The sequence below is a fragment of the Clarias gariepinus genome, chromosome 16, assembly GCF_024256425.1.
Source record: "Clarias gariepinus isolate MV-2021 ecotype Netherlands chromosome 16, CGAR_prim_01v2, whole genome shotgun sequence".
Classification (NCBI taxonomy): domain Eukaryota; kingdom Metazoa; phylum Chordata; class Actinopteri; order Siluriformes; family Clariidae; genus Clarias; species Clarias gariepinus.
Genome location: NC_071115.1, coordinates 20,373,110 through 20,445,198, shown reverse-complemented (window position 1 = coordinate 20,445,198; position 72,089 = coordinate 20,373,110). Strand labels below are relative to the sequence as shown.

At 37.4% G+C, this 72,089-nt stretch overlaps 2 protein-coding genes across 3 annotated transcripts; one reads left to right on the top strand and one right to left on the bottom strand.

Moving 5' to 3' along the window:
* Positions 1-19,945: 19,945 nt before the first annotated feature.
* On the top strand, positions 19,946-54,529 carry LOC128544574 (ubiquitin carboxyl-terminal hydrolase 22-like). Its single transcript, XM_053514784.1, has 13 exons — positions 19,946-20,366; positions 32,667-32,799; positions 38,035-38,148; positions 38,321-38,422; positions 39,880-40,046; positions 43,238-43,385; positions 43,760-43,865; positions 44,707-44,865; positions 46,251-46,377; positions 46,950-47,041; positions 49,204-49,266; positions 51,421-51,570; positions 54,128-54,529. Exons 1-13 carry the CDS (start codon positions 20,247-20,249, stop codon positions 54,168-54,170), a joined length of 1,524 nt encoding a protein of 507 aa, XP_053370759.1. The 5' UTR covers positions 19,946-20,246; the 3' UTR covers positions 54,171-54,529.
* Positions 54,530-59,765: 5,236 nt separating this feature from the next.
* On the bottom strand, positions 59,766-62,583 carry LOC128544667 (somatostatin receptor type 2-like). Of its 2 annotated transcripts, none has more exons than XM_053514936.1 (2): positions 62,508-62,583; positions 59,766-60,951 (listed from the first exon to the last, which is right to left on the bottom strand). In XM_053514936.1, the coding sequence occupies exon 2, from the start codon at positions 60,929-60,931 to the stop codon at positions 59,795-59,797; it is 1,137 nt and encodes a 378-aa protein (XP_053370911.1). In that variant the 5' UTR covers positions 60,932-60,951; positions 62,508-62,583; the 3' UTR covers positions 59,766-59,794. The 2 variants fall into 2 exon arrangements, with proteins under 2 accessions (XP_053370911.1, XP_053370910.1); XM_053514935.1 differs by having other exon boundaries at positions 62,504-62,571.
* Between the last annotated feature and the right edge of the window lie 9,506 nt (positions 62,584-72,089).

Below are 72,089 nucleotides of genomic sequence, written 5' to 3'. Positions count from 1 at the left end.
CTTCTCTTTAAACACCCAGAAAGACCTTGTCCAGTCAAGGTTAATTGTAACATACCCCATGTCTAACTGCCTTGACATTTTGTGCCACCTTTGAGTCGCGTTCCACAAATATACTGATAAAAAGCTGCTTGCTTGCAATGCTTCATACAGACAAGTGGACACTCAGCTCCCTTGGATCTATGTCTCATCAGAGCACATACATACTTGTCATGACAACAGAATCAACATTGACTGCTGTGAGACAGATGTGTTTACAGATAGCCTTGACATTTTTATTTGATAGGGTGGGGGATAAGAGAAACATGCATGGAATACATCAACAAACTTAATGGACTACTCTACTGTGTACAGGGTACTTACTAAATCACTCAATATTAACCACAATTTTACAATAATATGCTGCCCAAAAATATTTTTAATGTATGTTAATAAACCTAAGTTACCGTGCCATTAATAAGTATTACATATAATTACATATATTTTTTTCATTCTTTTGCATATTTATAATGATTGAGATAATTAAACACGTTTTAATATTATAAAAAGATAACCTGAGTAAATACAGTGCATCCGGGAAGTATTCACAGCACTTCACTTTTTTCACATTTTGTTATGTTACAGCCTTATTCCAAAATGTATTAAATTAATTATTTTCCTCAAAATTCTACAAACAATACCCCACAATGACAACATAAAACAGGTTTGTTTAAAAAAATAAATAAAATAAAAATAAAAAATCACATGTACATAAGTATTCACAGCCTTTGCCATGACACTCAAAATTGAGCTCAGGTTCTGGTTAATAGCAGTTCTTCTTCAGGGTTTTGTAACGATTTTAAATAAACTTCTTGGAGGTCATTGTGGGGTATTGCTAAGGCATTATTAAAGAAAAGGTTGTTTTAAGAGCAGCTTTCAACTTGTCTGTATTGTTGGGTCAGGCGTTTCTCATCTTGTTACTACTCTATGGGGTTCAGGTTAGAAAAGTTGGTTGGCCAATCAACCAAGCACAGTAATATCATCAAGCAGTACAGTAAAACTCTGATTATTGAGAAGAACAAGGACAACAAGAAGACACACAGGAACAATAACAATTGTTCTGCAGGTTTAAATCATGAAGCAAATCATTATGGATTTCTTGTACCAAATAATCTAAGTAAATTTTTTTCTTTCTTTCTTTCTTTCTTTCTTCTGACAGCTTAAAACAATTCATGAAACCATTACCATCGATCTGGAACTAAAGTATTACTAGGATATCATTAAAATGTGTAGACAAACCTTGAGTGCGCTGATGAACTTTCCATCATTATTTTAATTTCATATTCCATAGTACTTTATTATTAGAAGACTGGGATAGGGGAAGGTTAATTTTTGTTGGCCATGTAACTAAAATTAAACATGACACTAAATTTCCGTGCAAACACGGTACTGCTATTTATAGTAACAGTGGGTGGATTGCTAACTCATAAAACACTGTGTGTCTCTGTGTCTGTGTTTTATCTATTATCTATTATTTTTGAGGATTAATTTGCTCCATTTCCTTTAGATCTTTCAGTAACTTACATTGCTCAACAGTAACCTAGGCAAGAGTTTTACAATCACTGGCAAACAGAGTTTCCTTATGCCCACTTTTCTACACTGACATTTAACCATTTGTTTATCGTAAGACTGAGCAGTTTTTTAAGCTATTGTTTATATGTTTACAAATGGCCGAACTAATGCTGCTTCTTCCTCAAACCCTCGCAGGTGTCTGAATGAGCAGGTTGTCCTCTTAACCAGTATGCTACTGTGGGATTTGTTTATAACACACTTCCTTTCCTGATGATCAGTGATGACAGTCCCAACTTCTGAAATGTTCTTTAAATTTTCATCAAGTTGCTTAAGCCATGTTTTTTGTGTGCTGCACAATAAACTCTCCACTGCGTAGGTCGCTTTCTCCTGAGGAGATCATGTTCATTCTGCAAACAAGACAAACCATGGCAAATGCTAGATATGTCAAAAAATGAATGTAAAAAAAACATTGTAGCTACAGTAATTAAGATTAGAATATCATTGTGATTTCAAGCCATTAATGATCAAACTTCTAATGTGGGATGAGCAAAATGCTAAATTGACATCTGCTGTGTTACAGAGAAAAAACAAAAAAACAAAATTGACCTTATGCTGGTGAAAATAAATAATAACAATATAAACTAATGCACGGAATTATGAAGCATACCAGCCATTAAGACAAAATCAATAATGGAGGACAATAGAGTCAATCAGAAACAGGCAGTAAAAATGTGCCCTCTGCCAGTTTCTGATTGACTGGTAGTGTAGCAGGGTTACAATGCTGCCACAATTTGAGCAAACATACACTGAAAAAAATGAATCTGAGATGTTGTAAATGTAGCATAATTAAATCTGTGTATTCAACAATAAATAATCAAGTTTGTACGTTTACATAAATATATCTAAGTTAGAACTTAATCTGCATTTGTTAAGAATACAAGACAATGTGCATTTTTTCCTTAACATATATTTTTTACGTAATCCCTGACAATCTTTTTAAGTGGACACAAGCAATAATCTTGTTCATTTTACTCTGTTTAAATAAAACTGCCTTCCCATGGAAAAAGCATGGGAAACCCCGTATCAATTTAAAAGTGTACCAAAGCCTCATTGCGGTCGGAAACAAATCTTTGGAGCATTCTGTTCACCTCGTGTGCAAAAAGTTTTAACAAGCAGAAGACGACCTGTGGATTCAGAACCAAGTGCACTTTGAAGGAACTGTGGATGTTCAGGAGTGTATGCACGGGTTGTTTTTTCTACTCAAACGCTGGGTTGCCGTTGTTGGGTCATTTTTCTGGGTTATTTACAGAGAGTTGGGTAGTTTTTGTGTAACCCAGCTGCTGGGTTCAAGTTTGATTGGCCCCTCCCCCAAAGTTCACCGGTGGATTCAGCGGCTGTCAGTCAGAGCTTCGTGTCTCTCTTGAGCTCCCACACCGCTGATGACAGTTCATTTAAGGGGAAATGACGTTAAATACAAGGTCTGTATACACATGTTCACTCACCTAAGTCACATATGACTGAAAAATTATTACTATACGTAAGATTTATTACTGTTACCGTGTTAAGGTTACACTTTCAGGCTGGTCTGAGGTAAGATAATTTAGCTGACAGTAGCTGCTATAGTTAGCCAAAGAACTCCACCTGTGTGTGAAAAAAACGGCTAAGATGTCTGAGCTTTTTATCTTTCTCTGTAGAATGTTTGCAGGGTGACGAAGATGGTGAATTGACGAATGTAGTATTAGCATGACGCAGGCATTTAGTTAGGTTGCTAGCGTTAGCAAACACATTAACATTAGAACTTTATTAATCTCACTGCTTGAGAGAATAAAATGCTGGGGTGTTACAAAACACTGACCCTCTCACAAATATACACACCTGCTAACCTCCCGTTAATTTCGGTAATTAGCTTAAAATCAACGCAGACCACAAGATCAACTAGTCTGACATAAAAAAAAACCTTTATCCTAAAAGCCATGCTTATTTTGCTGTTTTATTGTTGATGGGTGCTGTCTCCATGTTTTTTTTTTTAGGTTACCTATACCCTGTCTTATTGGACAGCTTTGTCATTTTTTTATTTAGTATTAATCCTATTACATACTAAATTAATAGTTTTATTCAGTTTAATCTTTGCTATTCAACAAAATGTTTACTTTCTTTCATTTTTTTCTTTCTAAGGTTGGCACCAACATGGTGGAATACCTCCAGCAGGCTGAAGTGTCAAGGCCGTACCCCTACATCCTGATGTTGGGAGATGATGACCAGCGCTGCTCTCAGGCATTCGTCATTCTGGTGGGACAGGCTCTGGAGCAATGCACACTACTTGGGGCGGTTGATGTGTGCTTAAAGGCATTTTATATTTTTGACATTAACTATCAAAAGCAGTGTGCTCCTGTATAGGACTTTTTGTAATGTTGCTATGAAATAGCGAGGCCTCCTTGAAAAGTCATAGACAGTGTTTGTATGTTAAAATGAGACCAGGGCTGGATAGTTTTGTTCTGCAGAAAAGATATTTGGAGTCACAGAGATCCTGCTCTGTAGAAGCTGCCTCAGCCTATTTGTGCAATTACTCAATTCTGCCCTTGTGAGTAATAGTATGGTAATGATGTTGCTGTTGATTATCTGTTTTTGTGCTTTTGAAAAATATTTTTTCTAAGAACATTTAATAGTATGATGTTTATTGCATATATGTATGGTTTGCAAAACTTGGAAGTTTTTTTGTAATAGACCAGTATATCAAAGTAATTTAACTGTTTAATAGACATTTTTTTTTATTCATATATATATTTTTTTACAGATTCACTATAAACAAAACCCATTTTGCTGGGTGAAATTAACCCAGCATTATAGTTAAATGTGACCTAGCATTTGGGCTAAATATTTAACCCATCTTGCTGGGTTAAACAAATAACCAATTTTGCTGGGTTAAATTAACCCAGCAATGTTTACCCAGTATTTTTTAGGGTGGTTCTTACTTCAAGTTTTGTGCTGAATGAAGTTGCATTTCAAAGTACAAAATTACACAACTGGTATTTTAACTATAATATATAAGAAATGCCTAACTAGATAATGTGAGTATATATAACTTTAAAATGACACTAGGACATTTAAAAATAAAACAAAGTAGGCCCCACTCCAAATAATGTGGAAACTTAGTTACATAATTTACACACTCTAAAAAACGCTGGGTTGCCTCTGTTGGGTCATTTTTCTGGGTTATTTACAGAGAGTTGGGTAGTTTTTGTGTAACCCAGCTGCTGGGTTGAAGTTTGCTTGGCTCCTCCCCCAAAGTTCACCGATGGATTCAGCGGCTGTCAGTCAGAGCTTCGTGTCTCTCTTGAGCTCCCACACCGCTGATGACGGTTCATTTAAGGGAAAATGACGTTAAATACAAGGTCTGTATACACATGTTCACTCACCTAAGTCACATATGACTGAAAAATTATTACTTTATATAACATTTATTACTGTTACCGTGTTAAGGTTACACTCAAACTTTCAGGCTGGTCTAAGGTAAGATAATTTTGCTGACAATAGCTGCTATAGTTAGCCAAAGAACCCCAGCTGTGTATGAAGGAAACAGATAAGATGTCTGAGCTTTTTATCTTTCTCTGTAAAATGTTTGCAGGGTGACGAAACTGTAACTGTAGTATTAGCATGACGCTAGCATTTAGTTAGGTTGCTAGCGTTAGCAACCACATTAACATTAGAACTTTATTAATCTCACTGTTTAAGACAATAAAATGCTGGGGTGTTACAAAACACTGACCCTCTCACAAATATACACACCTGCTAACCCTCCCGTTTTTCACTAGCTAGTAATTTACTCTGCGGTCAAAAGTCGCCGCGTTTCTCCCGAGTTATAACAATATTTTACACCTTTCCCCCTTTGGCAAGTATGCAAATATGACTGCTGCATGTAAGCTAACCAGGTAGCCCTCTTTAACCAAAGTTGCTTGTGACTCAGACTAAATTAACTATCAGTCAGCTGTACAGATAACTACTAGATGGAAGTATTAATATTTGGGTGATTGTAATGTGCCAGTATGACACCAGCTATGACAATGCATCTGCTAGGTAATATATATATATATGAGCTTTATCCCAAAAGCCATGCTTATTTTGCTTATTTTATTTTTGGTAGTAGCTGTCTCCATGTTTTTGTTTCAGGTTACCTATACCCTAGCTTTGTCATTTTTTTTTTATTTAGTATAAATCCTATTACACATTAAATTAATAGTCTTATTCAGTTTAATCTTTGTTATTCAACAAATTTTTAACTTTTTTTTCATTTCTTTCCAAGGTTGGCACCAACATGGTGGAATACCTCCAGCAGGCTGAAGTGTCAAGGCCGTACCCCTACTGTACATCCTGACGTTGGGAGATGATGACCAGCGCTGCTCTCAGGCATTCATCATTCTGATGGGACAGGCTCTGGAGCAATGCACACTACTTGGGGCGGTTGATGTGTGCTTCAAGGCATTTTATATTTTTGACATTAACTATTTAAAGTAGTGTGCTCCTGTATAGGACTTTTTGTAATGTCGCTATGAAATAGCAAGGCCTACTTGAAGAGTCATAGACAGTGTTTGTATGTTAAAACGGAACCAGGGCTGGATAGTTTTGTTCTGCAAAAAAGTTATCTAATGTCACAAAGAGATCCTGCTCTGTAGAAGCTGCCTCAGCCTATTTGTGTTATTACTCCATTCTGCCCTTGTGAGTAATAGTATAGTAATTATGTCGCTGTTGATTATCTGTTCTTGTGCTTTTGAAAAATAAACGTTTTTTTCTATGAACATTTAATAGGATGTTGTTTATTGCATATATGTATGGTTTGCAAAACTTGGAAGTTTTTTTGTAATAGACCAGTATATCAAAGTAATTTAACTGTTTAATAGACGTGGGTAGTTTTTTTTTTTTTTTTTTTTTTTTTTACAGATTCACTGTAAAACATGAAAATAATAATAACCTATTTGTGAGGTAGAATTAACTCAACATTCCAGTTAAAACGAACCAACATCTGGGTAGAACATTTAACCAATTTATGTGGTAGAATTAACCCAGCATTATAGTTAAATACGACCCAGCATTTGGGTTGAATATTTAACCCATTTTGCTGGGTTTAAAGAAATAACCCATTTTGCTGGGTTAAATTAACCCAGCATTTAGTTAGTCCAATAGTTACCCAGCATTTTTTAGGGTGCAGTAACTATTTACAGTAAATAGTTACATTTCAATTAAAAATACATATTTGAAACTCTTAAAGTTAAGTAGAGCATGGACCAAAAGAATGACTAGGGAAATTAATAAATTAAGTAGGGTTTACTTGCGAAATTAAATAGACTTAACTAGAAAAAATTAAGTAGACTTTACTTCTTCTTCTTTGTCTTTCGGCTGTTCCCTTTCAGGGGTCGCCACAGCGAATCATCTGCCTCCATCTAACCCTATGCTCTGCATCCTCTTCTCTCACACCAACTAACTTCATGTCCTCTCTCACTGCATCCATAAATCTCCTCTTTGGTCTTCCTCTAGACCTCCTGCCTGGCAGTTCCAACCTCAGCATCCTTCTACCGATATATTCGCAATCTCTCCTCTGAACATGCCCAAACCACCTCAATCTGGCCTCTCTGACTTTATCTCCAAAACATCTAACGTGGGTTGTCCCTCTGATAAACTCATTCTTAATCCTATCCATCCTTGTCACTCCCAAAGAGAACCTCAACATGTTCAGCTCTGCTACCTCCAACTCTGCCTCCTGTCTTTTCTTCAGTCTCTAAACCGTAGAGCATCGCTGGTCTCACCACTGTCCTGTACACCTTTCCTTTAATTCTCGCTGATACTCTTTTATCGCACAACACACCTGACACTTTTCTCCACCCATTCCAACCTGCCTGTACCCGCCTCTTCACCTCCTTTTCACACTCTCCGTTGCTCTGGACCGTTGACCCTAAGTACTTAAAATCCTGCACCTTCTTTACCTCTGCTCCCTGTAGCCTCACCGATCCTCCTGGGTCCCTCTCATTTACACACATGTATTCCGTCTTGCTGCGGCTAACCTTCATTCCTCTGCTTTCCAGAGCATACCTCCACCTCTCCAAATTTTCCTCCACCTGTTCCCTGCTCTCGCTACAGAGCACAATGTCATCTGCAAACATCATAGTCCATGGGGACTCCTGTCTTACCTCATCTGTCATCCTGTCCATCACCAGAGCAAACAAAAAGGGGCTTAGAGCCGATCCTTGATGCAGACCCACCTCTACCTTAAACTCTTCTGTCACACCTACAGCACATCTTACCACTGTCTTACAGCTCTCATACATGTCCTGCACCACTCTAACATACTTCTCTGCCACTCCAGACTTCCTCATACAATACCACAGCTCCTCTCTTGGCACCCTGTCATACGCTTTCTCTAAATCTAAAAAGACACAATGCAACTCCCTGTTACCTTCTCTGTACTTCTCCGCCAGCATCCTCAAAGCAAATACTGCATCTGATGTACTCTTTCTAGGCATAAAACCATATTGCTGCTCACAAATGCTCACGTCTGCCCTTAACCTAGCTTCCACTACTCTTTCCCACAGCTTCATTGTCTGGCTCATTAGCTTTATACCTCTATAATTGCCACAGCTTTGCACATCTCCCTTGTTCTTAAAAATTGGCACCAATACACTTCTCCTCCATTCCTCTGGAATCCTCTCACTCTCCAAGATCTTGTTAAACAAACTTGTTAAAAACCCTACTGCCACCTCTCCTAAGCACTTCCATACCTCCACCGGTATGTCATCAGGACCAACAGCCTTTCCACTCTTCATCCTCTTCAATGCCCTTCTCACCTCACTTCTACCAATATTTGCTACTTCCTGTTCCACAACAGTCACCTCTTCTACTCTTTTTTCTCTTTTGTTTTCCTCATTCATCAACTCCTTAAAGTACTCCTTCCATCTTCCCATCACCCTCCTGGCATCTGTCAGTACATTTCCATCTCTATCTTTAATCACTCTAACCTGCTGCACATCCTTCCCATCTCTATCTCTCTGCCTTGCCAACCTGTACAGATCCACCTCTCCCTCCTTACTGTCAAGCCTAGCATACAAGTCCTCGTATGCTCTTTGTTTGGCCTTTGCCACCTCTACCTTCACCTTACTCTGCATCTCCCTGTACTTCTGTCTACTCTCTTCAGTCCTCTCAGTGTCCCACTTCTTCTTAGCTAGCCTCTTTCCCTGTATACACTCCTGGACTTCCTCATTCCACCACCAAGTCTCCTTGTCCACTTTCCCCTTACCTGATGATACACCAAGTACCCTCCTACCGGTCTCCCTGATCACATTGGCTGTAGTTGTCCAGTCAACTGAAAGCACCTCCTGACCACCCATAGCCTGTCTCAACTCCTCCCTAAAGACTTCACAATATTCTTCCTTTCTCAGCTTCCACCACTTTGTCCTCTGCTCTGCCTTTGTCCTCTTCGCCTTCCTCACCACCAGGGTTATTTTACACACCACCATTCTGTGTTGTCTGGCTACACTCTCCCCTACCAACACTTTGCAGTCACTGATCTCTTTCAGGTTACAACGTCGACACAAGATGTAGTCGACCTGAGTGCTTCTGCCTCCACTCTTATATGTCACCCTATGTCCCTGCCTCTTCTGGAAGAAAGTATTTACTACTGCCATTTCCATCCTCTTTGCAAAGTCCACCACCATCTGTCCTTCTACATTCCTGTCCTGAAGACCAAACCTGCCCATCACATTTTCATCACCTCTGTTCCCTTCCCCAACATGTCCATTGAAGTCTGCACCAATCACCACTCTCCCACCTCTGGGGATGCTCTGCATTACTTCATCTAACTCAATCCAGAATTTCTCCTTCTCTTTTAACTCACATCCTACCTGTGGGGCATAACCACTAACAACATTGAACATTATCCCTTCAATTTCCAGCTTCAGACTCATCACCCTATCTGATACTCTCTTCACCTCTAGAACATTCCTTACAAACTCCTCTTTTAGGATAACTCCTACTCCATTTCTTTTCCTATCCACACCATGGTAAAACAATTTGAACCCTGATCCTAAGCTTCTAGCCTTGCTACCTTTCCACCTGGTCTCCTGGACACACAGTATATCCACCTTCCTTCTCTGCATCATATCAACTAACTCTCTTCCCTTCCCTGTCATGGTCCCAACATTCAAAGTCCCTACTATCACTCCTAAACTCCTGCCTTTCCTCTTCTCTCTCTGCTTACGAACACGCCTTCCTCCTCTCCTTCTTCGACCAACAGTAGCCCAATTTCCACCAGCACCCTGTAGGTCAACAGCACCAGTGGCGGTCGTTGTTAACCCGGGCCACGACCGATCCGGTATGGGAATTATATTCTTGATTTGCATCGTTGATTTGGCAAATGTTTTACGTCGGATGCCCTTCCTGACACAACCCTCTGCATTTATCCAGACTTGGGACTGGCACAAGAAGACACTGGATTGCGCCCCCCCGTGGTTGCATTAAGTAGACTTTACTAGCAAAAAATATTTTTTACATAAAGAAATGTAAGTAGTAAATACAAAGAATAGTCTTGTTTGAACTACATAATTATCTGATGCAATGTTATGCAATAAGTTACCCTAATTTTTTTTAAGTAGTTCAGGCTGGATATTTTTTCGGTGTAGTTTTGTAATGTTGAGTGCATGCAAGAGAGTTTTGTAAACGCACAAAAGAAGAGTTTCAGTGCGCAAAAACAAGTTTGAGCACAAATGTTAGAGAGATTTATTGTGCAAAAACAAGAGTGCACTGAAATACAAGCATGAATAAGTACATTTAAATTTAACTGATAATATACTGAGATTACAGTATATTCACATTTGTATTCTAATGTACACTTTCTGTACATTGTTACGTGATTTATTTTGAATATATTTGTTCTTTTAAATATTCTAAAAATAAATTGAAAGCAAAGATTAATTAAGTATGCCTTGTTAATTACCTTACTACTTAAAGTATAATTTCCAATAACATAGTTCTAAAATGTGTACTATAATACAACTCCTTTGAAATGTCTTAAAAATTTAATTCCACAAATTGGCAAAAACATGATATTAGTATACTTTTTAAATATTAACTAATGATAAAACAATTTTGTTAATATACTAAGAATGCACTATAGAAAATTAGAATATATTTGTTAGAATCATGGCCTCTTAAATCCTGGAGGAAGAGAGCAATCACACATTGGTCAGCACAATGTCAGACCAACTGTCTCCATACTCCTGTTCTAACAGTAGCTTCCATCAGCATTGAGAGACCTTAATCCATGACAACAACAAAAAACCCCTAAACATTCAACATCTCAGCTTAATATACTGTAACATACTTTAAGTAGCGTTCAGCTATTACAGTTTATTTGGCTATTTTATTTAGGGGTGCAACTACCTATTTTTGGGGGTTATGCAACATCAACTTTTGTGCCCCCTACCCCATTAAAATTCCATTGCTTCTGTAAATTAGATGTGGAGAAATTATGTTTTGGGATGTCTATCCGTCCATTTTATATTCCTAGCCTGATTATTTTAAAACAGTTTACATTACATGGAATAAGAGTGGTGGTGTAAACCTTTGATAAGCCATTCACTGTAAGCATTAGCAATGTAAACACTTCACCTAATTATACTGTTGTCAGAATAAATATATTCTTTCTGCACATTTGCCCCTTGGGTATAATATTAGGTGACTTGATGATGATTTCAGGAAGGGCAATTTGATGATAATTACAGTAACATCAAAGCTCAAAAAGTGGGATTTATCATAAAAGATGAGATGCCTAACTTGAAAAAAATACTTATTTTTCTTTTATATTTCCAACCAGCTAAATGCTTCACAGTAGTCAGAACCACTTGGTGCATAGCAAACAAGAATAATAATTATAAATTATTTGGGCATGTAAACACACATCATATTAGATCAACTTTCATATAAACATTTTCTGTATCGTTTACAATGATATTCATGTTTTCAATAGAAAAAAGATAAAACTGAATAAATACTCAGTTAAAGTTGTGAAAAACCACCTCATTTACTTTTTTCTTTTTCTTTTAATTTTTAACATTGTATATTAATCCTAAAATCATGACAGAACAAATATGTAACTATATAGTCAACAAAAATGTGTTAAATAACCCAAAATATGTTTTATATTTTAATTTCTTTTAAGAAGCCACCTTTTGCTTTGATGACATTTTTGCACACTCTTGGCATTCTCTCAGTCAGCCCTATGAGGTAGTCACCACTGTTTTTCCAACAGTCTTGAAGAAGTTTCCAGGGGTGTTGAGTACTTATTACAGTAGCTGCTTCTGCTTCACTCATTCATACCATTTTAATTGAATTTAGATTGAGGAATTGTGAAGGGCAGGTCATCTAATGCAGCACTCCATCACTCTTCCTTTTGGAAAATAACTCTTTCATAACTTAGATGTGTGTTTGAGGTCATTGTCCTGTTGGAAAACTAATGCTGGTCCCACTAACTGCTAAGTCCTTTTGGAAAATAACTCTTAGATAACCAAGAGGTGTGTTAGGGGTCATTGTTCTGTTGAAAAGGAAATGATGGTCCCATTAAGTGCAAACCAGATTGGATGGCATGTAGTCCTAACTATGTTTTGCATATTGATGACTTTAAAACAAACAATGCCCCAAATTTTTACCAATGGCTGTTTTATGCTGATGCTGTGATCAAAGGTAGAACAGTAGATGTCCTGACAGACATGGATGTGATTTGGCAAAAGGAAATAGTCACACAGTTTAGATATTGCATTTTTCAGGGAAACAAGGAACAGACAATGTAACAGTCGGTCCAAGTACGGAAACCAGCAAATTATACAGTAGTGGCTGATCTTGAATTGACCTCTTTGACAAACTGAGGGAGGATGGTTACTTCTTACACAACTCAAACAAATCTTTTGTCCAGGTCCAAATCCCATGACTGCCAAGTTGAGTAAGGCCCTTAACCCTCAACTGCTCACATGTGTAAAGAAATACAAATTTAAGTCATTCTGGATAAGGATGTCTGCTAAGTATAAATATACAACTGGATATGTTTTATTCTTTATCACACATAATCTAGGTTGCAACTCGATGAAGACTATCTAATGGATTTATGTTTTTGCTAGTACTGTCAACTTGTTAGCCAAATTACATTGAACAAAATTTATGTACAGCAAGGAAAACTGCACCTGCTACTGTATGTGAAAAGTAAAGATATATTTTACCGTAATCTAGTAATCCCTAACCTATTATTTATAATAGGCCCGGTTTCACAGACAGGGCTTAAGCCTAGTCCCAGACTAAATTGCCCACTTGAGCCGTCTTAACTCAAAATGACTTGCACAGATATAGATTAAAATAGTCACAGATTTAGCCTATTCTGGATTAAACAAAGCTGATTGCAAGAGTAAGGATTATAGCTAGTCTATGACTAAATTGAAGCTTAAATTAATCCTTCAAGGAGGCAGGTTTAACTCCTGCTTAGCACTGTTTGTGAGGGGAGCATGGAATATTTGAAATATCTAAATGAAAACCAACATGCACAACAGAGGCCTGCAAAAGTACTTTTGGATAGGAGTGATCCATTACATTACTTACTTACTGCTTTCACATGTACAAAGAACATGCATAGGAGATAATATCTTTGGTAGAACCTACACTTACCTGTCTGTCTCCGAGAGGAAGACCTTTACCCAGTTCTCTCCAAGTTCTGCTCACATTGAGGTTTTTGGCATGTTGGACCTTTCACCATGAAAGTGGTGATTTGTGTGGTGCCAGTGAAGGAACTGTGTGTAGAATAGTTCACAAAGTCTGCAGAGCCATTTGTGAACTGAGGAGTGTTTACATAAAGTATCCTGATGCTGCTGACCAAGCCAACTACAAAGTGCAATTTTATGAATATGGGCACTTCCCAGGTGTCATTGGCTGTATAGATGGATGTCATGTTCCCATTGAGTGTCTATCAAGTTCTGATGCTGAGGAGTACAGGAACCGTAAAAACTGGTTTTCAATCAATGTTCAGGGTGTATGCACACCAAATTTAGAGTTTGCAAACATTGTAGCGCATTGGAAAGGTTCAACTCATGATTCAACTCCCATTGTGTGCTCAGTTTCGGGAAGGACAGCATAGTGGACTTCTACTTGGTGACAGTGGATATGGTTAGAGTAACTTTTTATTCACTCCATACATAAATCCCACAACAGTAAGGCAAGAGGCATGGTTGAACGCATGTTTGGAATATGGAAAAGTTGATTCACATTACAGCACTTAAGCTAGCACACTTAAGATGAATTTCAATATGGAAGGTATTTACTATGGCTTATTTTTCCTTGATAATGTTCTGTACAAAATTAAAACAGTGTGCAGCAAAATTTACCAAGTCACTTAAACAATACTGGTTGAAAAAGTAAAATAAAATACTTTTACATGAATATGTAAATGACAAATTGTTTATTTTTTTTTTTAAAGGGGGGGTGACAGAAAGATTGACAGAGTGGAATATGTGCCGAAGGAAGTAACAAATTTACCATTTGTGCTCAGTTCTTCATCTGAACTGTTGAAGTTATCATCCTCTGGTATACCTTCCAGAGGTTGCTGGTTCTGTATTATTCCAGACAAGTCACCCACTTCATCAGTTTTGTCTTTATTTGGTGCTCCACCACCAGTAATAAAAGTCTTCTAATCTTATAAAGTCTTCTCATCTTTGCATTCTGTCTTTTTAAAGCCAGTTTTAGGTTCTTCCACAGAGTCTATACAGGCAAATATTATTTATTATAAATTGTGACAAAAATATAAATATGAAAAATGTGCAATGATAATAACAAAGAAATCTCACCCAAAGTTGTTGTATGGTTCATGTGGTTGCATTTTCATTTGCATTGAATTCATTGCAAATTGCATTCCAAGCACTCCTTTTCTTTTGTTCACTAGCAGTAGTGTGATTTTTACTTTCAATAACTGGATAGTTTGTCAAAATTTGTTTTAGTAGTGTTTTTTCATACTCACTGAAGTTTTTTAAATAATTTATTTTTGCCTCTGCCATTGCTTTGTGTCAAGGTTTAAACAAACAGTAGTGTTTTGTAGTCCATTCAAACAACCATCAACACCATCAGACCAACACCATGTGCTTATACTCAACCTACTGTAATCAGGCCTATCTCAGGTGTTCCCATTTAAGCTTACTTAAATTACTCCAGGACTGTAGTCTCTGACTAACGAATGGTTATGACTATAACCTCTGTTCCCTGAAGGAGAGGAACGAGGTACAACACATATTGTATGGGATATCACGCCCTCTCGTGTCCTGGCTGAAGCCACCTTTATTCACGCCGTAAAGGCAGGCAAACCTGTGGTGACATAGGTGTAGCCCCGCACCTACAAACCATCGTCCCCACGGTTGACTTTCAGTTTGACAGCCGCTCTTCGCCGAGCGTAACTGGGGACCAACTGGCTGCCGTGCAAATATCACTCACGGACATCCCTTTCAACAGCGCCCATGATGTTGCCATAGCTCTTGTTGAAGGCAACTGTATGTCTGGCACTTAAACACTTCTTACACACATGTGTACAGTTCCCTGGCCGTAGACCTCTGTGTGTTATTAGAGGAATTCCACAGAGTGGCAGGTTTGTCCTTTGTAGTAAAATCTATGATGCATATTTAATATGTAGTCATACTATTTATATACATGTATTCATCCTGCATACACACACTTGATCCTTTCATATATGACTTTCTATTTCAGGGTTTCCAAATGTAATTGGGTGCATTGATGGCACCCACATTCCTATTGAAGCTCCTTCAATAAATAAGGGAGACTATGTTAATAGGAAATCTATTCATAGTATCAATGTACAGGTAACAACTTCATTTTGTGTCCTTAATTTTTTGCCTTGTTAAAATCATTACACTCATTACTTTTTTCCACTAACTATAGATAATATGTGAGGCAACCCACATCATTACTAATGATAAGGCAAAGTGGCCAGGATCTGTGCATAATGCCAAAATTTTCCACGAGTCATCTATGCTGTAGACATTTCAGCAGGGTATGTTTTACTTTATACAATGTTTTTCTTTTTCTTTTTTACTATATTTGTATTGTACACTTGAATCATTACAGGACAGTACAATGGTTACTTGCTGGGGGACAGGGGATATCCTTGTCTGCCTTATTTAATAACATCCTACCCTGAACCTAATCCAGGACCACAGACACGCTTAAACCTGGCTCACAGGCGAACATGGGCCAAGATGGAGATGACCATAGGGATCCTAAAGTCTATGTTTCAGTGTGCTTGGGCTCTGGGTCAGTCCAGAGGGCGCATCATAGTGGCTTGTGTTGTGATTCACCACATTGCCACTATAATAGGAGAGAGCTACCCTCCTTGTATTGAAGAAAATGGCCCAGAGGAACCTCTACAGATTTTTGCACACAACAGAGATGGAAGACTTTTGAGAGACAGGATTTGTCAAAATTACTTTTATTAAATAGTTTGCACTGGACTGCTGTTTAGTTTATTTCTTTATTTCCTGAAAAACAATATGAGTAAAATAAAATAAAATGTGGTTTTAAAATGACATTGCTTTATATACACAACACTTTTAACATGTAACAGATTAATATACGCACAAGTTCTCACCTTAAGGCGATGCTCCAGTTTCTAGTGTTGCTTTTTTAATGGATAGCCTTTTCTTTTCCATTTGAAGCTGTATAAGGTCCATCTCCATGTCACTTTTTCTTATTTGTTTTTGAAGATGGACCTTATACAGCTTCTTTGCTGGCAACTAGGAAGGAAACTAGGAATTATTATTAAAAAATAATTCAAGTAATAAGATTCTTTCAGACAATACAATTTAAATATGGACAACTGCACACAAATTCTTACATTGCTTAGATTGTGCATTGAGGTTTAAGGCCCTTCATCCATGGGCAAATCTCCAGGTATGTACTGTGAAAGAATAATGACAGTTTGTTACTTTAATGTAAAAGGGGGGCATGCATTCTAATGGTATGCATCCTACCTCAGTGGCTCTACCAGCATTGTCCACTTCTGTCACAGCAGATGTGGTCTCTTCATCCTTCATCTCCTTGTGGTCTCTCCATCTCCTTCAGTGGAAATATGCAAGTATACATTATCAGGCAAAAAAAAATACTTAAAAGCAACCAAAGGTATCTGACAAAAAACACTTACAACTGTGACAGACTGTCTTCTTTCTGTAGGGTCCAATAATACAATCCCTCTATTAGTATCTATAAGAAAATACAACCCATACAATTCTCAATATTATCAAAGAAAAAAAACAATAATGCAGGAAAAAACATGTCAAAGTAATTCAACTAAGATCACAGTAGCCTATACATCATATGCAGTTAAATAAAGTAAGTCTGCATAAAACCGTTAAGCATGTTCAAAAGCCTTTAAGTGACATAGAAAGTAATGTATTAAGTCATATAATGAAAACAAATCATAGTGTAAAACTTACATTTCACCATGTTACTGTCACTGGTCGCCCTTTATTAAGGGACAGAGCCAGCTCCTCAGGTGGGGTGAGGGGAGGTGGTGGTGGGCCCCCGCCAGTTAGACGGGCTTCAGCCTTCTTTCTATTAGCTACATGACAGAATATACTAAATCATGTTCAATAAATATTTCAGTGATCGTTTAATCAAATATTACCTTTTTTTCAGAACGTTCTTGTGAAGGATTACACCTTATTAAATAAGAAACCTTAAATTCCTAGTCAGTATACATTGGTATTTTGACCTAAAGAAATGCTTGCTAAAGTTGAGCAATGCGTAAAGGATATAAGAGACTGAACACTAATTAACTTCTTTCTGCTTAATACTGATATGACAGAAGTTCTAGTCATAGGACCGCATGCAACTAGAAGCAAGATTTTAGATCACACTGTAACTTTAGATGGCCTTTCTGTTCTATCTAGTGCAACAGTAAGAGATCTCGGTGTGATTATAGATTCTAGTCTTTCATTTAAAGCTCATGTAGAAAAAATCACTAGGATAGCATTCTTTTACCTCAGAAATATTGCCAAGTTAAGGAATATATTGTCACTAAACGATGCAGGAAAACTAATTTATGCTTTTATCACCTCTCGGTTGGACTATTGTAACGCCTTACTGTCTGGTTGTTCAACTAGGTGCATAAACAAGCTTCAGTTAGTCTAGAATGCAGCAGCAAGAGTCCTCACTAGAACCAGAATATACAAGCTAAACAAGAATAAACCCTGTAAAATTTTGCATTGATTTTAAAATACTACTTTTGACATATAAAGCATTAAATGGTCTCGCGCCGCAGTACCTGAGCGAACTGCTAGTGTCTTACGATCCGCCACGCCTACTTCGATCAAAGGATGCAGACTGCTCGTCAGAACTGCATATTATGAAAACTACGGCAGGGGGCAGAGCCCAAAGTTATGGAATAGCCCTCCAAATAGTGTTTGGGACTCAGACACAGTCTCAGTGTTTAAGTCTAGGCTAAAAACCTTTTTTTAATTATTATTTTTTTATTTAATCAAGCATTTTTGTAAATAGATTTGCCTTAGATAAAGGAGCAGATCTGGGGGATTCATGGACGTAGAGTATTACAGTATGGTGAACTGGTATGTTTGGATGCTGTCTTCCCCACTCTCATTGATCACTCAGGTTTGTTGACGGTGAGGTGATTGTTTGCTTTACATCTCCAGACCACCTCTGCCCTCTGGACCTGCCTGACTCATCCTGGTGCCCCGCTTCTGGTTTAAGATCTCGTCACATGAATGCCCTATGTGTTTAATTGGGATGCGTCCGGTGTCTGGGGACGGTTTACTCTATCATGAAGACGGTTCTGGCCTCGACTGATGTTGACAGCTGTTTCTCTGAGGACTTGACTTGGCTGAAGTTGCTCGATAGTTCAGGACTGGAATTTCCTACGAGTCTACCTGAGCCTCCAATAACTACCTGGACTCCATAATAACATCAATTAACATCAACTCTTATAGCTGAACTGCCTGCCACCTAACACACAGTATGATTGCAATTCGATATTGGCTCTAAAGAACTGCTAGCAAATGGCACCCCAGAGAATATAATAAGTGCCTGTGAATACCAATTCACATCAAGGGTCTGTGTGAGTATGAATCTTTTGTCTGTAATTTTAATAAAGGTTGTTTTATTTATTTATTTTCCCAAAGTAGGCCTTCCTCCTTTGTGACATACGGGGTAAACCCATGTGGAGGGCAAGCAAGAGGAACTATAGGAGGCTTTTTGAAGAAGCTTAGAATGACCCAGCAAAAAATGACTGCAAAAAACAAACACAGCTTGCTCCAAATGTGCAAAGTAACTGTGCAAACACTATACGTACATTTAAAATATCCTCTTATTGTAAACATTTCTTTCTTTCTTCTTGATGTTTTCAAACCAGTTTGTTTACTACAGTTTTACAGTTTACTGCTTTAATGCAAAAGATGGGTAATGTTATAGACTATGAAGATTACAGATTATATAGTTAAAATTTTTATTGTTTTCCTTTTCAGTATAGCAATGTGGGCCGTGTTAAGCCATGTTTTAATAAATGCAGCCATAATAATGAAAAAAAAAAAACATTCAAATTTCCACAGAATTCCTAACAGTCAATTTTTGACATACCCCCTCGGGGTATGTCAAATGGGGCAGTGGTAGTTTAGCAGATTAAGGCTCTGGGTTACTGACCAGAAGGTCAGTGTTCAAGCTTAAGCTCTACTGTAGAGCTGGTCGGCAAGGCTCTGAACTCTGTCTGCTTCAGGGGTGCTGTATCACAGCTGTCCCTGTGCTTTGACCTCTAACTACCTCCTGCAAAGAAAATAATTTCAATCAGTAATCAGTAATGTACCAGTACATGTGACAAATAAATACTTAACGTTAATATAGCACTCTATTAAGTGTGATTATGACTGTTACTGTATACAAATATTATAAAAGATAGAAAATGCTCTCTGAAACATTAATTAAAATATCAATTTATTGTTGTTATTTTGGCTCCGTGTAAACATACCTTATATGAAGATAATAAAGATTATTATTATTATTATTATTATTGTTGTTTATTTGACTTACCTTGGCAAATGGGTGTTAAATTAAATTAAACTGTGATCGGTACTCTACATGTGTTTGGTTACAGTACTTCAGGCCGGTAAGAACACCACATCACTAGGAAAAGGGCACTGCTGTTCACCAATAGTGTTCATAATGGGTGTGATCTAGAGGGGAAATAGTAACGTCACCAACCAACCGTTTCTAAGACTTCATCTTGTTAGCCAATTATAAAGCGCGGTAGGCGGGTGCTGCAGAGCTTATGGTTTACTATTGAAATCCGTGTTGCAGTTGCTGAGCATAAAAATCTGTTGAGTGCAAGTGGAAGTACTAGAAGTAACAAATGTATAACGCTAGCTTATGCGATCCTGCCAGAAACGGCAGTCTAGAGACCAGCTAATGTAATCAATGTCAGGATTCCGACCAGCACTTTTCTTTGTAGATGCCCGCTTTTCGTCCTGGACCTTTCAGTAACATTAGTGGATCCATTTTCATTCGGAGACCGTGCTGGACAGTTAGCTTGCTAGTTTTGAGAGCTAGTTCACGTTATTTCTCCTCGGACACGTTTCTTCCCTTTAAAACCCACAAAGCTGAATGTGCTTTCTGTCATGTGTCCGGCCGGGTGCTCCCATGTGAACGGTTTCAAAGTGGACAATTGGAATCAAAACCTGAGAGTCATATATCAGTGCTTTGTGTGGACCGGCACCGCAGAAACCAGGAGACGTAAGGTAAAATACAAGGAACTAAACCAAACAAGCAGAAAAAAGGAAATCCCACTACGGCGTGCTAAGGTTCAAATACAAAGTGAAAGCGAATAACGTTATCTCATGGTAGACTAGTTGGGTGTATTGTTCACGACGCCCCGCGCACAGTTGGAAGCACATCAGGCACACAATCCCGGTATCTACATGCAGTCGATTGTACAAGTTGTCCCACTGCAGCGCAGGGTAGCTACAAAGTCTGAGTATCTTAGGAAAACCGTACAAAACTGGCTGGGTGTGTATCCGGGGTGTGTAACCAGCTGCTAGCGGTCTAGTCTTTCCGTGGGGAGAGAGAGAGAGGGGAGATGCTCAGAGCCAGCATAGTGTCTGCACTGAGATAATGCACAAATCGGAACCCCTCCCTGTCCGCTTCTACACGCCCAGACCCTAGTTATCATTAGTCTAAGTTTGGTCTAGTGATTTTCTCTCTCTCTCTCTCTCTCTCTCTCTCTCTATGTGGAGGAGAGGAGGTTAGGCTGGAACAACGCCTACCGTGATGTAGACTTAAAGCTAGCATACTGGTCGCTGCTGCTAATAGCAGAGGTACAAACTTGTCAAGGATTGAGCCTCTGGATTTAATAGTTGTGAGAGTTCACTGATAAACTGTGTAGTCGATGTCCATCTAGTCGTCTGTAGACTTTATAAAAGTACAACCAGTCCTCACTCTGTAAACCAGGGGTGCTGAATTAAAATTTAAGAAGGTCCGGTTAATAAACGTTCTTCAAGCAGAGGTCCGAATTTCATGTTTGTGTTCGGGTTCTCTATACAGCTATTGTAAGTCTATAAAAATGCTATTCCACTAAAAATGCCACTTTTCAGTAACTACGTTATACAAACAAGTCTTTAATCAATCTTTAGTGAATCTTTTGGACTTCTGTTAAACTACTGACTTTTGTTGGGTGGCCGTCATATTGTGGTCTCAGTTCAGGTAGTTTACACGCCCTCACCTCGGATCGCTGCCAACTTTTTATAAAATCTTAACTGAGATTCTGAAAATATAGGCATTGGACAAAGGACAAAAGAAAATTACTATTTTGTATCAAGTTTAATCATACACAAAACAGTGTATTATTTATATTTATACGAATACTCAGGGGCTAACACTTGACATAGAGAGAATACAGCAAAACACACTCCTGCATACAAACGTGTTGCCAAAGCTCAGAATCAAGTCACAAAATAACAGAGGAAAAAAAACAAACAAATCTACACACATTTAACGGTGCAGTCAAAGTGACTTGAAACTACTGGTAAAGAAGCGCAAAAAACTACTACTAATAATAATGATAAATAGTGGAGAAAGTGCAAAGAAGAATCATTATTGATTCAAAACAAGGGGATAAGAATAAAAGAAAAAAAGATACCAAATATAATGTGCAATTGTGCTGCATGTATAATTGTAATTCTGTTTTTCTTGCGTGTGAGTGATTTTATATTTAACACGCTTGTTAGACTTTGATTGTTTTTTAATATAAAAAGTGCTACATGATTAAACTTTATGCAAATATTTTATGTCGCTGCAGAAATTGACATGTATTTTTCTCTTCAAAAATGCCCTCACTCACGCTTTAATGCTCCAGCTCGTGAGTAACTTTGCTGCAGTCCGTAAATGCATTTAAATTTAATTCAATGTGTGAATATATACACAGTTAAACTTTAGATTAAAAGCAACGTACCTGTGTCTCACTGTCACCAATTCTCTCTCAATTTTGCAAGTCCAAAATGAAACCTCTCAGACTACCTATAACTGAGATATTCACATATTAATCAGCACCCTTACTTTTTCTTTCAAGTAAATGCAAGATATCAGGTTATATTCATTATGTGTGAGCCATTGCTAAGACACCAGGGTGTCCCACACATCCTTCACTCTCACACTCGCTCTCATATCTCCGGAACCACATAGAGGAGCCATTTTCAGCATTAGCTCAGGGAAACTGTATACTTAGTCCCTGGTTGATATTGTCATGTAAAATGTATACGTGGCCAGGTGACTGGCAAATACTGTAGCTGTCCCGTGGCAGTGTTAGTTTCTGTAACCCATCTTGTCACAACCTAGGAATGCCGTAATGTAAGTAAAATATTCATCTCGTTATTCATCTCGTTATTATCTAGACACATTTTTCTCACACATTCACAATTTATTATTATTATTATTATTTTATTATTATTTAATTTTATTATATATATATATAATTTTTTTTATGAATTTCTTTCATCTTTGTGAAGCTGCTTTGAGACAATGACCATTGTTAAAAGCGCTATATAAATAAAATTGAATTGAATTATATACATAGACCCTAAATTACCATTGTTTTTTAATTAATACATCTAAGGAGCTGCCTAGTTAATAATACAGAAGTATACCTCAGCTTGCAATTTACACTCCAACTCAAATGTCAGAGCATTTGTACACCCTGTCTGGCCAAAAAAAACATCACCTGGATTTTACAAAAAAATATTTGAGTCTTTCACTGAATAATTTCTGCAATAATTGATATGAATCAGTTTGCTGTGTACTGCCAGTTCTCTGTGTAATAGTAACGTGTTCTCGGTGTGACACTACACAAGCAGCGTGGAGTAGTACAGAGCCCCTGGTGGCACATCACATAGTAGCGTTACAGCAAAGATTGAACACATGCAAGCCTGGCTGAAGGTGCACAATGTATAACTGTAATGTATATTCTCGCTAAATTAGAACCACAAATGTTTTTTGAAATCCATTTTCAAAACCAAATTTTCAACCACATTTCACAAGTTAGATATTAAAATGCTTTCTATTTAAGATTTTACTGCAGGCAAGCACAACATGTCTGGAACAGTGAGAGTGCTGCAGCAAATGATGAATATTAATAAACAGAAAGAAATAAAGAAATAAACAAATCCTAAAAATTACTGTTTTGCCACAATGACCGTTGTTAAATATAAACATATACTGTACATACATATTGTTTACAGCCTCAGTAGATTTTTTCCCTTATTGACAAATTCTCCATGCACAATGCTTTGAACGTTGAAATAGACGATGACCATGCACTAGGTCGGGCTGCGGACCTGCCTTGCCTTTGTTGGTCATGGAGATGATAGGCTCTTACACTTTGAAGATTGTTGCTTAGTCTCATACCCAATCAGTCAAGATTTGTCACCGGTATTGATCCTTGGCATGAAGGACAGGTCATCCACGATATGCTAACGAGTCATGGCGGACTTTGTTGCAGTGTTCTTTCTGCTCCTGTCACACGCTGTATGACACACTGACAATGGCAGCAATGTTGTGAGTTGTTCTCGGATGGTAATCATGCACAAGTTGCCGAAATTGCTTTAACATTTTCAGTGGTTGAGCTAGTTGAAGGTCTTTCAGGAGAACTTTTCATTGTCTTGAAGTGCTTTCCACTCAAAACTGACCCATTGCAGCATTGCTGTAAACAGTTTCAAGAAGAATAAAATAGCAGACTTACATAATTTGCATAAATCTAACAGCAGTCTAAGTGTTCTGCTTCTTGTCTAAATGCACTAACACTATAAAAATATCTCCAAAAATGTACTGGGTCAGTAACATGAAATTTTAGTGTAATGAAAATGATTTTCAATGGCAAACAAGTCTGAAATGTATGCAATAACATTTGAGTATAGTCATGACATCCAAATCTGTTGGCCTAGAAAATAATGCAAAATAAGCTTTAAATCATGTTGCCAGATTTGGTGGATTTTTGTGGAAATGTGCAGTTTGTGCCTTGAGCAGATAATTAAAAATGGGCTTATTTTAAATATTGTAACTTTATAATAAGGGCTCATCTGAATGGTCTTAAAAAAAGTATTGCTTGATAAAAAGACCACTGTATAGCCAATGTTACAAACTGCCATAACCACTACAGGCAAGGCTGAAAAAAAAAAATTATCCATGGGCTACCAAAATAATGATAGCTGTGCATGTAGCATGCCACACATCAGTTATGGACAATATTTCTTTAATCCAACTGACATGGCTTTAATTAGATATTCCAACTTTACTGTTTAAATGGATGCAGATCCAATAAAATGGGCAGGGTTTATGTGCATTAACTATTTAATGATATTATAACTTTTTGACATGCAGGATGTTCTCCTGAACACAGTAAATTTCTGTGTAATCTGTCAGAAATAGAAGAATAAATATTTTTGCCAGCTTTGAGGTTAGGTATGGCCTACCAAATTTTATTATGATGAATCCTGGCTTTTTGTTAGCTCTAGTTACAAGAATTTGGTCTCCCCTTTGATTGGTTATGTACTGTATTCAGTTGCCACTTTGATTTGATTGCCCCTTTTTTAGTCAAAGACAGAGTGGATAAAAATCAGAGAGAGATTTCTCAGAGTTTACTGCTCAGGAATAGAAGCAAACTTACCCTTTTTATGTATTCATCCATGTGATAGAAAACATATTCGGGTTATTTATCTTTGATTCTTTAAAATAGCCATGTTTTGCTTTGATGACACCTTTGCACACTCTTGGCCTTCTCTCAGTCAACCTCATAAGGTAGTCACCTGGAATGGTTTTCCAGCAATCTTAAAGAAATTCTCAGAGGTGTTGTATATTTGTTGGCTGCTTTTTCTTTACTCTCTGATCCAACTCATCCCGGACCATCTCAATGAGATGTAGATTAAGTGATTGTGAGATCAGGTCATCTGATGCACCACTCAATCAATCTGGTGCTTGAACTCTGAGAAGCATTTATTACTCTTCTCTTAGGTGCTGTAAATCAAATCAAATTCAAATTTCAAAATTCAAATTTTATTTGTCACATACACAGTCATACACAGTATGATATGCAGTGAAATGCTTGTACGACCGCCAGCGACCTTAAAAAGAGAATTAAAACTTATAATAAGAAATAAATATGAATAAAAGAAATAAAAGAAATAGGATAGAAAATTTAAATTTAACTAGGATAAAAATATAGATTAAAATAGAAATATACTGTACATGAACATTTAAAAAAATTTTTAATTTGGTGAAGAAAAGATGGTGTGCAAATATGCATAAAAGACTTATTAAGGTGCCTTATTAAAGTGTCTTTGTGCAATGGTCCAGGATGTGAAAAACATGTGAGTGTAGATGTGTGTGAATGTGTCCATAGTGTCCATATATGGTAAAGGATTGTACTAGATCTGCATGGTGATGTGGTTGAGAGACCTTATAGCCTGTGGGAAGAAGCTCCTCCTCAGTCTCTCTGTGTTGGTCTTCAGGGAGTGGAATCGCTTTCCTGACCTCAACAGAGAGAACAGTCCATTGTTGGGATGGCTGAGGTCCTTCATGATGATCTTGGCCAGCACCGCTTGGTGTAGATTGAATGGAGGTCAGGGAGCTCGGTGCGGATGATGCGCTCAGCTGATCGCACCACCCTCTGTAGAGCTCGTCTGTCCTGCATGGTGCTGTTCCCGAACCAGGTCGTGATGTTTCTCGTCAGGATGCTGTCTATGGTGTAGGAGTAGAAATTTCCCTAGCACCTTGGAGGGCAGTCTAAAGTCTCTTAAGCGTCTCAGGTGGTACAGACGCTGCCGGGCCTTTTTTATCACGGTGTGGATGTGACAGGACCATGACAGGTCCTGCGTGATGTGAACACTGAGGTATCGAAAGCTGTCCACTCTCTCCACTGGGCTTTTGTTGTGCTAAAGTCCACTCTTAGCTCCTTTGTCTTGCTGACGTTCAGGAGGAGATTGTTCCTCTGGCACCAGTTCCCCAGATTTCCAGTCTCCTCCAGGTAGGCCGTCTCGTCATTGTTTGTGATCAGGCCGACCACGACAGTGTCGTCAGCAAACTTGACGATGGCGGTGGAGCTGGTAGTGGCCACGCAGTCATAGGTGTACAAAGAGTACAGCATGGGGCTCAGAACACAACCCTTGGGGCTCCAGTGCTGAGAGTGAGTGGGGCTGAGACATGTACGCCCATCCTTACTGCCTGTGTTCTGCCAGTTAGGAAGTTGGAGATCCACTAACACATAGATGAGCTGAGTCCCAGGTGCTTCAGCTTGGTGGTGAGTGTGAAAGGAATTATGGTATTAAATGCAGAGCTATAGTCGATGAAGAGCATTTTAACATAATTCCCTGTCCTAGTCTCCAGGTGAGTGAGTGATGTGTGGAGATGGGAGATTGCATCGTCTGTGGAGCGGTTTGGGCAGTATGCAAACTGTAGAGGGTCCAGTGTGTTGGGTAATGAAGAAATGATGAAGTCTCTGACCAGGCGCTCAAAGCACTTCATCACTACTGAGGTGAGGGCAACATGGCAATTGAACAAAGTGCAATAAACTGATCAAATGTGCAGTTAAGTCTTAAGAAATAGTGGAAATTGGAATTTGAAGTGCAGGAATATGTGGATCTGAGAATACTCGTTCAAGCCCGGTTGTTGGTGGGTTGCCACACCCCATACTGCCCAGCCACTGCATGCAGTGCCAGTCCCAAGCCCAGATAAAATGGGGAAGGGGTTGCATTAGGAAGGGCATTCGGCGTAAAACCTGTGCCAAGTTGTTGTGTGGATTGAGGGTCCACTGTACCAACCCCTCGACGGGAGAAGCTAAAAGCTGTATGATGTTTACTATCAACATCTCTTAAATCTTTATTCTTAAATCACTTTATAAATAATTTTTAATAAAATGATATATGTACATTATTTGCGCTTCCGGTAGATGCTAGACTGCATTCCGCTGCTGAGTGCTTTACAATGACAGTAAAGATTTGTATGTCTGTTCATCTGTCCATCCGTCAGTCTGTCTGTCTGTGATATTGGATTGTTTAATCCATAAACATGGAAATCTAGGCATGTCTCCTTGTTGCATATTTTTGCTTGGTGTAAAATTGAAAAGAAACTCCACCATATTATATAAGCTTTGGAATTATATATCTCATTACACACCTAATAAAAAAAAAAAAAAAAAACACACAGCACTATGTGAAACCATGTCAACCAGCAAAAAAACTCTTATGGACACCTGTGAGCCATCATTTGCTGTTTATTTTTTCATGTTTCAGTCGTGGTTTTCCGTGGTTTTACATAAAAATGTTTTATGTAATCGGGAGTTTATAAAATCGTGATGATGGTCTTTGGTAAATCTCATCCCTACTACCTATAGCTTTATCCAAATTTGCTCTGGGCCTGTATTTACTAAGCATCACAGTGAAGGAAATTGCTCCTAAGTGGCCTCATGTCATTTTGGTTTTGCACTTACACGAGATTCTTAAAAAAGGAAATCATTCCCCTCTCCACCAAAATGTAGGAGAGCCCCAGAGGTGTCCTAACTGGTTGGGAGTAGTAAGGAAATGGCGTTCAGGCAAAGACGCGCGGAGGTAAGAAGGCGAAGGCGGGGCAGGGAGAGAAAGCAGAAGCGAGGCTGCATGGCCGGCGTGCTAGCTAGACTACGGAGACAGCCACACAGACCACCGCTTCCAAGCCTCTTCATGACTATTGCCAGATCACTTACCAACAAGATGGATGAATTGAGGCTACAGATGGCGTCTAATACCATCGTGAAGGACAGCTGTATTATGATAATCACAGAGACCTGGCTTCATCCACTCATCCCGGACTCTGCTATCGAGCTAGCAGGCTACACAATACAGCGTCATGACAGAACAAGGGACTCCGGTAAGAGTAGAGGAGGGGGGCTCTGTGTTTGTCAATAACTGCTGGTTTATTAACACAGTGACTTTAGACAGTCACTGCTCCCCAGACCTGGAGTATGTGACTATTAAATGCAGGCCCATTAACTTACAGAGAGAGTTTAATGTGGTCATGATCTGTTTATATTCCACCATATGCTATCGCTAGCTCGGCTATAGGATAGTTGTATAGTAGCATTAGCAGATGGCAGAGCACGTATCCTGATGGTGTACACAGCATAGCAGGGGGCATTAATCAGGTAGACTAAAAGTCAGCGCTCTCGAAATTTCACCAGCATGTAAAATGTGCTACTAGGGGAGCAAACACACTGGACAAGGTCTACTTAAACATCAAGGTAGGCTACAGGGCAAGACCACTACCACACCTGGGCCAGTCCTGACCACATATCTTTACTTTTAGTCCCTGCATATGCTCCCCTCAGGAAAACTGCTCTTATAATTACAAAGACTGTAACAACATAGCCTGCTGGAGCCTCTCAGCAGCTGCAGGACTGTTTTGACAGGACGAATTGGTATGTTTTTGAAGATTCAGACCTGGAGGTGTTCACAGACAGTGTTCTCTGTTACATTAAGAACTGCATAGACACTGTCACAGTGGACAAACGTATACGGATTTATCCCAATCAAAAGCCCTGGATGAACAAGGAGGTCTGGCAGCTCCTGAAGGAGAGGAACAACGCCTTCAAGTCTGGCGACACGGCTATCTACAGCACAGCCCGAGCCAACCTAAAGAGAGGCATCAGAGAGGCTAAATCGATGTACAGGAGGAAAATCGAGGACCACCTGGACAGTCACAACAGCAGGCAGGTGTGGCAGGGAGTTCAGCATCTTACCAACTACAAGACAAACGTTGGTGTTGCTGATGGTGATGCTTCGCTGGCAGAGAAACTTCTTTGCCCGTTTAGAGGTGGATCAACCAGGTGCACCCATACTTACACCAGGCGCTTACGAAGCATGGACAGTAGAAGAGTGGGAGGTGAGGTGTACCCTGCGGTCCATTAACACCAGGAAGGCTGCAGGACCGGATGGCATCTCTGGAAGGGTGCTAAAGGACTGTGCTGACCAGCTGGCTGGAGTCCTCACCAGGATTTTCAATCAGTCCTTGTCCCAGGCCACTGTTCCACTCTGTCTAAAATCCTCAATTGTAGTCCCCCTGCCTAAAAAATTACACAATAACAGTTTAAGTGATTACCGGCCAGTTGCTCTCACCCCTGTGGTGATGAAGTGCTTCGAAAAACTGATACGGAGTTACATTTCATTTCTCCCACCAAATTTTGACACACACCAGTTTGCATTCAGGCCAAACAGATCCACAGAGGATGCCATATTAACATCTCTCCAGGCAGTGCTATCCCATTTGGAGCACCCGGGAAGCTATGTGCGGCTACTTTTTGTGAATTATAGCTCTGCGTTTAATACCATCCTCCCCCACAAACTGATGGACAAACTAGTGGACCTGGGGCTTCCATATTCCATCTGCCTATGGATTAGGAGCTTTCTATGTGATCGCAGCCAGAGGGTGCGAGTGGGCCCATATACATCACCGGCCATCAGCCTCAGCACCGGGTCACTACAGGGTTGTGTTTTAAGCCCCCTAAGGGTTGTGTTTCTACACCCTGTACACCTACGACTGTACACCTGTCCAGCATAGTAACACCCTTGTCAAATATGCAGATGACACAACAGTAGTAGGGCTCATCTTCGAGGGGGATGAGTCTGCCTACAGGTATGAGGTGGAACGGCTAACAGCCTGGTGTGTAGAAAATAATCTACTCCTCAACACCTTTAAGCCCAAGGAGGTCATCATAGATTTTAGGAAAAAAAGTGGACATCTTACCACTGTTTATCAGCGGGGACTGTGTGGAGAGGGTTCCGTACTTCCGCTTTTTGGGAGTACATGTTGAGGAGGATCTGAGCTGGGGGGTAAACACATCCGAGATGCTGAAAAAAGGCCCAGCAGAGACTGTATTTCCTGACAATGCTCAGGAAGAACATCTCCCAGAGACTGCTGGTGTCTTTTTATCGATGCTCCATTGAGAGCATACTGACATACTGCATATGTGTGTGGTAAAGCAGCTGCACTGTGACCCAGAGAACGGCACTGCAGAGGGTCATTACAACTGCCCTAAAGATTGTCGGCTGCCCCCTCAGCAATCTGGAAAACTTACACGATTCCCGCTGCCTTAATCTTGCCAATAAAATTGCGAAGGACAACTCACACCTGGGACATCAACTGTTTGAACTACTGCAGTCTGTCAGACGGTATAGAACATTAAAAACTAGAACCAGTAGATATAAAAACAGTTTTTATCCCTGTGCAATAAGAAGACTGAATGCTGCTATAAAAACGGGTTCAAACAATGTGCAATAAGATTAAATTATTTATGCATTTTTTCTGCAATTAATGCAATTTATGCAAAAAAAATTGTGGATTGTGCAATAGCAGAATGTACGCTTTGTGTGTGTGTGTGTGTGTGTGTGTGTGTGTGTGTGTGTTTGTGTGTGCACGCGCATGATTATGTTTCAAGGTTGCATTGAGGGATGGCACTTTAAATTTCGTTGTACTTGTTGCAATAACAATAAAGACTATTCTATTCTAATAGGTGGACCTCTTTGCCAGTTTCTTTGTTTGGAAGAATTTATATAATTAAAATAATGTGCTTCCCTGTTTGCTTTATCTATTTTAGTACATACCCTTTCGGTGCGGATGATGCGCTCAGCTGATCGCACCACCCTCTGTAGAGCTCGTCCTGCATGGTGCTGTTCCCGAACCAGGTCGTGATGTTTCCCGTTAGGATGCTCTTTACGGTGCAGGAGTAGAAATTCCTGAGCACCTTGGAGGGCAGTCTAAAGTCTCTTAAGCGTTTGAGGTGGTAGAGACGCTGCCAGGCCTTTTTCACCACGGTGTTGATGTGACAGGACCATGACAGGTCCTGCGTGATGTGAACACCGAGGTATCGGAAGCTGTCCACTCTCTCCACTGGGCTCCTGTTGATGACGGGGGTCTGGTAGTTCCTCACCTGCTTTGTACTGAAGTCCACTATCAGCTCCTTTGTCTTGCTGACGTTCAGGAGGAGATTGTTCCTCTGGCACCAGTTCTCCAGATTTCCAACCCCCTCCAGGTAGGCCGTCTCATCGTTGTTTGTGATCAGGCCCACCACAACAGTGTCGTCAGCAAACTTGATAACGGTGGTGGAGTTGGTAGTGGCCACGCAGTCATAGGTGTACAGAGAGTACAGCAGGGGGCTCGGAACACAACCCTGGGGGGCTCCAGTGCTGAGAGTGAGGGAGGCTGAGACATGTCCGCCCATCCTTACTGCCTGTGGTCTGCCAGTCAGAAAATTGGAGATCCACTGACACTTTGATGAGCTGAGTCCCAGGTGCTCCAGCTTGGTGGTAAGTGTGGAGGGAATTATGGTATTAAATGCAGAGCTGTAGTCGATGAAGAGCATTTTCACATAATTCCCCCTCCGAGTGTCCAGATGAGTGAGAGATGTATGGAGGAGATGAGAGATTGCATCGTCCGTGGAACGTTAGTAAGTTTATATGGAATAATAACCCAGAATCGATTCACTTGTTTTCTCAAGCCAAAGGAGCATTGAGGCAGATTTTGTCCAACCTGCAGCTTTAACATTGGGCTGCTCAGATCAAACAAGATGATTTTTAAATGATTTAAGATGACTCCCTGTGGGTTTGTATGGAATCCTTTGCATGAGCACTAACAACTCTTCCATTCATTAATAATCTGATCTGACCAGCAGTTGAACATTTTTTTAACACCCTTTTGTCTTGGGAAGATGTCAGAAAACATCTCGCTCTTCCTAGGAATTTGACCTTGCAATCCCCAATAACATTCAACACTGATTTTTCCTGCTTCGTTAGCCAGTATTAGTCTTCAGGCCTGGACAGGAAAGGTGTTTTTAATTTAACCAGTTTATTTAGAGATACTGTTCTCAAATCTTTCACAACACTTATTGAGAATTCCCTTCTTGTCCCGGGGGCGTTGAGGGGTCAGGTTTCCTATCTGTACATCTCCATTTTATCAGAAACCTCTTCACCTTTAAACCGCCGGTTTGGGAAAAGGATATGGGCCAATCATTCATTGATGATAAATGACTCTCTATATGTGAGGAGGTTTTTCATAAATCAACTTTAATCACTGTGCATGAGCAAAACTTTTAATTCATATTCAGAACATTTTTCACCCCAGTATGCCATCGAAAGATTAACTCTTTCTTTTATGTTTTCTTTTACTGTTTTGCCCTTGGCATGATCACTCTTTTATATTAACAAAATATTGTCTGTGTTTAAATGTTTGCTGTGGCAGTCAATTGTAATATTGATCTGACTGCTTTTTTTTGGTGGTGTTAAAAATCAATTAAAATAATATTATAAGTAAAAACAGAAAAAGTTTAATATCTAAATTATGTAAGAAATCAATTGTTTATAGTTGTCCACAAGTTACATGTAACAGTAAATAGTAAAGACACTGATGGCACTGACACCTTACAATGGCTACAATCCCCAAGAGTCTATCATGATTTATGTCATGATTGTTCAAAAACACACTAACAACTGTCTATGTCTGCTGTTTTCTCTCACTTTCTTTTTTACCAGGCAAAGTCGTGTATCTGTCACATGTGTGGCGCACACCTGAACAGGCTGCATTCGTGCCTTTACTGTGTCTTTTTTGGCTGCTTCTCCAAGAAACACATCCACGAACATGCTAAAAACAAGCGGCATAATCTAGGTAAGAAACACAGTTGGCCAATAGAGAAGTGACATTGTGGGGGCATTTAGGGTAGTGGTTTCAATGTTTTAGAACATACTTTTTGAAAAACAAATCAAGGGAGGTGTTCCCTGTGAGAGCTTACTTTCTTTGTCCTCCACTTAAACCACTCTGTATATTTTGCTGTGTCTAAGGTGTAATGGTACCCTATCAGGATTGCATTTTAGCATTTGATAGACTGATTTGCCTAAAAACAATACACAATGTACCCATAACAATTCATGATCCCATTGTCTACATGGCATATTTCTCTTGATGGTACTCTAGTACTCTGTTATTTGGTCTCCCAAATATGAGCTATAAAAGCCTTTCTGCTTCAAAAAATAATTGGCTGTTGGCCAAATTACAAAGATTTATTTAGCCTCACTAAGAAGTGATTTTCTTATGGTCACACAGAAGTTTAGTCTCAGTCCTGTGAGTTCCCAGCACATTGTGTGCATATGGAAATGCTCTTACTTTTACTATTTAACGTAGCTATAGTTTTTACTGTTGATTTTTTTTTTTTTACCATGCAATTTCACTTTTAATTTTTTTGTTTAAGTGGTCTAGTTTAAGTACTGTACATCACTGTCCACTATCCACTTACTGTAGCTACCCTTTCTTAACAGCTTCTTGAGACTGGTGACCTCCAAGCCTTGATTTCATCACCACAATGAACAGAACACTGGTTATAGAGGGTGATAAAACATCTGTAAGAGCTTGTTGCCTACATTAAAGAATTATAGAATTAAAATCTATGCTGTCTCTTACTGATGAGTACTTAAGTGATAAGACTCCAGACCAGTTTGTTATTTATTTGGACCCCAAGGTACTTGCGAACCTGTACAAGTGAACAGATTTTTCTTTCACTCTGAATAGGTGTGCATGTATAGCTTTGGCCAAATGTTTTGAGAATGATGCAAATATTAATTTACACAAAGTGTCAGTGTTTTTAGATCTATTTGTCAGTTGTTACTATGGTATACTTGAGTATAAATCCAGGCATTTTATTTTAAGTGTCAAAGGCTTTTTTTTGACAATTACATTATGTTTATGCAAAAAGTCAATATTTGCAGTGTTGACCTTTCTTTTTCAATACCTCTGCAATTCTCCCTGGCATGCTGTCCATCAACTTCTGGGCCAAATGCTGACTTATGGCAGCTCATTCTTGCATAATCAATGCTTGGAGTTTATCAGTCTCTTCCTGATGTTTTTATCTGGAGGGAAGTGGCTTCTTTGCTGCCCTTCTTGACACCAGGCCATCCTCCAAAAGTCTTTGCCTCACTTTGTGTTTGGATGAACTCCTGCCTGCTACACTGCCTGAGCAAGCTCTGTGCTGGTGATACCCCGATTCCATAGCTGAATCAACTTGTGGAGAGGATCCTGGCGCTTGCTGGACTTTCGTGGGCGCCCTGAAGCCTTCTTCACAGCAATAGAGCCTCTCTTTTTTAAGTTATTGATAATCTGATAAATGGTTGATTTCGGTATAATCTTACTAGCAGGACTTGCCTGCGAATCCAATTTTGTGGACAAGTAACTATGGTTAATAGAGGAAAAATAATAATTTCAAGCACCACCCTCCTTTTAAAGCCAGACTGTTATTCTAACTCAATCAGCATGACGGAGTGATCTCCAGCCTTGTCCTCGTCAACACTCTCACCTGTGTTAACGAGAGAGTCAGCAGGAACTTTTGTGTCAGGGCTGAAATGCAGCAGAAATGTATTTTTTTGGGATTAAGTTCCTTTTCATGGCAAGATAAAGATAAACATTATAAGATAAACCAGCCTGAGCATGATATAAACTGAATGAGTATAAACTTACTAACTGGCTAAAAGGAATGAGTATTCCCAAAGACGTGGTTGATTTCTTCCTTTGAATTGAAGTAGAATTAAATAAATGGTTAATACTTTGCTAGCTGTCACATTCTATATTTTGATATAATTAATTATAAAAAATTATTAGATTATTAGATTTAATTTCTACTCTTTCTTTAGTACATCTTCAGTATACATTCACAGATATGTTAACACACAAGGCATCATCCACCCACACACACACACACACCTGCTGCCTCAGCCTTCATGTTTCTGCATCAGGAATCTATTAATAGGTTGTCAGGGCAACAGTGTATAGATTATATAAACTATTTGTTAAGAAATTTTAGTGTTCTGACTTAGCAGAAAAGTACAAATGAATTAAACACAACCTTCTTGTTTTTGATTAGTGTTATGAGTCGCATTAATGTATCTGACAAGACAGGTCAGTGTGTTTAGAAACGGTGAGTAAGTAATAATAATAGTGTTTTTTTTTTTTGCCTAAATTGCCTAAATCATAAATCAACATAATAACTATTGCCTATATCATAATAATTTAGTACGATTTTTACATTTACGGCAAGTTAAGGCATGCATTGGTTAAGGCAGTGGTTCTCAAACTGTGGGGCGCGCCCCACTAGTGGGGAATACAGGCATGACAGGTGGGGCGCAATAAACGGGAGGGAATTAGTGGAAAATAATAGGAACGTATCTATTCTAATTCATGCTTTTCTTTATTGATTTATTTAATCTTTATTTTCTTTATCAGACACTCGAAACTAAATAATGACACACAAAGAATTGGATCATTAATACAAGTAAATTAAAATAAATCCGAGAAAAAGTGGAACCACAGTGCAACAATTACGGTTTAACGTCGGCATGTTAATTCCAGAGGAACAATATATAAGGAAACATTCGGTATTATATATGTAATTTCATTTATTCCAATGTGTATGCTCATGTTTCTGTATTTTATCAGGCAGTACTAGTCTGGCATTTCTAGTTTCCAGTGTGGTAACGAAGTTGTTTTTTGCTCCTTCAGGCGCTGAACAGAAGGGAAGATCAATATCGTTCTACGCTTTTTGTTGCTGTGCGGCATTTTGCGATGATCCCTAAATCATTCGTTGCGCCGTAGAGAATAATAGTGTTTATGCTTTTAAACATGTATAATTTAAGGCGGATGTAGCTTAAAGACAATGTAGAGAGGAAATACAGTATATGTGAGTATCTTATTTGCGGGTTTATTTACGCAGCTATTGAATTCGAAGATGCGAATTTGAGACTAATTTTACCGCGGACACAAACAGGTGTTATGCGCTAAAATGCCCCCCTGCCACGGAATGCCCCCCTACATAATCTCTATCAATTATTATATTAGGACATGCATTCAAAGGTTTATTATTATCAAATATATTATTACTATTATAATTAACCCTAGTCACGTGACAGCCGTCGAGACGATTAATACAAATCCCCCAAAATGAGGAAGGATTTTTATTATAAAATAAGCAATATAAAAATATAAATTTGGTATATGAAAAAAATATATAATTTATATATTTTGCCCCCTATAAAACCTTTTTTTTTATATTGCTTACTTTATAATTAAATTAATTTGTTACAATTTGTAATTTGTAAACCATAAACCTATGAATTTAGGTGGGCAATCTGTGGCGGGGGGGGGGGGGGGGGGGGGGGGGGGCATTTTAGACCATAACACAGTAGCGTACTGTATATAGTGAGCATAATAACATCAATGGATACATTTGTTACATGGACCACAAATAAGCAGGTAATTCAGCACTATCAGCCTAATCAACTAAAAATCCAGCCGAAAGGAAAACATGATGAAGCCTATGTTGCGCTTGGATTCATGGTGGGGATGGTGGGGGCAGAGGAGAGACCCATGTGTGTTTTGTGTCTTAAACCGCTGGCAGCAGACAGCATGAGACAAAGTAGGAAGACACTTAGAGACAACACACCCCAGTCACCTTAATAAGCCACTTAACTTTTTTGAAAGAAAGCTCTAAATAAGTGATGAAGTAAGCCTGTTATAACAATTGCACGTGTATTTTATCTGTTTTGAACTTGGTGTTATTTGATCTTACTGGTTTAGAAATTGATATTTCAATAAATAGTAAACTTGTCCGTTTTCGTTATCATTTTGTTGACAAGTGGGGCTTGAAAATTCGCCCACCCCCTTAAGTGGGGAATGACAGAAAATGTTTGAGAACCACTGGGTTAAGGCAAGGTATGAAGATTATATTAATATGAAAAAAACGTGATTTCAGTAGGACATTAGATTACAATGTTACTATGTTACACTGAAGTATAAGCATTTTAAAAATGTCAAAGGTTTTTATTGACAATTATATTAAGTATATGCAAAGAGCACGTATTTGCGGTGTTGACCCTTCTTTTTTTATTCTTTGGCATGCTATCAATCAACATCTGGGTCACATCCTGAATGACAGCAGCCTATTCTTGCATAACCAGTGCTTGAAGTTTGTCAAAATGTGTGGGATTTTCTTTGTCCATCTGAGTTTTGAGGATTGACTACACATTTTTAATGAAATGAAGCTTTGGGGAGTTTCCAGGCCATGGACCCAAAATGTTGATGTTTTGTTCCCCTAGCCACTTAGTTATTACTATTGCCTTATGACAGGGTGCTCCATCTTGGTAGAAAAGGCATTGTTCATCAGCAAAAAAATTTTGGGTTGTTGGGAGAAGTTGCTCTTTGAGAATGTTTTGTGTAGCATTCTTTATTCATGGTTATGTGCTTAGGCAAAATTGTGAGTGAGTCATTCTGGAGAGAAGTGGCTTCTCATCCTTTTTAATGTTATTAACTTATCTCTAAGCATTTCACTGCATATCGTACTATGTATGACTGTGTATGTGGCAAATAAAATTTGAATTTTAATCAGTGTTCTATGTAAAGGCTTTACAATCACATTAATTATTCATCTGAGTACTTGTTTAGATTTTTTTCAACGGAGCAGCACATGTCATATAGTACAGTAACTTACCATAACCAAGACCCTTGTATTTCAGTTCAATAAAATTTTATTTGAAAACCGCTTTTAACACTTATCATTATCACAATCAGCCTTACAGAATCAAAATAAAATTATGGAAATGAGCATCAAATGTGTAAGAAAATTAGTATGAATCAAAATGTTTCACCTGCTTAACTTTAAGAAGTAATCGGTAAAAAGTTGCCACTATTTATTTTTTTAATCATCTTACTTAATAACGAAATGCTGCATACCTCAAATTACTTTTTGCTTTAAATTATTTAGGGGAAGTAGGCACAGTTTTATAGGACTCTTGCTACATGCGCATCCTGCTACTTTTCAGTTAAAAAATGTAAATTTATAATTATGTCTCATCTCTGCTATAGCTGTCGACTTGTTATATGGTGGAATATACTGCTTTGTTTGTCAAGACTACATATACGACAAAGACGTAGAACAGATTGCCAAAGAAGAACAGAGGAAAGCCTGGAAACTTCAAGGTTGGTGTTTAATTTATGGATTATTCTAGGTTATTATAAAAGCAAAGGGGACTAAATCGGAATGTTCAAAATATTTGGGCCATATAATACAGAAAGTGTATCACATTTTGTCAACGTATACATACACAAAGGTGGATGTGGATTTTAATGCATATGTGTTTACTATCTCCAGGTGTAGGGGAAAAGTATTCAACTTGGGAACCCACAAAGCGCGAACTGGAGCTGCTATGCCATAATCCAAAGCGAAGGAAAATTACTTCCAACTGCACTATAGGTAATGACAATCCTGTTTCTCCATGCTGAATTTGCCTTCTTATTTATCAGTGTTTGAATGGTAAGATCCCTGCAAAGGGAGTTTCTTTGGAATAAAAGACTTGGACAGTATTGTTATAGCAGTGCATGTGATGAATCTGTTTAACAACAACGCAATGTCACATTAATGCAAAAAAAAAAGGCTAATGCAAGTGTCATTAAAGAGGTTCCTTATTAAAGAAGTTTGCAGACAGAGAAGTGTTTGTGTGTACGTGCACATCCGCATGTATGAACATTGTCCTACACACTAGACATCACTGAATATCGTAACCCCCTTCTCTTTTCCAATAAAAAAAATTTTTTTTTTTGGGCTGTGGAACGAATCATCAGATTTTTCATTATTCCTTATGAGGAAATTAAATCTTTGATATACAATTGCTTTGATGTACAAGCATGTTTCCGGTTTTACTGTATATCACTTGTTTGTCCTGAGCCAATAAAGCTGTATTCAACACTTAATTTTGAAAAGTAGTTGCAGTGCAGACATACAGTACAGTGCAGCTCAGCTACCTAACGGGGCAGCCAATGAAAATGTACTATTTCCTGTGGAACCATTTATCTTTTCAACGCTTTTAAATTTATATGAATCTTCTTTGAAAAGTTCAAAGCATCATTACATTGTGCTACAGTAGCCCTGCACATGCACTTACAAGGCTACAGCACTGAACATATGCCAATTCAGTTATGTCTCACTTATGGAAACTGAGTTTTGAATTTTAGTTCTGCTCACAGAATTGTAGAAAAAAACTCTCACTCAAAAAATACACTCTTTTATGTTGGGGAATAATTTTTTCACCAACATTTCAGTCAACTAACAATCAGAGCACAAAAACAATTAGGCACATAACATTCCTGGTTACTGGTTTCACTTGGATCACAATGCTCACTGAACCCAGTGTCCTATACCGACAAATACAGTACAAATACTCATAACCATGAACCCCTAGTTAGCTGGAATAATGGAGTTTGTTAGGCTTCCAAAACAGTGTTTCATTCCAAATACTGGTTAGTACTTTGCAGATAGAACATCATAGAACCAAATTAGAGAGTAACTTTTAAGACTTAAGATTCACTGCCATTTCTCACTGAATAGGTGACTAACTGAGTAAAAACCATACGACTATCAAAGTCCTGCCTTTGTACTCTAGTATTGACTATAAACGACTCTTAACATTAAACGAGACAAAACTGAATTCTTGATACCAATCATAAAACAGAATATGGGTCACCAGAATATGGGACAGCCAATGCTGTCACTTGCTCTTTGAAACACTTTTTTTTTAATTGCTTGTGTGAAATCAATGTTAATTTTTATAGTAAAAATATGGTTATTTCACTTGATCTGTATTAATGAATTAGTCTTTGCCTGTTGTTGGTTCTTTTTGATTATTGATTCAACTGTTTAACATATTTTTTCAGGTTTACGGGGCTTGATCAACTTGGGCAACACATGCTTCATGAACTGCATCGTGCAGGCACTTACACACACACCATTGCTGCGTGACTTCTTCCTGTCAGACCGTCACAAGTGTGAAATGCAGTCCAACTCTTGTCTAGTGTGCGAGATGTCTCAGCTCTTTCAAGAGGTGAGCCTAATGGGTATAAGAGCTACGGTATGCTGCCTATGACTGGTATGACTTCCTTAATGTTGGTTGATGGTTCACAAGGTAACACCAAGTGATATGCAATACACTGTGTGGGTATGTGATTTATTTTTTATATAAAATATATATGTGCATAGGTCACATATGTATGTATGTATGTATATGTGTATGTGTATATGTATATATATGTGTGTATGTATATATATGTATGTATGATCATAGCAGGTCTCAGTATAAGGCAAATACAACATATACATGTTTGTATATTTCTGGTATACAGAGGAATTCATGTCCAACTTAGCCTTAGCACTTTGTTCTGATGCAGCTTAGTGAACCTCAGTTATGCTTCCATGTTCCATAGCGCTTTTAACAATTGTCATTGTTGCAAAGCAACTTTACACAATCAAAAGATTTTTTTGGAATTATGGAAGTTTGTATGAAATGTGAATGTGTATGAATCAGAATGATTAGATTGTCCCTGATGAGCAAGCCCAGGGCGACAGTGGCAACAAAAAACTTGATGGCAATAGTAAGTAGACTCAACAGGAACCCATCCTCATTTGCGTGGTAACAGATAACATGGATTGATCTGCAGTCATACTGTGATTTAGGCGGCTGGCAATTCAATCTAACAGTTGATGTCTTTAAGTTTAAAATGGAGTCCAGTTTGTTATTAGAAGCTCAGACAGAATGTTGGAAATTCCATCATTTTTTAAGAAATAAAGATCAGTCGACCTGAAGAATCTCAAGAACAGGTTAGAGCCCACATAAATGCATCTTAGAGTTAGCACCAAACATATTTCAACATTCACTGTTGAGCGGAGACTGCATGAGTCAGGTTTTCGTGGTCAAATTGTGGCATTGAAACCATTCCTTTGGGAGAACACCAAGCAGAAAATACTTGCTTTGGCCATGAAACTAGAAAAGAATATTAGATAAGTGGAAAATTGTCCTTTGATCTAATGAGTCCAAAGTTTAGATTTTTGGTTCTAACCACCACGTTTTTGTGAGACAGGCAGTACCTGAAGTGAACAGGCAGTTCCTGAATGTGTGGAACAATGACCCAAAGCACACAGCCAGGAAAACCAAGGAGTGGCTCCGTAAGAAGCATATAGACTATTTAAAAACAAAATAACAGGTTTTTGAGGGTCAGAAAGCTGGCTGATAAGCAAGTGATTAAATACTTATTTGACACAGTAATTCACAAATTGTTAAAAAAAATCATACAATGTGATTTCCGGATTTTTCTTTTTAGATTCTGTCTTTCACAGTGGAAATGCACCTACAGTATGCTGAAAATTGTAGACACTCACTATATGTAAACCAGATGAGATGATCTGTATTATCATTTGTTTTCCGACAGGACAATAACCCCAACACACAGTACATACAGGTTATGTAAGATGTATTTGTCCTAAAAGGAGAGTAATGAAGTGCTGCATTTAAATAACCTGGCCTCATCAATCATCCGATCTAAATCCAGTTGAGATGGGTTGAGAGTTTGACTGGAGAGTAAGGGAAAAGCAGCCAACATGTTAGGGCTGCACAATTATATATATTGTAGCGTTTTTCACCGCTAAGAAGGAAGCTTCCTCGCTGCCCAATGCAAATGGCTGGGAGTAATTTATTCAGCAACGGCACGAAATAGCATAAACAGCACATTTAACAGTCACACACAATCAATAACACACACATCTAACACACACACAACCTGGCCGAAACCACCAACCCAAACACCCTTCCCCAACAGGGTGAACACACAACAACCCCTCCCGCAAAGCATGATGGTTGCCAGTCGAACCCCGCCCACGCCACAATATATATATATAAAATAAAATCTCAATTCATGCATATACATGATCTAATTTCAAAATGACTGTTTTATTTGCATGCATTTCCCTGTATTTGGATCACACTGCATTCACGTGTTCTCTTATTTATTTGGCCACAATTTTAGAATGCTATACACTATTAATTCACCTATCAGGCCAGAGATTAGCAAATGAACTCAATCACCACTTCTCACTTTCTGATTCATGGCATTCTAAAACTGTCACAACAGGTTTTTTTTTTCGAAGTGCCGGTACCAAATCGATACTTTTAAAATGGTACCGGTGCCAAAAACGGTGCCTGAACCGATACTTTACAAATGCCCCAAAATGATGGTGGATGACTCAAGAATACATTTTTATTGAACAAAAAATTAAAAAAAATTCTCTTTAGTCAAATTAGCCTTCTTTGCAATGGTAAATGGGGTCACTGTTGTAGTACTACTAGTACTAGCTGGAAAGCCATAACTATAAACAGAATCCATGTTACTGTACATTAGTATTTTACAAATCATGTGTGTTGATGAATCTGATGCTTGTTACAACTGCGTCATTCAATTCGCAGAAGCTACAGAGAAATATACCAGAAATATGTGAAGAAAAGTCTTAAGTTTAGACACCAAACTGTGGGTGCGTCTTAAATCAACTGCTATTATTTCTTTGTATTAATATTACAAAGAAGTTAGTCAGAGAGTTCAGCCATACAGAAAACAGACAGACATGTACGTTGGCTTCAACCTGTAATAATGTCACTGATTACATCAAACACACACACATTTTGCACACTAATGCACCCACAATTTAAAGTAACATGGTTTATATTTTCATCTAAAAAAAATCGGCAACAGCCTTATGACTTATTGGTCGTTGTTTTAGCCGGTGCACATTGAAGTGCAACCACAGTCTGCATAGAAGTTAATGGTACAGTATAGCAACATGTTTAGAGTACAGCAACATAACATCCTTACATCAAAAGAAAAATCTTAAGTGATATTTTTAAGTCTCATTGTCAGGTGGAAAAATGACTTTTGCCTAGATTTGTTTCTTTGTCACTGTTCCTAGAACTGTAAGTTTTGCCCCCTAAAAATATGAATCTGTTAAAAAAAATATACTGCCAGATACTGTCCAGTATCGTTGATATGGGCAATGTTGTGCCTATACTATGACTTACTTTCTTGCTGTAGTGGTTTGGTTATGTCTGAATAAATCTATGAGAAACATGAACTTAAATAAAAGCAATGTCCTTTATAAAATAAAGTCCTTGCGGTAACGGATTGCTGAAGCCAGCAGTGTTATTTATTTCATGTCGGAAAATGACCTCTAATGGTCGCTGTCCCTCTTAAGTTCTATTCAGGCCACCGTGCTCCCCATATCCCATTCCGGCTGCTGCACCTGGTGTGGACACATGCACGTCACCTGGCTGGCTATGAGCAGCAGGATGCACATGAATTCCTCATTGCTGCCCTGGATGTGCTGCACCGCCACTGCAAAGGTGACACCATCTCACTCCCAAGACCCTTGCCTTTCATGCCCACATCTCACACATGCACCCAAACACACAGTTAGGATCTTACGGAAGCACAGTAAAGCTAGGATTGTTGACTTCAGGTAGCAAATTTTAGCAGAGTTTAAAAAAGTTTTTTTTTGTTTGTTTACACATAATGATAATGTTACCCATATTCAGACTTGTACAATCAGACAAATGCTGCTTGACTTTCAGGTGAGTGAGCAAAACCTTGAATGCATTTCCTATTTCTGAGGTGGAGTGTTAGAAAATAATAATAAAAAAGGTTCTATTTGCAACTTTCTTTATCTCAATTTCTGTCTTTCTCTACCTCCCTATCTCTCTCTCTCTCTCTCTCTCAGATGATGACAATGGAAAGAAAGCTAACAACCCAAATCACTGTAACTGCATCATTGACCAAATTTTCACTGGTGGACTACAGTCAGATGTAACATGTCAAGTTTGCCAGTAAGGCCAAGTGTTTTTGTGTGTGTGTGCATGCGTACGTGCATGTGAGTGAGAGAGAGAGAATACTTATGCATGTATTCAAGATGGACCCAAATAGTTATACGTTGTAAACCTTAGACTATACCCACTTAATACTATGCCTACATTTTACTATAGATAAGGAATTCCCTCTACCTTGCCTGTTCTCTAATTCATATTTTTGTGAATTTATTAATATTGGTCAAATGGTTGCTTATTGTTATTTTAAACAGCCTTTGTTTACTTTTAATCAGTGTATATATATATATATATATATATATATATATATATATATATATATATATAATAATTATTATTTTTTTTTTTTAAGCAGTGAACATTTGTTTGTGTTAAATCATACTAATCCTAGCATTTTTTTTTTTTTTGCTTTTGCAAAGGCCTTGAGGTCATTATCCTTTTTGGTTAAACAGCATTCTTATTTTTTTTTTCACCTTATAAAATATAAACAATACATCAATGTGAATCTGTACCTTACTTTTGGTTCCATTAACTGAAAAGATGCATTGAAACCTTAGAGTTCCATAAGCACAGTGTTCTGTGTGCAGTGTCAACAGGATTAAAAAGAGCAAATTCACTGTTGCTTTTGACCAACATAAGAATTCTTGTGGACCAGTTTCAAGGTTGGGGAAATAAACTCTGTTTATAGATCTCGTGTTCATAAGCAATTTCTTCCTAAATTGTGCAGTATTACTATATTTTAGTAGGGTTCACCATAATCATAATATAATTGCAGAGGAAAACTAATATATTTTTATATGTATAAACACACATTCCATTAATGCTTCCTTCTGGTCTATTTCAGTGGTGTTTCAACTACGATAGACCCGTTCTGGGACATTAGTTTGGACCTGCCCGGCTCATCCACACCATTCTGGCCTCTGAGTCCGGGAGGTGACAGTGCTGTGGTTAATGGAGAGGGTCACATGACTGGCTCTACCACACTCACAGACTGTCTGCGTCGGTATGTTAACATTTACTCCATTTCATTTAATGCAGCCAGTTCTTTATTCTTTGAGTTTTTGGTGAACCTATGTATAGCACATACTGTAGATGCTTTAAACAGAGATTAATTTAGCTACCGAGTAAGTCGGGTGACATAAATATACAAGGATCACAAAAAAGTAATATTTATTTACCAGGCATTTTATTATGAACATCTGTATACCTACTCGCTGATGAGCTATCTAATGCCCTTTTCTATTCAGCTAGTCATGTGGCAGCAGAATGCACAAAATTATGCATGTGGGCCTAAAGCTTCAGTTAATGTTCGCACATCAGTTAACCATAAGAATTCTTTTAAAGGTGTAACTTATTCATAATGAAGCTTTTAAATTATTACATTTTTACCCATTAGAATTGTAATAAAGAGCTTTGTTTTAAATGACTGATACCCTATAAAGAAATGTATTTCTTGATAACTTAGTATGTAATCATGTTTAGCTAAAAATATATATTAAGGCTAGAATATCATCCTGTACAATTTATGGTTAATACAGATTTAATATCTCTAAATATGCATACTGCACAAATGGGGGATGTACACTCTAAAAGGAAAGTTTCCTCAATAAGCCACAGCCATCATTCAGGGCGTTTCAATACGTTATGACTTTGATGTACGTTTTTTTTTTTTTTTATCTGCCCACTAGGTGGTAGCAGTGCACACTTAATAATGTTACATTAATCCTATGCCTTAAGAGGGTTTTTTTTGTTGTTGTTGTTGTCATATGTAAATTTAAAAAAATTAATCTAATTCATTCATTAAACCTCAAGGCCATTTTAAATAGAATTACAAATACAAAATACTAACAGTCAAATACAAAACACTAATGATTAAATAATAATGAATTATGAGTATACTGTAGAAATTTACAGGTTGAATGTTCTTTGTCTTATTTTGTGATTTTAAGTAAATTATGGTGTGACTATAGCTGCCTCAACATCAGCAGATCAATTCAGGATCAGCTTGAGTCCCTGCATCAGCACATTAGGCTACACAGGAGGCTAGTATTTTTATGGCCACACAAATCTTTAGTTCCTTTGAATTCTTGTCGCATTGTGTGTGTGACAATGCACTGAATTTTACTATAACCATAGCTTTAATTTATACGGTCATTCTTTTATGATGCAGCTTAATCAAGCTTAAGTTATCTAAGATCAGAAGATATCCCAGTAATATCAGTAATTTTCTTAGTTCTTTTTCTTTTCTTCCTAAAATAGTGACTTTTGGCAGGGAGACAGGTAGTTTATAAAGCTCAAAATGAACCCATGTATCTACACATCTATACTCTTGCATGGAATGAATGCAGTGTATAAATGTCTTACTTACATTTCTCTTGATGTCTGCAGTTTTACTCGACCAGAGCATCTAGGAAGCAGTGCCAAAATTAAATGTGGAGGTTGTCATAGCTATCAGGAGTCCACAAAACAGCTGACTATGAAAAAGCTTCCTATTGTTGCATGTTTTCATCTGAAGGTAAGTTTGATCAGTCATGAATATTAACAGTAGTAAAATATCTTTACAGTATATAAGCGCATTTGCGCATTTTTACACAATAAGAATGTAAAAACTTTTGTAATTAAAAGTATTGGCTTAAGAAGAACACAAATTGTAGCTTTTTATGTTGGTTATTTTTCTTTTTGGGTAATATTAACATTATTACCTTCTGTGCTAATAGTTTTCAGCCAAACTATTTTGACTAGTTTTGCTAAAATTATTTGCTTTTTGCTGCATCATCTTGTGATGCTGAAAAGATGTCACTTACTGAAAAATAACATGACAGATATATATAAATCTACAAAAGTGGAACAAGCAACAAAGATGAATTCATACTGAATCAAAACATAACGGAAAAGAATAGTGAATTTATTATTTAATTCCCTTATGTATCGCTTATTTCTTTCTTTTAGTATAAAAAGGAATAATTCTAAAAAGGTTCTGGGTTACATTTATTTTGCCTCAACACTTCATGTCTTCTGTTCTTTCTCACTCCCACACCCTTCTGCTCTTCTTTCTGTTCTCTAATCTGTTCATCTCTCCTGTACCAGCGTTTTGAGCATTCAGCCAAGTTGCGCAGAAAGATCACTACATATGTATCGTTCCCCTTAGAGCTGGACATGACACCTTTCATGGCCTCCAGGTGAGCTACATCACCATTCCTGCACATCTACAGTACTACTGTTATGAGTTCTTAGTTATGTTAATTGGTATTGTGTATATATATATATATATATATATATATATATATATATATATATATATATAATATATATTAAATTTAATATATAATTTATATATTTATAATACGATACCACTTGGGTTTAACTAAGCAAATAATTAAGAGTCATCTGTTACATAATTGATTAATATAGTTAGGCTGGCATCAAGTTATTTAACCATAATTGATGGAGAAAATAGCATCTTAAATTCCCTGCCAGACATATCCACATACTGTATGTAAATTGTAGTATCAGTTTCCTGTACTTAGCTTATAGGAGTGTGGTCTTCATCTGCTCTACCGGATCTGCTTCTAGCGCCCACCTTTATTACTAACTCCCCTGCCCCTACTATATGCTTTTATGTGCATGCATTTTTGTGTGTCAATTAAGCAATATCGCACAAGAGTGAGAGTTGTTTTGCTTGATATCGGCCTTACATTTTGCCATTTGGCAGACGCTCTTACAGCACAATAGCATTCAATCTTGTGTAATTATAGTGCTTAATAGAGTGTACTATTGCTTTTTATATACCAGTCCCACAAACACCATGTATTATTAAAAGATTATGATTTGGACTGGTACAGTTACTGTCTGTTATCACAGCTCATGGAAAGCCTCTTATCCAGTCAGATTACTCAATCAGAAATAACTGTTAACCACACATTTGTGTGGGATATACGAGTCAATGGAATCTCAAGATATTTCTTAGATAAGTCCAATGCATTAAGTTTGTCCTGACCATAATTATTTTTCAGTAGGTATAAAATGTTCTATTTGTGGAGATGTGAAAGAACGTTGGTTTCGGGAGGCTAGGGCCTCCAAATGTTAAGATGTGGGTTTGGTGAAAAATTGTGGGATAAAACGGAGAGGGGATAGAAGGAAAGTGGAGACGAGGAGGGTGAATTTGTTCCCAGTCATTCCTCATCCAGCTGTATCACTTTACCAAGCAAAGCTAGTTGGTGGCACCGTACCCATTCTGCCATAGTGGAAGTATGGTAATGAATTGCTCTAATACCTGAATGATCACCTTAAAGTTGTGCTTCACAGCTAACAGCCCCTTGCAATAGCCATCTTGGAGCAATTGGAAAATGAAAACAGGTGGCCATGTTTGCTCACAGAGAGCATGCGAAAGTACTGTCCATGCTGGTCTCATGTGTGTTTCTATCCAGGTTGTGGATACCCCAGAATGTTGGTAGCGGGAAATTTTTGGGCATCAAATTGAGTTTTACTGGTCAGGACCACACATTAGGATATAGGCCAGCTGCATGTGTTGGCAAATCACTTTTAAAATGCGAAAACTCTGATATTTGTTAAAAAATAAATTTTAAAAAGCTGCCAAATTATAAGATAAAATAATCTTTCTTTATCCTGAGGGAAATTGCAGTTCTGCAGCAGCTCAAACAAAAGCACAGACTAAAACTAACAAGTTCTTAGGAAAAGGAGAAAAAAAGAGCAGCCATACAAAGTGACTGATGTCTGCCTTTATTTAGAAACGCTTTATTTAGTTTTTATTTGTCATTCCTTGACATCATGTTCCATGTGCTGCATATTGCAGATCTGCTTCAAGGTTTGATGTGTTGTGCATTCAGTGGTGCTGATGCTCTTCAGCATACCTCGGTAGTTTTGAGGAGATGTTATTTGAGTTACTGAGAAAAATCTAGTAAGAATGGGCTAAAAAGGAGAACACATCCAGTGAGCAGCTGATTCTTTGAACATGTCGTTAGAGATGTTTATGTGTGAAAATCTCAGCAAATCAGCAGTTATAGAAACTGGCCATCTGGCAACAACCATGCCAGGTTCAAAGTCTTTTCTTCCCCATTCTAATTCTTGGTTTGGCCTTCAGCTGATCGTCTTGCCCATGTCTGCATGCCTAAATGCATTGGGTTGATTAAATAATAAGATTTTAAATTTCATGTAACTTCTATTTTCGCACTGTAGCCTCAGTGTTCATAGGGGCAGGGTTCTTATGTTCTCTACCCCTTTTTTGTGTGACCGCTTAGTGTTTCGTTATTGAGAAGATTATGGTTAAACTAACAGTATGACTACTAACAGAGGTTTTATTTATTTATTTTCATTTTGGCAGTAAAGACACCAGAGTAAATGGCCAGTACCAACAATCTGTGGATCTGTTAAACAAAGACAATAAGTAAGTAACAGCTTTCATCATTGCTTATATTTATATTCACCTATCTACTGAGGTGCTTCTAGCGCCCACCTTTATTGCTAATTCCCCTGTCTTTACTATATGCTTTTATGTGCATGCATTTTTGTGTGTCAATTAAGCAATATCACACAAGAGTGAGGGTTGTTGTGCTGGATATCGGCCACTTACATTTTGGAATTTGGCAGACGCTCTTATCCAGAGCATCTTATAGCACAACAGCATTCATTCTTGTGAGATTAGTACTTAATTAATGCACAAGTAGGAGTGTACTATTGCTATATTTATATAACAGTCCCACAAACACCATGTACACTCAACAAAAATATAAACGCAACACCTTTGTTTCTGCTCCGATTTTTCATGAGATGGACTTAAAGATCTAAAATTCATTCCAGATACACAATATTACCATTTCTCTCAAACATTGTTTACAAATCAGTCTAAATGTGTGATAGTGAGCACTTCTGCTTTGCTGAGATAATCCATCCCACCTCACAGGTGTGCCACATCAAGATGCTGATCTGACATCATGAGTAGTGCACAGGTGTACCTTATACTGCCCACAATAAAAGGCCACCCTGGAATGTGCAGTTTTTTGCTTTATTGGGGGTCTGGGGACTCAGAACCGGTCAGTATCTGGTGTGACCACCATTTGCCTCATACAGTGCAACACATCTTCTTCGCATAGAGTTTATCCGATTGTCAATTGTGGCCTGTGGAATGTTGGTCCACTCCTCTTCAATGGCTGTGCGAAGTTGTTGGATATTAGTGGGAACTGGTACACGCTGTCGTATAGGCCGGTAAAGCACATCCCAAACATGCTTAACGGGTGACATGTCCGGTGAGTATGCTGGCCATGCAAGAACTGGGACATTTTCAGCTTCCAAGAACTGTGTACAGATCCTTGCAACATGCATCCCATGCATCCTTGTGCATTATCTTGCTGAAACATGAGGTGATGTTCATGGATGTATGGCACAACAATGGGCCTCAGGATCTCATCACGGTATCTCTGTGCATTCAAAATGCCATCAATAAAACATACCTGTGTTCTTCGTCCATAACAGATGCCTGCCCATACCATAACCCCACCACCACCATGGGCCACTCGATCCACAACATTGACATAAGCAAAGCGCTCACCCACACGACGCCACACACGCTGTCTGCCATCTGCCATCTGGATTCATCCGTGAAGAGAACACCTCTCCAACGTGCCAGTCGCCATCGAATGTAAGCATTTGCCCACTCAAGTCTGTTACGGCGACGAGCTGGAGTCAGGTCAAGACTCCGATAAGGGCGACGAGCATGCAGTTGAGCTTCCCTGAGACGGTTTCTGACAGTTTGTGCAGAAATTGTTTGGTTCTGCAAACCAATTGTTTCAGCAGCTGTCTGAGTGGCTGGTCTCAGATGATCTTGGAGGTGAACCTGCTGGATGTGGAGGTCCTGGGCTGGTGTGGTTACACGTGGTCTGCGGTTGTGAGGCCGGTTGGATGTACTGCCATATTCTCTGAAACACCTTTGGAGATGGCTTATGGTGGAGAAATGAACCTTCAATGCACGAGCAACAGATCTGGTTGACATTCCTGCTGTCAGCATGCCAATTGCACGCTCCCTCAATGCTTGTGGCATGTGTGGCATTTTGCTGTGGGACAAAACTGCACATTCCAGGGTGGCCTTTTATTGTGGGCAGTATAAGGTACACCTGTGCACTACTCATGATGTCAGATCAGCATCTTGATGTGGCACACCTGTGAGGTGGGATGGATTATCTCAGCAAAGCAGAAGTGCTCACTATCACACATTTAGACTGATTTGTGAACAATGTTTGAGAGAAATGGTAATATTGTGTATCTGGAATGAATTTTAGATCTTTAAGTCATGAAAAATCGGAGCAGAAACAAAGGTGTTGCGTTTATATTTTTGTTGAGTGTATTATTAAAAGATTATTAAAAAAAAAAGATTATTTTGTTTGTTTAATTAACCAGTTAATTTGCTCTCCCAACAATTAACCGCGACTGGTAGAAGTCTGATAGTTACTGTCTGTTATCGTGGAAAGCCTCTCATCCAGTTAGATTACTCAGAAAAAACTGTTGTATAATGTGTGTTAAAACATTTGTTTGTATTTTTTCTTAGATACTCCCTGTTTGCTGTAGTAAATCACCAGGGCACATTAGAAAGTGGTCACTATACCAGTTTCATCCGTCAGCACAAGGACCAATGGTTTAAATGTGACGATGCCATCATCACCAAGGCCAGCATTAAGGATGTGCTGGACAGTGAAGGGTGTGTGTTAAGATCGAAATAAAACTTAATGTACACTATACAGCCATCATCCACTTTAATAGGAAAACACCACATTTATGCTTATTTACACATTTTTCCAATCATTTCCAATCAGCCAATGTGGCAGCAGCACAGTCCATAAAATTATGCAACTACTATACATATCAAGAGTTTCAGTTAATGTTCACATCAAACAAAATGTGATTTGTGGCTTTAATTGAGACATGATTGTTAATTTGTGAAATTTCAGTATGCCAATTTCCTGAAAATTTCACACACAGAAGAGTTTACACATAATGGTGGGAAAAAAAACATTAAGTAACGGTTATGATGGTGGAAAGCACCTTGTTAATAAGTGAAGTCAGATGGAAATGATAAGATTATTTTTAGCTGCCCATAAGGATGTAGTAACTCATATAATCACTCTTTAAAATTGCAGTAAGCAGAAACGCATTGAAGCATTTACAGAACTTCGAACCTTAGGGCAGTTGGAAACACATTTTGTTCTACCCCAACAGCCAAGAACAGAAATCTAAGGCCATCATGGGCACAGACTTACCCAATTTGGATGACCAAGATGTTTACTTTTTGTTTGCTTTCACACCATTCTGTGTAAGCTCCAGAGAATATTGTGCATAGATCCCAGATCACTGGTGTCTGAAATACTCAAACCAGCCCATCTTGCACGAACCACCATGCCTCAGTTAAATTCAGTGATTATTCAGTGTGATATTTGATATGAATAATAACTTGGCCTGTACGTTCATGGTTTTATTCATTGTGCTGAAATGCAGCCTGATCGGCTGATTGAATAATAATTGCATAAATTTGCAGGTGGACAGGTTTTCCAGAAGAAAAAAAAAATCCGGGGGGACTGACTTTTGAAAATCAAATTAAGTTTTACTGGTCAGGATCACACATTGGGATAAAGGCAAGCTCCATGTGTTGGCAAACCACTCTTAAATTATAAAAATAAATATTTATAAAGATAGCTGCTAAATTTCAAGATAAAATAATATATGATAAATCTTTCTTTATCCTGTGGGAAATTGCAGTTCTGCAGCAGCTCAGACAAAAGCACAGACTAAAACTAATGCAAGTTCTTAGGAAAAAGAAATAAGCAGCCGTACAAAGTGACTGATGTCTGCCTTTATTTAGAAATGTTCTCTGCAGAGTTTCTATTTGTTATTCACTGACACCATGTTCCATGTGCTGCATATTATAATGAGTGAGTATAGTAGGCAATCACATATTAAATAAGCATTATGGCATTAGTGATAGCTCATTGATGCTAGTTAAAGAATGGAAAATGTGATGGAGTGTTCTATTTGTTTTAGTTACTTTATAATCTACATACATAACATATAAAAAAAGGGAATATGTTGCATATTTTGTGCAGTGGGGTTTAGAATTGTTATTTTGTTTTTATTATTGTTATTTTAATAGCTATATAAATGTAGCCTTTTAAATAGCCAGCTGGTCCATGACAGGACACAGGTTGATTTGTGGTGAACCCCAACCCCAAGGTTTTTGAGACAACGTGCTGCTGGCAGTTCTTGCATTGTCAACATGTTTTTATAACTAAATTAAGTTTGTAATCTTGGTCGATTTTGTGTTCTCAGGCTCGGTCACTTAAAAAAAAAAATAAATAAATAAATAAAAGATTAACATTTTATGCAACAGGTCCTGTAACCATGTATGACAAAACAGTATGACAACTGCCTTGAAAGCAGATGATCCCCATTTAGGTCTTCAGGAACTTGGCCGTTGTGTAATGTTCAGTAAAATATACAATGTCTATGACTAATTTACTGAGAATGTTCAGCTGTTGGCAATTATTTGTTTGATAAATCTGACCAACATTTCGGTCTTGGTGTAATAATTGTAACAAGGTCGCTTTTCTTAAAGCTAAGATGGAGAAATTTGTAGTCCCATTATGATATGCAAGACTATTCACACTTAAATCCATTTGCACGCCCTCAACAGGTACCTGTGAATTAACTCAAGGGACATTAGTCCATGCCCAGATCTGGGGCATTGCACACACAAACATACAACTGCAATTTAAGCAGAGAAGTGACCACTTTGACTGTGGTTATTGGGGATCAGAAAACTATGGAGCTTTCTTACTATTTTACCAGTGTCTTGAGTGCTTTTCCCCTCTCCTGTTGTTTAGCAGTAACACCCAGCTTCATTATCAGCTTAAATATGTTTGTACACATATGGCATACATTATTGTTTGCACAAAAACCAAACCAAGCCATTCCAAATTTTGATTGAAATATATGACTGTGGAAGTAGATTTTTGACATACTGTAATGGTAATTAAGAACAGTCTTTTTACGTAAGAGCCTGCAACAATTTTGTGATTCATTTATTAAAGAGCACACTCCAGACTGTGATAACAGGCAAACCAAAGCATTTAATATTCTTTGTAAAATGTTCCAAATATTTTTTTGTAAAAAATTTAATTTATGATGAATAAATAAATTAGTTCAAGTTTTATTTAGCATTTTGGTGACAATGTTGTATTAAGTTTCTTTTCTTTCCAATACAGGTATTTGTTATTCTACCATAAGCAGTTTCTTGAATATGAGTAGCTTTAAGACTCCGATCTGCTGACAGTGGAATGCTTCATTTATCCAGTGAGAGTGGCTGAGACGAAGATTTCACTTGTAGAAGGGGACACAATTTACCACAAATCTACCTGAAACTGTGACTACCCATCGCTTCCTTCCCACATAGGGGCCAAAACAAAACCGAAGACGAAAAACTTAACAAATCATGCAACACATTTAAACCAGCACTGAGCTAATCATTACTTGATGTGAGAAAAGTGGAGGATAGGAAGAAGTGCATGACTGCCTCACTTTCTGCCTCTCCTGATAATTTCTCCACTGCTGAATTAAAGGAGAGGGCTGCAATGAACTAATCTTTGAAACAGAAGTAGTGGGCACATCTCAATTTTATATATATATATATAATATATATATATATATATATATATATATATTTTTTTTTTTTTTTTTTTTTGTTTGGTTGGTTGGTTTTCTCCATTTCTTTTTTTCTGCCTTTTCTTCCCCATGTTGCTCTCATTCAAACTGACCAAGCATTCAAGCCTGCTGGGGTGAGTCGTTGTCTGTTTTTCATATGCATATGAACTCAATAAAATGTGTAAAAAAAAAAAAAAAAGATTAGCAAGTAAAAGATATCAAATGTTTGTTTGCTTTTTCAAGAGAATATAATGTATATCATCTGTTATTGGCCATGAAATACCAAATTTAGTATCTAGTCTCGATTGGTTTCAGTATGGAGTTGCCTGAAGCAGTATATACAGTAGGTCTGGGTCAACACTGCCATAGAAGCTGAAAGCCTAGGCAAGCCTTTGTGTTTTTTATTTTTTTATTTATTTTTTTTATTATTAATATTATTACTGACTGTACAAAATCTTCTTTCATCTTATTTTTGTTTTAGAATTGTCTTCAATCAGGGTTCGTCTTTTCTGCTTGCTTTTCTTCCCCTAAATTTATGATTTGTATCTCTGTAATTAGCAATTTTGGTAAGGTATTATAAACCTGATTCTTCCTGTTTATGTGGGCCATGTTTTGCAAGACTACTACTTCAGTGTTATATTACTGTTGTGTGTCTGTGTGTTACAGAAAAAGAGATTACAAGTTTAAAAAAAAATATTTATTTATTTATTTTTTTGGGGGGGAGTCAGCGCATGCTTTGGAGACCAACTCTCATCCACCATTAAAATAAAAACCTTTATGTAACAGGGGATTACTAAAGGTTATTAAAATCCAGAGCACAGTATGAATGGAAAGCGAAACATCAAAACCATAAAGCATGTGGCAAGCATTAAAAAGAAAAACAAAGTATGAAATTGCACTTTGTGCATGCTTCATGGTTCCAATAATGAATCAGCACTAATACTGTTAGTATTCTCATAAACAATAAAACCGTAAGAATTATTTACAAAAAAATCACCCTCCTCCATATTGTCCATTATGCTGTGCCTTTGCCGCATGCAAAATAATGTAACGGCTCACAGTTTACGTCACCTCTATTAGTTAGTAAATGGTGTGGTGCAGTAGTGTGGTAGACAGACAACACAGGAACGGTTTACTGCTGATTAGAGTATTTGTTGTACCTTGTAATAATTCTAGTGGGCGAGTATGAGACACTCAATTATTTTGGTATTTGGTTTCTTACCTACAGATTAGATACAATATAAAGATTGTATAAAATGTTTAAGACTGTAAGCATTTTTTTATTCCAGCTGCATTGCTGATTCTCCCTGTCGTCTGAAACATCTCTATTTCTACATCTCAGGCTGCATCCATCCACAGTAGAGTTTTAAAAATTATTTTTAAATACGCACATAAGCCTATGCACTTAAAAGCTTGACATATCACGTTGTAACTTAGTGTTATGTATTTATTTATTAATTGTTTGTCCCCATACAGAGTTCCAACACATAAACCTTCCTACTCTGGTGTACATAACAGATATTGGGTAAAGACTTTTTTTTTATTTTACTATTTGGCTTCCTCACTCAAAGCTTGGAGAAGAAACTCTGGTCTCTCTAGTGCCCCAGAATCTATAAACCTCTAACGAAAATAAAAAAATTCTCTTTTTAAAATTTACAAGCAGTCTACTGTCAAGAAAGTGTTATAATGCATCTGGATCTGCTAACTGACCCTAGAGCACGAGGTGTTAATTGTTGGAACACACAAGGGGCCACCACTGGCAGTACAGTATTCTCTATGACATAGTACTTTGTGCACATGGGTGCCTCTGCACAAAACCCACTGCTGCTCTGTTAAATCTGTATGCTGTACCATGTGGCGCTAAAGAGAAAAAACAACTCACCAGTGTTTATGCTTCTGTGTGATTTCATTAGCATTACTCTTCACCGGAAAAAAATCCTACATCAGCCTAACATTGCTCATGGCTAGTCTGTGGTTGCAGCTGGCATGTAGTAAGGCCACATCAAAGACCTCAAAAAATAACTGGTGTGATTGTGATAAAAAAAGAGAGCAAGAATTCTTAGATGAGTCTTAGTCATTTCATATGGTCTGGTCTGCGCCCATCCCACCTCTACACACACACCCCACCCCCTTTGTGCCATAACTAAATGTGGTGGAGTAAACATCCATGGCTTGTCTGTTGTCTCACTAAGGCTAACTGGTCATTCAGGGAAACAGACGATATTTCATTTATTTAATAGATTAAAATCTGATAAAAGATTGTGTCTTGTTTTTCTGTATCTTTTGCACACAACTTTACTTTTTCCATTCCTCTTTGTCTCAAAAAGGAAATAATTTCAAATAAGTAAGTTATTAAAGCACTATAGTGTCTGGTTCTATTATTAAGCTTTTTATGTCACTGTTTCAGTGGACCAAGCTTTATGAGGCAAATAAATAATTACTTATCTATAAGATAAATAATGATTGACCCAAACTAAAACTCCTGAATCATTAATATATGTTGCCTTACCAACATACTTTTTGCCTTGTGAGCATCATTCTGGTAGTTTGCTAGAAAAATATGCTTTGCTATTAGGGGCTTTTTGCTGTGATTTTAAGATCACAATCCTGAATATCAGTAGTGAAATGCTAATTGCAATTTCAGTTAAACCTTGGATTGCAAGCATAACTCGTTCTGGAAGCATGCTTTGTATTAAATGTATATAATGTATAATTGTATAAAATTTTCTCCATAAGATATAATGGCAACTCTAATGATTTGTTTCACAACTCAAAAATATTCATTAAAAATGATTAATACAAAATATAAAATAAATATGAAAATAATTATAACCTGCACTTTACATTTGATAATAATCGTAGCTGGTGTGAGTGAGATGAGGAAGAGGAGGGGGTTACTGTGTAGGGTGACTTACACACACACTAATGGAATCACTGCTTTCTGACAGAGAGTCTCTGTCGGCAACCTGGAATATATTTTATTTTTGTGTACCATTTAAAAGGAACCTCTCTAACGAGGCTTGCTTCCCCACACACCACAAAGGCCACTCTCGTTACTCTTTTATATTGAACATTTATTTAATCTTTTTCTCATATATTTTATGTTCTAAAAGAAGTCAAGAATAGGCATAAAGTAAGATGTGATTACAGGGCTTTTTAATGCGAAAGTGTTTTGCCTTTAAATAAGAAACAATTAACAAACACTATCAACATTAAGAAGTATGTCAAAACATTAATTTTATAATAACATAACTATTATATTAGGTTAGTGGTATCTAAAATAAAATAAATAAAGCATAAAATAACTTTGTGTCACTTGCAAGTATTTATAATCAATCACTGAATAGAAAAAAAGGACATTATATTGTTTGCCACATCATACTATAATCTACCTACTACTAATACTGTATTATGTAAATGGCTATGTAAATATTTCAGAATTACAAATTGATTACAAGTTTGTCTGACTCTAATGTGGACATTAATATGTATTGTCATAACACATCTTAGTGCAACCACTCTTTTAATTTCGAACAAAGGATGTGCTTTAATAAAATGAATATTCATGGTATTTTGCCCAGGAAGGTTACTCAGTTAGCTATACTTATTGAGGTCAGGATAAGAAAAGAGGACAGATGTCTCATTTTAGCTATAAAATCCCGCTACTGTTTCAAGCCAAAATCTGATCTGCCTGTTCTCATTCTAATTGCATGATCACATATTTATCTGAACCAGGAGTAAATTGCTCTTCCAACTGATGTAAAAAACATCAGATTTGTGTGTTAAGACAGCCCTAAAAAAATGATTAAAAATGTGTCAAAAATTAGATTTGAGTCACCTCAGGCTAGTAATGTGAACGTAGCCTTCCATACCCTGTAATACATGACAAACAATTTGGAGATGAGCATTATCTTTGGACTGTAGATGAAACCAGAGCACCTGCAGGAAACTGGCCAAGCATGAGGAGAACATGCAAAAGCGCACACAAAAACTGGAGGCAAGCTTCAAAACCTCAGCCCTCAGGTGGAGGGCAACAGTAGTAACCTACTTCATTGTGCTGTCCAGAAGGTGATGTTTTTCTAAAAATCCCATGTAGCATGCAATGACAACACCTTTATTCTGGACTTAAAATTACTTATGGTCCATCCTTGGGATTTATAATCCTCTAATTGAAATGATTTTTTTTTTTTTTCATGCAGTAACAGTATACCATGCCATGGTCATACCATACTCTCTAAAAAACATCCCTTGGAAAACATCAACTTGGAAAAGCCATCATTTGAAACATATAAATGTGTTCACACCAATAGTCTGATAGTCATTTTATGTTGCATTAAGGTCCAGACTGAAACATGTTTTTCTTCTGTTTCAAGTAAATACAAATGTTAAAGTAATAAAGAGGAAAAAACTTGAACCTTGAGATTTAAATACATTAACACTTTTAGGGTTGAAATATGCCAGGCTGTTCTGGTGCAAACAACTAATAAATGGCATAATATATTTGCAAATTGTTACTGTACAGCATATTAAGTTCTTAGAGTTATTTATTCTGTTTAACAGATATGTGCCCATACAGAAGATACTCCATTTGAAAGAATGACAAAAGCAATAATCTTGGGAATCAAACAGAAATCTATACAGTGTAGCAGACGTTTAGTTAGTGTAAAAATACTGTAACAGTTACTCTATTAAATGCTGTATTATTGGCAAGTTCCATTTGTATAAGACAGAAACTAGTCTTAGGAAATACTATTTACAAAAGAGAGAAAAAACACTAAACTGTTCATCCTTTCAGAAAGAAATTACATATTTACACATGTTTAGATATCTTCTGTAATTTCACAATAAATATTCATAGGAAAGGCGAAACACAAGCACCTTCAATCCTTTCAAAAGTAGAAAAGCTTAAATATCTGTGAGAACACTTCCAAAAATAAGAATTTAAGAGCTTCCATAGAAGAATACTACTTCTTTTAACCTTTTTACTAAAAAAGAGAGATTATTCAACAAAATGAGACAGATGAGTGCCATAATGTTCATACTGCCAGCTGCAAAAGAAAAAAAAATGTTCTCTTATTGTCCTGGTTGATTCCTACAATAAGTTGAATTTAGCTTGTTGAATTTATCCTCTGCTTATTATGTTATTATTTTTCTTTAATGTCAGTGTCCATCTTTTTCTTCATCAGTGCCTTATGTATGTCTAAAGGAAAAAAGTACTTTGTTTTTCTCTCTTAGATACTGGTCTGTAGTTCTCCATTCAGTAGGGTGCTTTGAGTTTCACTAGGGTTCATTCGTGTCTTATCTTGCCTACTGTCACTATACTCAGTCTCATCCAGTCCACCAACTTTTTTCAGGCATAAAACATTCTGGAAGCTCTTTTTAAAATTATCTGACAAGAAGGCATAGAGAATGGGATTGGCACAGCTATTAGCATATCCCAGCACCACGACAAAGGCAAAGGTGCTTCTTAAGATCGGTGTGGTCCTAATAGTACCAGTCACAGATGTCACATTAAAGACATAAAATGGAAGCCAGCAAAACACAAACACAGCCACTACAATGGATACCATGCGTGTCACCTTCCTTTCTGAGCGCTTCCGTTTGGAGGAGCTCACCCGTATCCCAGATGCTTTTACTTTGATAATGATGAGTAGGTAGCATAGGCAAATGACCATTAAAGGCAGAAAAAAGCCCAGAAAGAAAGTGTAGAACATGAAGGCTGTATAATAGACTTCCTGTGGCTCAGGCCATACAATAGTGCAAAAACAACCACCTGGCTTAGTGATCAAACAGCTGTAGATGATGATAGGCAAGTTGACCAACATAGAGACTCCCCACACTGCCAAGTTGATGGCCTTGGCCATTCGAGGCTTCCTCCATTTGGTGGACTTAATAGGATGTACCACTGCCAAGTATCTGTCAATGCTCATTACCATCAAGCAGAATATACTGGTGAACTGATTTAAAGAATCCATAGTCATGACAACACGACACAACACTGCCCCAAAGGGCCAGTGAACCAGGGCTAACTGGATGGCAATGAAGGGCAGGCTGATCATAAAAAGCACATCAGCCAAAGCCAAATTGAGGATGTAGATGTTGGTGACAGTCTTCATCTTGGCATAACGCAAGATTACATAAATAACAAGTGTATTGCCACTAAGCCCTACAGCACAAACTACAAAGTAAATAAAAGTAATAACCACAGTGCTGGTGTTGGTGAAGCTTTGGTCAGTGACATTCCTCAAGCTTTCATCTGAATAATTGCCCAGTATAAAGCTCTCATACATGAAAGTTTCTGAAAAGTTCGGAAGTGAGGATGGAAATTTCATTAGATCCATGCTGCTGCTCATTTTGTTTCCTGTCATCCTTGAATGTGATACTTTGCCTAAATAAAAAAGAAAGATCAATAAGTTAATAATCAGAACAATGTATCTAAGGTTGGCAACAGTAATCAATACACACTAACAATAATTCTGGCTCCCATAGACAGGTTACTATATGTGCTTATTACACAAATTAATTTAAGAAGGTGCTCCTAACAATAACTTAGTTAGAGATGTCAAAGGACCTCATAGGCAAGACTGTAGGCCTGCACAATAGAATGGGCTACAAATCCATCAGCAGGAATCTTGGTAGGAAAGAGACAACTGAAATACAAAATAACCATTAATTGCCCTCAGTCTTGAGCTCCATGCAAGATTTTACCTTGTGGGGTAAGGTTAAGCATGAGAAAAGTGAGGGATCAGCCAGAACAACATGGAAGAAGTTTGTAAATGCAAGGCAGTTGGAACCACAGTCATCAAACAAACCACTGGTAACACCATACGCCACCTTGGATTGAAAACCTGCTTTAAGAAGGTGCATGTACAAGTCTCTCTAAAGTTTGCGAATAAACAGAGAAGAATTGGGAGAAAGTGCTATGGTCAGATGAGACAAAACAATTGCTCTTTATTACGACCTAAAGAAAACCATCCCTACAGTCAGGCATTAAGGTGAAAACATCATGCTTTGGGGCTGTTTCTCTGCTAAATGTACAAGCTGACTTTGCCGTATTGAGGGGCCAGTAGACGGGGCCATGTACAGTATTTTAAAATCTTAGCCAGATCCTCCAACCAGAACACTGAAGAGGGGTAGTGAATGGGTCTTCCAGCATGACTATTACCAAAAACATACAACTAAGGTAACAAAGAGTGGCTCAAGAAGAAGCAGGTAAAGTCATGAAGTGGCTTATTCAGGTTTTAGACCTTAATCCTAGAACATTTATGGAGGAAACTGAAAATTTGAGTTGACAAGTGACAGCAAGACACCTAAGATCTGTAAAGAAGAATGGACTAAAATCCCTCCTGAGATGCCTGGTAATCAACTACAAGAAGTGTCTTGCCTCTGCAAACAAGGGTTTCTAGGTCATGACTTGCTTGGGGATCAAATATTTATTTTACTTGAAGAAAGGCAACTCAATTTATAGCCTTGGTATCCACATGCTTTTTCTTTCTTTTTTTTTTTTTATTCTGTCTCTATCCTTTACTATAAACCTATAATAAAAATATATTTCATTCGCAAGTGGGTAAACTTACAAAAATTGGCAGAGGATCAAATACTTATTTCCCCATTTTTTTTATTTTTTTTATTGTGCCTCTGTGCATTTCCCTGGTCTACAGTAGCTTGTCTTGTAAAGGCATGAAACAGGTTGAACTCGGACAGATTTATCAAAACTTTAAGCTTTATAAGATTCACTGATGGCTGATTTCAGGTAAACTTCTTTATATATTGTCTTCAAGTTATGCATACCATGTTACCTATAACAATTAAATTAGTTTAAAACATTATCATTGAACATGATGGACATTAATAAACTAACAGTACATACTGACAGTCTTACAGATAATGAAAGGCGAATTTATATCAGATCAAGTCTTGATAATAATTTAGAAGCTTACCTACTTCCATATTATCGCGGGAATTCTGATTTAAAAAGAAAAGAAAGAAAGACATCCCTCGAATGTGAGTTCTGTTCGCCAGTGCTCGCTTGCTGCTTGTGCGCGTGGTGATGAAGAGGCGGGCGCGAGTCCGAGTGACTGCACTCTCCGTGGGCTCGAGACATCTGCAGTGACACCAAGAGCAGCGAGGAAACAGCGCGATCGAGTGGGCGGATCAACATCATCAAACAGAGAGAAAAGTCACGTAGTTCTAAGGGTGTTATCACAGGCGATTTTAAAGATGTATTTCACCATCTTATACATCGTGTGAATAAAAATCCCTGCATGAGAAAACAGGCTAAATAAATTTTAAGAAATTCAAAGAAATGAGTCATAACTCGTGAAATGTAAAAACCCACGTACGCAACTAAAATATACATTTAATCACAGTTCATTAAAGTTGTGCAACTTCTCTGTTCTTAACAGATAGCATCCTCATGCACAAGCTCTCACGAAACCATGGAAATACTAACGATATAGATGTTTATGTGTGTGTGTGTGTGTGTGTGTGTGTTTACGTTTTTTAGTTTTCTCAGATATTGGCTAAATTATGTCATATTCAAGGTAATATTTGGTGTTAAATATTACATATAAACAAGGAACCAGGCATGAGTATGCATCAAGACAGCTAAAGCAGTTTTGTTAAACAAGGACAATTTGATGAAACAGATTAGATTGCCTGCACTTGGGAGTATTTTCAATAACTTCCCGACTGCTCCTACACTGATTTAGTGACAAAGATTTCAGTTTATGATGATGGTGATTATTATTATTATTAATAATAATAACAATAATCTCTAATACTTTTACATTCTTGAAACCTTTAAAATTAAACCTTCTTCTTGCCTTGTCCCCCGCGCTTTATATAAGGATTAAAGCTATTTAATGAGACTTCTTTCAATGTTTCAATATCCTCCCTTTAACCTTTTCCCGTTGGCATAATATTATATTTGTGTATAAGCCAATAGTTTTCTTATAGTGATTTTTTTTTTTTTTAGAATATTCGGATACAATTTATATCTGCTTGTAAATGATTATATAATCTGTAAATTTGCTGCTGTAACATTACAGTTTCCCTTTGGGATTAATAAAGTATAATATCTATCTTTCTATATTTGTTTTTCATATTCTTGTTTAAAAAAGATCTGTGTGAACTTAAGTTCTGCCTCAGCCATTGCATCTGAAAGCTGTATTTAATGACCATAAGTTTTTATCTTCTATTTCTGATCCATATACCCTTAAAAGTTGGCATGCCTTTTCTGACGGTGATTAAACAAAATTGCTGTGTCTTATGTTTAATAAAAACAAAAAACACAACATAGCCAAGTGACAGCATCATATCACTGATTTATTCTGTATCAGAAAATAAGCTCTATAGGGCCATGACTTTGTGACTTCTCAGGCCAAATAAAAATTATTTACTACTCACCAATTTGTTGACTACAAATGCCAATCACTTATTATAGGATTTTCTTTTACCCAAGTAGAATGTTTGTTTACAGAAAAAAAATCGAAAATTAAACGCAAAATGGGGAACATTATTACTGTGGAGATATAATCTATGCAACTAAATAAATAAGCTGGAAAGAGAAACCTGGGGGAGAAAAGAGTGCACATGTTCTCACACTGCACCTCCAGTCATCCTGGCGGCAACGTAAAATCTGTAACTGGCCTGCTGTTCGTTAGATTTGCCTTTTGTGGACTGTTCAAGGTTAGTTGCCACTCAAGGGAAAAAAAATTGGTAAAAACTTAAATAGATATTCTCAAGAATGTATGCATTTTCAGTGTTAAATTTTAATTTTTATTATTCACTTATAACATTTTACCCCAGTCTAGTAATTTCCAAAGTGCACAGGAAAGACACTGTCTTCAATGCAACTTTAAACCAATTTAAAACTGATGATTTCCTTGCTAAGCACCAGATTCATTTTATGTATTTTTTGTGTGGTTGTGTTTACTCTTCTTTTTGTGCTTTTTCACTTCAAAAGATGTCCGTGTTCAGCATGATAAGCCTTCCTGATAAGACAGGACTTGTAGGTGTAATCCCAGCTGACTGATGCATTAAACTTATATTTAACCTTAATTCTTGACATTCACACCTAAACCTGGTTTGATTAGCGTGGACTTTCCATGGAAAGTACAAGTGCATGTATGATACAGGCTTCAGGCTGTTATTTTAAGCTATTTACTTCTGTGTACCAGATGGTATCAATACAGCATCAGAACAACCTTTAAAGCAGATTGAACAGAGTAGTAAGTCTAACAAAGAGGAATGAGCCACTGAAAGAGCTCTCTCTCTCCATCAATTTTTTATTTAATCACATTTTGATATTTCTCACAATTCTGAATGGAAACAATCTTCCTAGTTCCTGGGTCATTATCTAAATGTGGTCTTAATACTGTATAGGCTATATGCTTCATTATGGGCTAAACACAGGCATACAGACAGATAGGCAGATTATGACACCCACACACACACCCACCCACACACACACACACACACACACACACATACTCTCTCTCTCTCTCTCTCACACACACACACACACACACACACACACACACACACACACACACACACACACACACACACAGAGAGAGTAAACAGGAAGTTTGTTGTATCAAAAAAATGTTTTGTCCTCATTTAATACCATGGCAACACGTGGGTGTTTTAACAAAGCAGCCCACCCATGTGTATCAATGCCTATGAGTCTTACTTTTACTTTGGTCACTTATGGATTTCTTGGTTTAAGTCTGTGAACTGAAGGTTTTTGGAGTTAGTTGAAAAGCAAGACGACTGAAATTTTTAATACTGTCTCCTGTTTCTTTCATTGATCCTTAGGACTACAAGGATGAACAGTATGTAAGACGCATCTGCTTCTCCAGTACTTGGACTAACCCCCTCCCCCCCCCCCAAAAAAAAAACAAACAAACAAACAAACAAAAAAAAACCCTCTTCCCAGTTGTGTTGGACTAACGGCACTTAGTTATTAACCTAGTTAACCCAGTGTAAGTATGTATCCAATGATGTAAACATTAAAGCACTTTTTGTAAGTTGCTCTGGATAAGAGCGTCTGCCAAATGCCTAAATGTAAATGTAAATGTAAATGTAAGGATGTATAGCTAAAATGCAACATGATCAATAATGCAACAAATGTACTTACAATAAGCACCTGTAAAATTTTCCTATGTACACACACAAATATATATATAAATAAATATATAATAAATATATATTTGTAAGTTGAATATCTTACAAACTGGCATTCCCAAATATCCTGTAGCGTGTGAATGAGTGTGTGAGTGTGTATGTGTGTGCCCTGCGATGGATGTACCTGCCTCGTGCTCTAAGCCTCCTGGGATAGGCTCCAGGTACCCACGACCCTGAATACAGGATAAAGCGGTATAGAAGATGAGTGAGTGAGTGAGTGAGTGAGTATCTCACATCTTGTTTACATCTAACATCTCATCATTGTCAGCCAAAAACACTCCCTGTTCAGTAATCAGAGAGTGAATCACATAAAAACGACACTTAAAGGACGTTAAAACTCACTTATACACATAAAACAACTGAAGGACGTTAAAACTCACTTATACTCCTGAAAATATTAACTAACATTGCATTTACTCACCATTTTGTCCAGTTTAATTTAATTGTGTCTAGCGGTCGATTTAAGATGCACCCACAGTTTGACACATGCGCAGTACAAAAAAAAAATCTGTTTATTATCTGGCATATAATGGCTCATAACTTCTTCATAATTTTATAACTTCACTTCTACTTAAGATTTCATTTTCTTCATTTATGGCGCAGGTTTTAGTTTAGGGAAATACCTAAGGACTGAAAAAAGTTTTATTAAAGATGAAACAGCAGTGTAAGCTTAAGAAAACCACTTATCAGTAAAGCTGCTTTGCAACAATGACCATTGTTACAAGAACTATAAAAATAAAACCAAACTGAAGTGAATTGAAAAAGATTCAAAGATTCAAGAATGATAACATCTTTTAAAAATTAACTTACATAGCTTGGTGACTAATAAATTATTGTTTGTTTATTTGTTTGTTTGTTTGTTTTGCTTTAGTGTTTTCTGTATCTCTTTTTTTTACCCTGCAGTGTTACATTTATATGCTACAGTTTTCTATTTAAGACCCTTTTTTGATTAGACAGTCAGTCTGTTATACAGGTAAAACTGAATGGTACAAGGCTCTTCTAATTTTAAGAAGCTACACTGACACTGAAATGTCCTTTTGCTCTTCACCCTTCCTCCACTCTCTCCTCACCTTGCAGAGGCAGAACCATACTCTTTGCCATAGCCATCAAGGGCTTGTTTCCATGGTGATCCACTGCTTCCAAAGCTTGAGGAAAAAAAATATCAGTATAACAAGTACAGAGCTTACTGTCATTTTTTTTTACCCTGTTGGACATGAATGCATAGTCTGTTAACAGACTGTCACAGATCATGTTATGGCACAAGCAGATGTTTCACTCAATTTCTTAGACAGGGCTGATACATACACTCATCTTTATCCAAGAGTGAAACTCTGGCACAGAATTGCTGGAATTGGTTATTCAATCATTTATATGATAGCAATTCACCAAAATTCGTTGCTTGAAAAACAAAAAGAATTACAGTGCATCTCAAGACGTTTTTGTAATTTATTTTAAAAACTGAAACTCATATTCTAGATTCACTTCACATAAAGTGAAATATTACAAGCCTTTTTCATACAGTACAAATACTGTGTATCTCTCTGTCTAGTTCAGTGCATATAACTACAATCATGGGGAATACTGCTGACTTGACATTTGTCCAGAAGACATTCATCAAAACTCTCCACAAGGTCATCGCTAAAAGGGCTGGCTATAGAGTGCTATTTTGAAGCATATTTATGGAAAGTTAGTTGGAAGGGAAAAGTGTGGTAAGGTGCAAAAACAACAGGGATGACTGCAGCCTTGAGAACATTGTCAAGCAAACCTGATTCAAGAACTTGAAAAAGTTTCGTAATGGAACACTTGAGAGGTACAGTAAGGCATAAAATCCAAGTTGCTTGGCGTTTTGGGTGAATTTTCCACACTATATATTCATTTGGTGTGTCATGTCATCTTCTGGTGCTGGCCCACTGTATTTTTTTCAAATAAAAAACTTAATGCAACCATCTACCAGTAAAACTTAAGTCAATTAAATTTATTAATTAACATAGTGCTTTTAACAATAGTCATTTTTGCAAAGCAGCTTTACAGAATCAAAAGAAAATTAGGTAAATGACGTATAGGAAAATATGTATACACCAGAATGATCAGATAAGTGGCCCTGAAGACCTACACCAACACAATGACTCTAAGATTGTAACAATTTGTGAACAGACCAGAATAGACATTTCTTTAATAACAGCAAATTAAAAACTGTATTTTTCAAATTTCAGCTGTTTATTATGAAAACTCTAGTATGGGCAGAGCTAATAAAGCCCTAAAGTTATGGAACAGTCTTTCAATTAATTTTTACAACTTAGACACAGTTACAGTGTTTAAGTCTAGGTCTTAGTCTTAGACATATTTAGCCAAGCTTTTGTGAAATACTATGTCTTAGGTAAAAGGGCAGATCTGTGAGAATCATAAACATAGATTTTTATGGAGAACTGGTATGTTTGGATGCTGTCTTCCCCATTCTAATTAATCACTCAGGTTTGTTGATGGTTACTTGGGCCCTTACTTCCCAGGGAGCCCTAATGTCTGTGTTTCCTTCTGATTATCCCTTTTAGCTATACTGTCATAGTTATTCCTGACAGAGTCCCTGCTTGAATTCTGCATGAAATATATGTACTGTACACCTGCACACTGTAATAAGCACTGGATGTTGAACTTGAGAACTGGCTCTTGAGAATCTCAGAAAGCTGTAAAAATCAATTTTACAGCTGATTGGTGATTTTTCACCTTTTTCCTGGTTGGCAATTGAGAGTGTTTTTATTATATACGCTCAGGCTCGTAGTGATGAATCCATGTCCATCACATATAATAAATTTCTTCAAGTTCCTTAGGGAATCACAGAAAAATCACTTCACACTGCTTTTCTTTTGTGTAACTTACAAGTGTGGCATCCATTTTTGGTTGCAAATTTTTGCTTGCACTAGAGTTACAAATGAACAGATGTAAAATGTTTACACAAGATGGAAGGAAGATGGTTATCAAAACAAGGAGCCAATGGTTCCAAGCAGAACCCTCCCCAGGGCATCACCATCATTCTATTGGTTTGTCTTCCCAGGAATGCACAAACAGCCATCCACAAGATGTAAAAACATGATTTATCCAGCCATTGCTTCATGGCCCAGATCTGATGCTCACATGCCCATTAAAGGCACTTAGCAGTGTAAAGGAGTCATCATTGGCACTCTATCTGGAAATTAGTATGACGTGTGAGAAAATATGAATGAATTAAAATATTCATATTGTCCCTGATGACTAAGCCATAGCACATCCAGCATTAAACTTTTTAGCAATTAAGGCTAGAATAGCTATTCTGTAAAATTGGATCAGATTAACAGATTCACCCCACATCGATGAGCTTTGGTTGCCAATGTCCCTTTTTACCATTTGTTTTTTGTTGGAATACTTTTGGTAGGCACTACAGATTGCTTTCTAGAACACCCCATAAAACCTTTGGAAGAAGTGTACAGCCATGTCACTGCGTTATTAAGACCTGCACCTATCAGAAGTCAAAGTGGATTACCTTAGAGAACAGGACATTTAATAGCTTTCCTGGTTAATAATAATAACAAAAAAAAAAAATCTATACAAAGGACACTCCTACTTGTCTAATGCTTTCAAATTACAAAACAAATTTCCATACAAATCGAAAATGTTTTTGGCAATGATTTAGTATAATATAAATAATGTGAATGTTATGAAGTTCTTAATGTTTGAGTGCAGTAAACCAAAACATAAAATTTTTTACCAAAATGCATGCCTAACTGGATGTCACAGCTTTTTCCGGTTAATATTGAGAGTCAGAATTCAATACAAATGCTTTATTTAAAATACATCTTTTGTCTGCTTATTGGTAAATGGAATAATGTGATAAAGTCACAAACCTGACCACAGAACAGTTGAGCAGCAGTTTTGATCAGTTAAAAGTGGGGAACTCAGTATGAAGCTAGATATATACATGGCTAATATGACGTCTACTATAATGATTTTAAAATGTGGTATGTACAGCTCAAAGGAACACTTATTTGTTCCCCTAAAGATTATTGCTGGAAGTGCTGGCGCAATACAAGCAGTAGGCCATTCACAGCACGAAGATAACTGCATGTTCCAAACACAAAATCTACAAATAGATATAATTAAATCTTACAGGAGGTTTTTGATGTAATAAAGTCCAGAAACACACAGAGAGCACATGTTGTGATAACTGTACGATAAGCACTTTAAGAGAGGTGGGTACATTTACATTTCAGCATTTGGCAGAGGCCCTTTTCCAGAGTAACTTACATTTTTATCTCATTATCCAACTGAGCAGTTTAGGTTTAAAGGCCCTGCTCAATGGCCCAACAGGGCAACTTGGTGGGGGTGGAGTTTAAACTTGGGACATTCTAGACTATAATCCAATGCTTGTCTATGCCTGTACTGTTCTGTATTTTGGTTTGTAGGCAAGCATCAGTGTTTTACAAATTGTGAGCAATTACAGGAAGCCACTGGACAGAGCATACAGTGTGGCAAACTTAAAAAAGATGAAAAAAAAAAAAACTTTTGCAGCTTCAAGTGTTCTATAGTGCTTTATATTGTTGTGGTAACCCAAATATTAAAGACTGTTTTGCATATGTTTGGGTTATAGCCACGCTTAATTTACATCCAGGTAGAAAGGTGGAACTTTGCAGTAAACAATTTAAAAACAGTAAGTTATGTCAGCCACATTGTTATTAATATAGTGCTTGATTACAGCATTGCATTTCAAATTAAGCAACTTACAATTCAAAGAAGATCATATAACCAGATTCACCTAACAGCCTGACAGTTTTATCGATGGAAGACAATGGCACATTGTTAGATTTTAAATTTGATGATAAATGAATCACTAGCTCTGTCTGCTGTGCCTATTCACTGTTTGATATTGGGAGAGTCATGTACTGTACATACAACAATTTCTCTCTTTATTAGCAGCAAAGACAGATTTAAATGTTAAGACAAACGAGTTTTTGCCACATTGTTTTTTTATGTGAAGGATCAAGGGTAATTAACATGTTGCGTGAAAATGGTATTTAAAGAAATGTATGACTTTAAAACAGCTCCCAAGCCATAAGCTCCAAAATAGCTATAAAGCAAAACCTTTAATGTAATACTGTAGGCATGAACATATACTGTACAAGCATTTATTTTGGGCTTAAAAATAAATGCTTGTATATGTTCATGCCTATTACATTACTTGCACAGGTTGAAAGCATCTGACTCTGTGTTAATTTTAACTGTTTGTTTTAAAGGATAAAAATAAAACAAAGAACTCATACACTGATACACTGCATACATGAAGAATAGAGAAGAGGCACCTGGTAAATTCTGGTTTTCAGGCAGTATTTTGTGGCAGAATGTTAGTGATGTTAGTGAATAGTATTAAAGTGGTATTCTAAAATAGTGTAAATAAATGATTGGTATATAGCATGCCAATGGGTTAGAGGGGTAGATCCTGAGTTGTTTTAGGTCTAATATAATGTAAGACACAGTTAGGCATTTCACTGCATATTATACTGTGTATGGTTGTGTATGTGACAAATAAAATTTGTTAAAAGTTAAACACATTTTTAAATGTTCTGCAAATTCAACACAAAACATATCCAATATATGTAATTTAATTAATGGTGGTTAAAAAGGGCCGGCCTAATAGGATTATTAGTTATCTTAAGCTTTACAAATTTTGCAAACAGGTTTGCCAGGATCTTGTTTTTGTTGTTGTAGAGTACAATAGAGAAGTAATTACAGTACATCTTTATGAGAAGGTATCAGTCCTTAGCTTGAATATTAGCTTTGACCAATACTTTGGTTAATGAAGCCCTTGATAATTGATAGCCCTTGATTAATTTGATAGATAATGAGTACATTTATTTGTTAACTTATGATCTGAACTTATGATTTAATGGTTTGCAGTAATTTTCTCAATCAATGCAAATTTTACTTTCCTATACTCATCAAATTTTGAAGCCAATTCTTCAATCCTTATTTTAGTTTAAGGCGCAAGGGTGAATATTACTGTCATAGACTTATCTAAAATTAAAGTAGTTTTTCCTCTGTGTTTTGAAATAGATGACCTGGCATTTCTGCATTATATTCATATTGAGTATATAGTATGAATGCAAAACAATGCTTGTTCTGGATTTGGTTGTAAATGATTGTTAGATATCTATGTGTCACTGCAAAGCTTAATCTGGATGTGAAATCTGATGATGAAGTTTCAGAAATAATACTTGAATGTTGAGTTTAGACAATTAATATGAATACTATAATGCTATACTATAATGGAGCACTGTAAATGCCTGTAAACTTAATTTTGTGGTTGGCATT

Coding starts and splice junctions, on each gene's coding strand:
- LOC128544574 (XM_053514784.1), top strand. CDS start 20,247: ATGTGTCCGGCCGGGTGCTCCCATGTGAACGGTTTCAAAGTGGACAAT. Junction 43,386..43,759: donor GCTGCACCGCCACTGCAAAG/GTGACACCATCT, acceptor TCTCTCTCTCAG/ATGATGACAATGGAAAGAAA. Junction 46,378..46,949: donor TTGCATGTTTTCATCTGAAG/GTAAGTTTGATC, acceptor CTCCTGTACCAG/CGTTTTGAGCATTCAGCCAA.
- LOC128544667 (XM_053514935.1), bottom strand. CDS start 62,558: ATGTCTTTCTTTCTTTTCTTTTTAAATCAGAATTCCCGCGATAATATG. Junction 60,952..62,503: donor CCGCGATAATATGGAAGTAG/GTAAGCTTCTAA, acceptor TTTTTTATTTAG/GCAAAGTATCACATTCAAGG.